At 37.1% G+C, this 72,089-nt stretch overlaps 1 long non-coding RNA gene and 1 other non-coding gene across 2 annotated transcripts; one reads left to right on the forward strand and one right to left on the reverse strand.

Annotated features, from left to right (window-relative positions):
• Positions 1 to 24,139: 24,139 nt before the first annotated feature.
• Positions 24,140 to 26,210, reverse strand: LOC131170436 (uncharacterized). The gene is made up of 2 exons (XR_009141185.1): positions 26,042 to 26,210; positions 24,140 to 24,396 (listed from the first exon to the last, which is right to left on the reverse strand). It is a non-coding gene; the product is annotated as an uncharacterized LOC131170436 (long non-coding RNA).
• A 7,706-nt stretch (positions 26,211 to 33,916) lies between these two features.
• LOC131170965 (small nucleolar RNA R71) lies at positions 33,917 to 34,023 on the forward strand. Its single transcript, XR_009141725.1, has one exon. It is a non-coding gene; the product is annotated as a small nucleolar RNA R71 (small nucleolar RNA).
• The last annotated feature ends 38,066 nt before the right edge of the window (positions 34,024 to 72,089 follow it).

Here is a 72,089-nt window from a genome sequence, read left to right on the forward strand (position 1 = left end):
CTTATCTAGGTATACTATCGGGTAGTACGTAGCTCTACACATGTTAGTAGTATGCCCTAGAGCATATCATTTAGTATGTATCTTGTACATATTTTTATTAATAAAAGGCATTTCCACTTTTCCGTTTACATAATATATTTATGTGTAATAGAAAAGGTCCATTGATATTTTGTTAGAAATATTATTCTTAAGTTGTTAAGAATATGAGTGACAATATTTCTAGCACGAAGTATCATAAATAGGTTCACAATCGAGGATACTTCATGATAAGGACATGACTTATCCAGAAAGATTGTATTCATGTTTGTTCCCAAGTTATTTATATGAGATATAAATAAGATGGAATGGTGAGTCTCATGCTATATAACAAACATGATAGGCACTTATAAATGATAAGTAGGCCGAACCAGTGACACTTATGACAAGTACATGGAGTTTACTCTTGTCAATGTTTTTGTCATAAATCATATCAGTGCATATAATCTTTAGACCTGAGATAGCACAGTTATCTTGTATATAGGTAGTTTGAGTTTGATACTGCTTTCATACTTGTACTGTGTATGGGTATATGGGCATGTGTTGGCTCCTACTAGTTATATATGGAGGTAGGTATTGATCAAGATGGAATCTGTTCCTCTAAGTAAATAGAGATAAAATCCTATGTTCATTTAATTGTTCTTGATGTTTCAAGTTCCTGGCCAGGACAGATAGATTTATTCAGAAAAGAGTTTCTGATGAGAAAATCTTTTTAATCAAGAACTGGAATTAAAAGAGAACATAATATTCATAGCAAATGGAGTTTGACATAAACCATAACTCCAGCTTGAGTTGGGATTTTGTAACAGAGAGATTCTAGTGCATGGTAACATATGATTATAGGTTCATTTAAGGTAAACCTTATTACTAATTGGGTGGCCATGGCATGCTATGCTAGGTGTTAACCATGGTCTATGAGGTTCATAAAATGATTTAGAGAAATCATTTATGGTAAGAAAGAGTTCTGATGATATTAAGAGTTGATATCATGTCTCATTGCCAATTAGTGATAAGTCTATTAAGTCACACACATACACAAGTTATCACCTAATTAAATATGATTTAATTAATTAATTAAAGAGTTTAATTGATTAATTAAATAGGTTTGGTTTGCAATTAGTTTGCAAAGTCTCTAGCATGACTTGAAACCAAATCTAGATTATTAGATGTATAATATAAGTTAAATTTATATTTAAAGTGTTTAAATATGAATTTAATTAATGAGAAATTAATTAATAGAGATTAATTAATTAATTTATATTTGATATAAATTAATTAGAAGAAAAATAATTATTTTGGGTTGAAAACTCAAAATTAAGACACAGGGGCATTTTGGTCATTTTGCAGTGTGACACGTGGCACCATGAGATGGTGACACATGGCATAACACGTAAGCTTGCCAAATGTTTTTAATCATGTAAGATGATTAAAATCAAGGTTAAATATAGGTTTGACACTTGGCACAATGTGATTGGGTCACTTAAACCTAGAGCTAATCAAAGGGTGACATGTGGCAAGGGTTTAATGTGTTAACCTAGCTATTTAAGTGTTGTTATGAGAAAATAAAAGACAACCAGCAGCCACACTCCTTGGTCACGCCATTTTGCAGCCCTCCCTCTATTCTTCTTCATCTCTCATCAATTCAAAGAGATTAGCCATCAATCTCTTGAATTAAGAACACTAGAAATTGTTTCTAGTGTCCTGTTTACATCTCTAATCTCTTAAAAGGCAGAACTTGAATTTCTAATTAATAGAAAAGGCTTTAGAAGCTGTTCAAGGGCTGCCATAGGTGTTCTTGGTGTGGACAAGCTAGAGGGACAACATCCGTGTCCTCAAGACGAATCTTAAAGGCGCAGACACGCCGCAAAGGCATCAAGAGGTTAGTGTAATCGTTCTTGATTTAATCTAGGGTTCTAAAATTAATCTGATTAATTTTAAAATCTTAAATGGCAAATACAGATCCAAAAACATATTAAAAGAGTTTTAATATGTTGTTTATCATTGAAATCAAATAGATATAAATAAATCTTGCATGATGCATGTGACCCTAGGTGAAAATTTTTGAATTCAATGGTATAAACTTGTGTTTTTCACGCTTTCGTTCCTCCTACACAATAATTTCAAGTCAGTACTGTAATCTGCAGCTTACAGTATAAACATCAAGAACATTGCATAGTTACTACGATACATCCCAATAGATCAAACTTTCCTATCTTTTATCCTTTTCGAATTCACCGATACCTGAAACTTATTCTGATTACAATATCCATTAACAATTAACAACTGGAACATCTCTACCTTCATCTAGAGCAATTTTATTACCGCATCTTACTTTTACGTCCTCTTGCCTTACATTAAGTAGGCTTGCCATTTAGCTTTATAATTTATGGTGTGTTAGAAAATACTTTTCGCTGATAAACTCTTCCAAAACTAATTTCACTTATTATCACAATCCTTATCTTAAGGACTAATCACTAATGCATCAAAATTTATTCCCCTGTAAAGGAATAACAACAGAACATATAGTTCTAACTCTAACATAAAAGAATGCAGACCCTAGGTCAAACAATACATAAACGAAGAGTGCCATCCTTCTTTTTAACAAACAATACTGGCGCTCCCCATGGTGACACACTAGGGTGGATGAAGCCCTTTTCAAGTAGTTCTTGCAACTGTACCTTCAACTCCTTCAACTCTGCTGGTGCCATTCTGTATGGTTTTATGGAGATTGGATCCACACCAGGCATAATATTAATTTTAAACTACACCTCTCTTTCCGGAGGTAATCCTGGCAATTCATCAAGAAACACGTCTGGAAAGTCATATACCGTAGGGATGTCCCTCAATGCTGGACTCCCCACTTGGGTGTCTACCACATGTGCCAAGTATGCTTCACACCCCTTGCTGATCATTTTCTGGCTAGTGCAGCCAAAATAATGTTTGATGGCAATAGCTGCCTCTTCCCATGTATTACCACATCACTGTACTGAGGGAGACCGAAAGTGACTGTCTTCAGCCTACAGTCAATCATGGCATGATGCCTAGCTAACCAATCCATGCCCAAGATGATATCATAATCTCTAAAGGGCATTTCAATGAAATCAGATAGAAAAGTGTGTTCTTGGATCACCAAAGGACAATCTTTATACATTTTATTAACCCTGACCTCCTGTCCTAGCGGACTTGTTACTAGCACCTCAAAGTCCATTTTTGTACATGGAACAGCAATGCAATCAATGATGCTAGCACTCACATAAGAATGGGTAGAACCCAGATCAAATAACACAAACACATCTTAGTTAAAAGTTGAGAAGGTACCAGCCACAACATCAGATGTCTCGACTTCTTCCCTCTGTCTCATTGCGTAGACTCTAACCGGAGCACTATCTTGCTCTGATTGTTTCACTGTGCCTTGGTTGCCTGCTGGGCTACCTCTACCCCTGCCTCTACCTCTACTAGGTGGTTGTGAACTTCTAGTGACAGGGCTCTGAACTGATCCTTCTGTAGTAGTAAGAGGTGCTCCAACTCTGCGACTACTGGTGCAGTCCTTGGTAAAGTGTCCTGTGCCTCCACAGTTATAACAGGCTCCAATAGCCTTATAGCATATCCCACCATGATATCTTCCACAAGCTTCACATTGACGAGAAGGGTAGGAACTTCTAGTTGCTCGACGACTGGACCTTAGTGGTCTCTGCCTTGATGATCCACCTCTGTTATATCCCTGAGCTCGGGGCTCCTCAATTTCTTATCTCTTTCTCAAATTACTGCTTGAGCTTTGACCCATAGGTTTCTCCCTCTTCTCTATTTCATGTTGCCCTTGTGGGGGTTGGGTCTGTACTTGGGCTTGGGCTGACATATTATCAACCATTTATTGAAAGAAAGTGGCCATTTGCTGGGCCATTTGTGCAGTAATTTGTACCGGCAAAACTGGTACAGTCAGGACTTCGACATTTTGTGGAGCTGGGGCCTCAACTTGTTCTTCTTCCATCACAGACTGTTCTATTGTCTCATTCTTCTCTTCCATATCTTTTCACAAGATTTTCTATTCCTGTACAACCAACATAAGGAGATTCCTCTCCATTAGTTCATATTTATGATGTAAATGTACTATATGTATTAAACATTTGAGCAGTTGTAGTTACCGATAAAAAGATTTCAAATTTACAGTTCGAAATTTACTTTAAAACCATTGCTCTGATACCACAAAACATGTCACACCCTACTCCCCTATATGATGTAACATGATCCCGTAGTATACCTAATGAATTACCGTACTTCTCCTACCGATAATCCATTAAATATACTACAAGGGATTTTAAAACAATTTTCGAGAAATTTAAGTCACAGATTAAAATCTGGTGTTATAATTTTTTTTTTTTTTTCAAAATTTTGGCAAAGTGCCGGCTGTATTTTGAGAAAATAGTTCTTCAATCCTGCAAAAGAAAATGCTCCCAATATGTTTTCTCAAATACAACTCCAATAAACTTTATTTCAATTCACAATTCAATTCTCAATACACAATCAATTCATTTTCAAACTAATCTCCTCATGAATAAATATTTCATTGATTATAAGACTCAAAATTTATATTACAAAACTATTCAAGTAAATGAAATCTCAAATTTACATTTATAATAATTTACATTTAATTACATACCAAAATATTTTACAAGAGTTTTTATACAACTGCTCAAATAATTTACATACATATTATTACATGCATACATCAAAACCTATGTACATGGGTATACCTATAATATACAAATTTGAACTGAAAGTGTCTTCAAAGAAACTTACTCACTGCTCTATGCTCTTCTTACCTGCGACAGCATACAAAGCTATCGCTGAGTGGTGAACTCAGTGGTGCACAATTATAATTTAAAACATAGTACAATATACATTGATAAAATTTACAGTAAATAATTTAGAAATTTGAATACTCATCAAATTCTAAAACTCAAAATATTCATTGCCAATAATGTAAATCATTTGTATAAAATGACTTCGATCATGAAATTCAATTTATCAAATCATAACTAACCATTTAGGTAATTCCAACAAAATCAATTATACATAAATCATAATTGAAATCACAATTCTTTACCATTCAAAAGCCATTCTGTATCTCAAAAATCATTCTGTATCTCAAAAATCATTCTGTATCTCAAAAATCATTCTGTATCTCAAAAATCATTCTTTATCTCACTAACTATGCAAGACTAATCCGAAAGGGCCATATTTGATGTGATTCTAACTCCCTATGGTCGGGGAGGTCGAATCAGATTCTAACTCCCTATGGTTGGGGAGGTCGAATCATCGTGCACAGTACCATCACAATAATGAATCTTCCGCAAGGGCCATAACGATAAAATAAACTTAGATCTAACCTCAAATCAGAGGAAAATCTAAGCCTGTGCACGTACCATGGTAATCAAAACACAACTAACTCCATTGTCTTCTCAACAAATGAGAGAGACGGGTAATAACCTAGTCAAGCATCTATAGTGAGACATAAAACAATATCACAATCCTTTTAGTGAGCATAAATCACAATATAATTCGATTCAAAGTCAATTCCAATATCCAATAATTTTTATGCTCATCACAATTCAAATCATAAATTTGCATTTTTCCATGAAAATTACCATCACAATTCAAAACATGATCTATCACAATTTTCCAAAACATAATTTATTCAATCCATAACAATGCTTAATACTTGTGGAAATACCATTTCACAAAGCTAAATTCATACATACTATAACAATTTCAATAATCATTGAATTAAATCCAATGCTTATTAAACATAATACATAAGAAAAGTATGTCATTTAATCATATGAAATATTCAAACAAAATCAGTTAAAAACTAGTTGTGCACAAACCTCTGATAACTGTCTCTCGGTCTTGACTCAGTGTTTCCTTCCCTCTCTCTGAGTCTTTGCTAACTGAAAAACACAATTTGAAGTGTTGAAGTACTTAATTAAACTGTCTCTAATGATAATGTTTGATAAATAATTCACTGAATGCTATTATTTACTTAATCAACTTAATATATCGACCCTCAATGCGTTTTAGGTAATTTAGGTTTTAACGTTACTAATATGTCACATTCGATAGTCTTTTAGGGTTGGTACATGTTACCAAGTTCATTTCTGTGTATACTGTATTTTCTTGCAATTTGCTGGATTTCGGGATACTAGTTTGACCTAGCTGGACGACCTAGTTCCCTCGATTTTCGTGTGACACCCCTTACCCGTGTACAGTATACCCGAGTAAGTAATGCCACACGGTGTACCAGCACACTCCAATGTACCTTAATTAATTTATATCATATTTTTGAATATAATTTGTGAAAGATAATTTATTTAAGCCATTTATCAAAAGTATTATTTATTTGAGGTTCCGAAAATTTTAAAGAAAATCCGGCAGAGTACCGGCTAAAAATGGAGAAAACAGTTCTTCGGAACCTGTTAAAAACACTTCCAATATTTGTATTCAATCATCTCACTCCAATATCCAAAATCTCAACAATTTTCAATTTCGGTTCTCAATAACCTTTTCATTTCTCAAACATCCATTTCTCATAATGCTCATATATAACAATAAATAAATGCTCAAATTTTGCATTCATAACCATAACTTTCATTATTTACATGAACCTCAAAATACATTACATAAATCCAAATACATATGAGAAAATAAAAATTTAGTTACAAAATGACACCTAGTGCCCTACCAATACACTGCAGGTAGTGAGGTGACATGGACACTGTGCAGAGCTGCAGGATGAACTCACCCAGTCTGCGGTCTACTGGGCTCACGATCTGTATCTCCAGTACCTACGCGTGGCAAAAGCAACGCGCTAAGCAATAATGCTTAGTGGTGCAATAATATAATAAAAGAAAATAGCAGAAAGTAAGTATGTATAGAATGTGTATGATTTCTTTATTTGGTATTGGTATATCTATTATTTCATTAACTTTGCCCACTTTTATTCATTTGGTTGCCCAAGTAACCTACACTAGATGACTGGACTGGATAAACGGGTAACCGCCTTTGGGTATCGAGTACCTCGGGCGTCACACCATCGGTCACATATGCATCTCCGGTGTGCAATGAGCGACTAACAAGTCAGAATAATATCAGGCACAAGGCCAAGTCTCAATGCAAGGTCAGAATGGCTAAAAGCCATAAAATCACAGAATGGCATATTGCCATTTGCAATACTGCTAACTGAACCCTATTGGCATGCCAAACTATCCAAACCAATCTTGTTAGGTATACTAGGGCATTTGAAACTTTTAAATTCTTCAATTTGTGAATTTCATGTTTTGGTGTTACTATTCACCTCATTGGTCAACAAAAATGTTGACTTTTGGATAGAAAATATGTACATTGACTTTGGCACTCCCAACATACCACATTTTGTATTTAAAACTTGTTGGCATTGAGCGTTAATACCATTTCTAAGCATTAAACCAAAGGAGCAGATTTTTCAGATTTTGTACCATAACTTTACTATTCCATTAGGAACTGTTACAGTGGAAATTTGAGGAAATGACAAACATGAAAGTTGTTCCTTATTTTGTTTAGTTGAATTTCCTTTTTTGAATCACTCCATTTGGAGTTTTGGAGCTCCAGATATGGCTCAAAAACCACAGCTGGCCGGATTGCCAATCTGCAGAATTGACCATATCTACAGTAACATGAACAGTGACTGTGATTGCATTTTTGAATTGGTTCTGGCCATACTTTGGGGTAAGTTTCTTCATGAAAGTTGTTTTTCTATGTCTTAACTTGTTGCTGTAAAAATTTTAGGTCAATTGACCAAATCTACAGTGAGTTATGGCCAAATGAACAGTTACTGTTCATTTGGTCATTCTGCAGAATCAGTTGCAGGGTGTCCGGATTGGGGCCAACTTTTGGTCCTCTTGCTTTGGTCTTTTGGGCATGGTTTCTTCAGAAAAAATGTGCCATTATAAGCCTAGTTTCATGTCCAATTGGCCAAACACCAATTGGACCAACACAGCCCAAGTTATGGCAGTCCAAGTGGACTGAAATTTCAATCACCCTGCTGCTGTCCTAAGGCAGCCTACACATTCAATTTGCCATACTATTTTTCAGTCCAAATTGTGGTCAACTTACCTAAAATGGTCACTCATTGACCATTAAAATGTTCTCTAATAATTTCCTAAGCCAAGTCAAATTTTCACTTCTCAAAACCCTAGTTTTCCCTTATAATTCACACATACACCTAATTAAGCACTTCCATTCATTATATATGTGTATATACACCTTAAACATAATCTCTAATTCATTCTAAGTCCATTAAAACCATCAAAAACACTCCACCTTTGTTCCTTCCTTAGGGCAGCCGAAATTCATGGGGCCCATATACATGGATTCCATTCATTTAATTCACAAAACCTTACTCACTTTAAGTCTTTAACATGAATTAAAAGAGATTTAAGTGTAAATAGGCACTAACCTTGAATAGGGCAGAATTTCCCAACTCAAAACTTCACTTTCTTTCCTTTTCTTGACTGCCAATCACTCTCCCAAGATGAGTGGACAAGTTTTAATGAAAGGGGTTTAGGGTTTAGTGGGGTAACAAAGGGAGAAAGGGAGCTTGGCTGCAAAATCAATGGAGGGAGATAGGGAGAGGGTTACGTTTTCATGAAGGAGAAGAAGGGCTGCTGTTTGCTTTTTAATTCTTTGGTCTCTTTTGACTCTTTTTATTAGTTAATTTGATGGTTACTTAATTGTGATTGGTGGACAATTTTAAATGACCTCATAATATGCCATAATTGGCATTTTATTGTATTTTCTTTTCTTTTCTCTTCTACTAACTTCAAATTAATTTTTCATCAACATTAATTCATATTTTATGTCATAATAATTATTTACTCAACTGGACAAGTCAGCCAAAAATCGTCTCTGAAGGCGAAATGACCAAAATGCCCTCCGTTTGGCTTAACGGGTCAAAATTGTCTGTACCGATTGAAAAATTTTTCTAGGTATTTTCTTGGCATTCTAATGCCATAGGAACCTCAATGACCCTTCTCTGAAGTCCCAAAAATTATTTTATGAATTTTTCCCCGGGTCTAGGGCTCCTCGTTGCGAGAACTGCAACTTCCCTCCGGTTACCCATCGCTTGGACACCGGCTCATTTGACTTGGTTGTATTTCATTTCTGAAATTTTTACTAAATTTTTCTTATTAATATTTGAGTTAATTTTGGTTCCTCGCTTTAATTTAAATATTTTTCCGAACGTTCTAGCTATCCGGACCGACACCGGTCACCGGAACAGTAGAATGTACGGAGTTGTTACCGGGAGGGTGTTATAACTCTTCCCCTCTAATTTAAATTTCATCCTCGAAATTTACCTGATGCAAACAGTTGAGGGAACTGTTGCTTCATCGTCTCTTCACTTTCCCAAGTTGCCTCCTTGGTGTTGTGGTGCCTCCAAAGCACTTTCACCAGTGGAATCTGTTTGTTCCTCAACTCTTTCACTTCCTGAGCCAAGATCCGTAGAGGTTCTTCTTCATATGTCAAATCCGGTTGTATTTCAATTTCTTCTCTGGAGATGACATGTGAAGGATCTGAGCGGTATCTTCTGAGCATGGATACGTGGAACACATTGTGGATCTTGTCCAGCTCTGGTGGTAAAGCTAGCCTATAAGCCACTGGACCCACACGTTCAATGACTTCATATGGGCCAATGAACCTAGGGTTTAACTTACCTTTTCTTCCAAACCTCAATACCTACTTCCACGGTGACACCTTCAGGAACACTTTGTCGCCAACTGTGTATTCTATTTCTTTTCTCTTTAAGTCGGCATAGGATTTCTGTCTGTCTGAGGCAACCTTCAGATTAGCTTTGATTAGTTTCACTTTCTCCTCAGTCCGTTTCACCAGGTCTGGGCCTACCAGCTTATCTTCGCCCAATTCAGTCCAGCACACTGGAGTTCTACATTTCCTCCCATACAGTGCTTCATATGGGGCCATTTGGATGCTAGCTTGGTAGCTATTGTTGTATGCAAATTACGCGATGGGAGGTATCTATCCCAACTTCCCTCAAACTCAATGACACAACTCCTCAGCATATCCTCAAGGACCTGACATATATTTCACGTTATTGTTATCATTTTAATTCAATATTTGTATCAATTTCATTGGTTTCAATTGTTTACCTGGATTACTCTTTCTGATTGCCCATCCGTTTGAGGATGGAAAGCTGTGCTGAAATGGAGTTGTGTACCCAAGGACTCATGCAACTTCTTCCAGAATCTCGATGTAAACCTTGGGTCTCGATCAGATATGATGGAAAGTGGAATTCCATGCAATCTAACTATCTCACTGATATACAATTCTGCTAACTTCTCTAGTGAGTAGTCAGTCCTAACTGGCAGAAAGTGTGCTGACTTCGTCAATCTATCAACTATCACCCATGCTGCATCATGTTTCTTCCGGGTGAGAGGTAAACCACTTACAAAATCCATGGTGACCCGATCCCATTCCATTCAGGTATGCGTATAGGCTGTAGCAAACCCGATGGAACTTGATGTTCTGCCTTGACTTGCTGACATGTCAAGTATTTAGTCACATATTCAGCTATGTCCTTTTTCATACCAGGCCACCAATACTGAAGCTTCAGATCATGATACATCTTTGTACTTCCTGGGTGCATAGCATATACACTGGTGTGTGCCTCTTTTAGATTACTGGCCTTCAATTCCCCATTATCTGGTACACATAGTCTTCCTTTGTAATACAGACACCCATCTGCTTTCACCTCATAGTCAGCTGCTTTTCCCTCTGGGATTTTGCTCATAATAGCCAGTAACTTTTCATTTACTTTTCGCCCATCTAAAATCTGTTGTAGCAGGTTTGGCCTCACTTGCAACTCAGCCAAAATAGCTCCATCTCGAATCAAAGATAGACGGGCATTCAATGATCTCAAGGCTGTCATGGATTTTCTGCTTAAAGCATCAGCAACTACATTTGCCTTCCCAGGATGATAGTCAATTACACAATCATAGTCCTTCAGGAACTCAATCCATCGCCTCTGTCTAAGGTTGAGCTCCTTCTGGGTTGGCAAATATTTCAGACTTTTGTGGTCTGTGTAAATGTAGCACTTTTCACCATACAAGTAGTGCCTCCATATCTTCAGTGCGAAGATAATTGCTGCAAGCTCTAGATCATGGGTAGGGTAGTTCTGTTCATGTGGCCTTAGCTGTCTGGAAGCATAAGCGACCACCTTCCCCTCTTGCATCAGTACACACCCTAACCCATTATGAGAAGCATCACTATAGACCACAAAGTCCTTTCCTGACACTGGTTGTGTTAACACTAGTGCCTCTGTCAACATAGCCTTCAACTTCTCAAAACTGGTCTGACACTTGTCGTTCCAGTCAAATCTGACATTCTTGTGTAACAACTTGGTCATTGGAGCAGCTATTAAGGAAAATCCCTTTACAAATCTCCTGTAATACCCAGCTAGCCCCAAGAAGCTTCTGACCTCAGTTGTATTCCTGGGAGGCTTCCATTCCATCACTGCTTCTATTTTCTTGGGATCCACCCTAATCCCATCAGCTGACACTATGTGTCCAAGGAATGCAATTTCATTCAGCCAAAAGTCACACTTGGACAACTTAGCATACAGCTTCTTTTCTCTCAGGGTTTGTAGAACAATCCTCAAATGCTCATCATGTTCTTCCCTGGTCTTGGAATACACCAAAATATCATCAATAAAGACCACTACGAACCGATCTAGGTATGGATGGAAGATACGGTTCATAAGGTCCATAAATACTGCTGGTGCATTTGTTAGGCTAAAGGGCATCACTAGAGACTTATAATGCCCGTACCGGGTCCTGAATGCAGTCTTGGGCACATCTACATCCTTCACCCTCAGCTGATGATACCCTGATCTGAGATCAATCTTAGAAAATACTCCTGCTCCCTTCAACTGATCAAACAGATCATCAATTCTAGGCAACGGATATTTGTTCTTCACAGTCACTTTATTCAATCTGCCGTGTCGATGCATAGCCTCAAAGTCCCAATTCTGACTTACATTTGCACTTCACTGGACACAGTGTCCCACCATTCATAGGCATCATCTTGCAACAAGGATACTGCAGCTTCTAGATTTTGCTCTGAGGTGCAGTGAAGTTGTTTTAAGACTCTGCCCGTTCTGTTCAACCAATTCTACCGCAATGAGTCATCTTCTCTCTTAGAAAAAGTCCACCGCTCCAAACTTTCTTAGCCTTTCAGTGTGATTTACTGCTGTGGAGTGGTGGTGGTCTTTGGCATTACTCGGCCATTTGTCTAAAGAAGTCGGCCATTTGTTGGAACATGGTGCATGGAGGTGGCGAGCTTTGCTTGAGCTGGTGGAGTAGGTTCTCCCCTACCCCCAGTCTCAGCTGCTACAGGTGGAGCATGACTCTCCACTTCCTCCTCGACTGTCTCTGTGATGAAGGGTCCATATCCTATTCAAAATAAGAAAGACAAACAGATCTGTATTAGTGTCACCTCGACTCTTACAAATGCAATGCATGGTATGGACTCAATCTTGGCCCAGAAACGCCTAAACCGTGCTCTGATACCACTAAATGTGACACCCCTTACCCGTGTACAGTATACCCGAGTAAGTAATGCCACACGGTGTACTGGCACACTCTAATATACCTTAATTAATTTATATCATGTTTTTGAATATAATTTGTGAAAGATAATTTATTTAAGCCATTTATCAAAAGTATTATTTATTTGAGGTTCCGAAAATTTTAAAGAAAATCCGGCAGAGTACCGGCTAAAAATGGAGAAAACAGTTCTTCGAAACCTGTTAAAAACACTTCCAATATTTGTATTCAATCATCTCACTCCAATATCCAAAATCTCAACAATTTTCAATTTCGGTTCTCAATAACCTTTTCATTTCTCAAACATCCATTTCTCATAATGCTCATATATAACAATAAATAAATGCTCAAATTTTGCATTCACAACCATAACTTTCATTATTTACATGAACCTCAAAATACATTACATAAATCCAAATACATATGAGAAAATAAAAATTTAGTTACAAAATGACAAAATGACACCTAGTGCCCTACCAATGCACTGCAGGTAGTGAGGTGACACGAACACTGTGCAGAGCTGCAGGATGAACTCACCCAGTCTGCGGTCTACTGGGCTCACGATCTATATCTCCAGTACCTACGCGTGGCAAAAGCAATGCGCTAAGCAATAATGCTTAGTGGTGCAATAATATAATAAAAGAAAATAGCAGAAAGTAAGTATGTATAGAATGTGTATGATTTCTTTATTTGGTATTGGTATATCTATTATTTCATTAACTTTGCCCACTTTTATTCATTTGGTTGCCCAAGTAACCTACACTAGACGACTGGACTGGATAAACGGGTAAACTGGCACTGGGTATCGAGTACCTCGGGCCGTCACACCATCGGTCACATATGCATCTCCCGGTGTGCAACAGAACAGCTAACAAGCTGTAAATAATATCAGGCACAAGGCCAAGTCTCAATGCAAGGTCAGAATGGCTAAAAGCCATAAAATCACAGAATGGCATATTGCCATGTGCAATACTGCTAACTGAACCCTATTGGCATGCCAAACTATCCAAACCAATCTTGTTAGGTATACTAGGGCATTTGAAACTTTTAAATTCTTCAATTTGTGAATTTCATGTTTTGGTGTTACTATTCACCTCATTGGTCAACAAAAATGTTGACTTTTGGATAGAAAATATGTACATTGACTTTGGCACTCCCAACATACCACATTTTGTATTTAAAACTTATTGGCATTGAGCGTTAATACCATTTCTAAGCATTAAACCAAAGGAGCAGATTTTTCAGATTTTGTACCATAAATTTACTGTTCCATTAGGAACTGTTACAGTGGAAATTTGAGGAAATGACAAACATGAAAGTTGTTCCTTATTTTGTGTAGTTGAATTTCCTTTTTTGACTCACTCCATTTGGAGTTTTGTAACTCCAGATATGGCTCAAAAACCACAGCTGGCCGGATTGCCAATCTGCAGAATTGACCATATCTACTGATAACATGAGCAAAGGATCGTGATTGCATTTTTGAATTGGTTCTGGCCATACTTTGGGGTAGGTTTCTTCATTAAAGTTGTTTTTATATGTCTTAACTTGTTGCTGTAAAAATTTTAGGTCAATTGACCAAATCTACAGTGAGTTATGGCCAAATGAACAGTTACTGTTCATTTGGTCATTCTGAAATCGATTGTGGTGTTCGGATTGGGGCCAACTTTTGGTCCTCTTGCTTTGGTCTTTTGGGCATGGTTTCTTCAGAAAAAATGTGCCATTATAAGCCTAGTTTCATGTCCAATTGGCCAAACACCAATTGGACCAACACAGCCCAAGTTATGGCAGTCCAAGTGGACTGAAATTTTAGTCACCCTACTGCTGTCCTAGGGCAGCCTACACATTCACTTTGCCATACTATTTTTAAGTCCAAATTGTGGGCAACTTACCTAAAATGGTCACTCATTGACCATTAAAATGTTCTCTAATAATTTCCTAAGCCAAGTCAAATTTTCACTTCTCAAAACCCTAGTTTTCCCTTATAATTCACACATACACCTAATTAAGCACTTCCATTCATTATATATGTGTATATACACCTTAAACATAATCTCTAATTCATTCTAAGTCCATTAAAACCATCAAAAACACTCCACCTTTGTTCCTTCCTTAGGGCAGCCGAAATTCATGGGGCCCATATACATGGATTCCATTCATTTAATTCACAAAACCTTACTCACTTTAAGTCTTTAACATGAATTAAAAGAGATTTAAGTGTAAATAGGCACTAACCTTGAATAGGGCAGAATTTCCCAACTCAAAACTTCACTTTCTTTCCTTTTCTTGGCTGCCAATCACTCTCTCAAGATGAGTGGACAAGTTTTAATGAAAGGGGTTTAGGGTTTAGTGGGGTAACAAAGGGAGAAAGGGAGCTTGGTTGCAAAATCAATGGAGGGAGATAGGGAGAGGGTTACTTTTTCATGAAGGAGAAGAAGGGCTGCTGTTTGCTTTTTAATTCTTTGGTCTCTTTTGACTCTTTTTATTAGTTAATTTGATGGTTACTTAATTGTGATTGGTGGACAATTTTAAATGACCTCATAATATGTCATAATTAGCATTTTATTGTATTTTCTTTTCTTTTCTCTTCTATTAACTTCAAATTAATTTTTAATCAACATTAATTCATATTTTATGTCATAATAATTATTTACTCAACTGGACAAGTCGGCCAAAAATCGTCTCTGAAGGCGAAATGACCAAAATGCCCTCCGTTTGGCTTAACAGGTCAAAATTATGCATCTGGATTGAAAAATTTTTCTAGGTATTTTCTTGGCATTCTAATGCCATAGGAACCTCAATGACCCTTCTCTGAAGTCCCAAAAATTATTTTATGAATTTTTCCCCGGGTCTAGGGCTCCTCGTTGTGAGAACCGCAACTTCCATCCGGTTACCCATCGCTTGGACACCGGCTCATTTGACTTGGTTGTATTTTATTTCTGAAATTTTTACTAAATTTTTCTTATTAATATTTGAGTTAATTTTGGTTCCTCGCTTTAATTTAAATATTTTTTCGAACGTTCTAGCTGTCCGGACAGACACCGGTCACCGGAACAGTAGAATGTACGGAGTTGTTACCGGGAGGGTGTTACATTTCGGGTTTCGGTCTAAACTACAAATGTGACACCCCTTACCCGTGTACAGTATACCCGAGTAAGTAATGCCACCTGGTGTACCGGCACACTCTAATATTTCTCAATTAATTTAGAAAATGCTTTTGCACATAATTTATGAAATACAAATTATTTAAACCATTTATCAAAAGTATCATGCATTTAAGGTTCCGAAAAATTTTAAGAAAATCCGGCGGAGTACCGGCTAAAAATGGAGAAAACCGTTCTTCGGAACCTGTTAAAAACACTTCCAATACTTTTATTTCATCATCTCAAACTCCAATATCCCAAAATCTCAACAATATTTCTCAAACATTCATTATCAACACCAAATTCAATATCATGATTTCCACATTTCAATTTCCATTTTCATTCATCATTCACATGTGATGTTCGCATGTAAATCACAAGTAAACATCTGCTTTTCCATTAACAAATACAATTTTCATAATTTACATATACATCAAAATATATTACATGAGATCAAATACATATGAGAAAATACAAATCTACTACAAAATATCAAAATGACAAACTGACACCTAGTGCCCTACCGACGCATCTGCAGTAGTGAGGTGACACGAGCGAAGCGTCGGATGGACTCACCCAGTTTGTGGTCTACTGGGCTCACGATCGGGATCTCCAGTACCTACGCGTGGCAAAAGCAACGCGCTAAGCAATAATGCTTAGTGGTGCAATAATATAATAGAAGAAAATAGCAAAAAAATAAATGTGTATGTAAAGTGTATGCTTTCTTTGTTTGATTTTGGTATATTCATTAATTCATTAACTTTGTTCACTTTTATTCATTTGGTTGCCCCAAGTAACCTACACTAGACAACTGGACTGGATAACGGGTAAACTGCCACTGGGTACCTAGTACCTCGGGCCGTCACACCATTGGTTGCATATGCATCTCCCGGTGTGCAGCAGCGACTAACAAGTCAGTAAATAATGTCGCACAAGGCCAAGTCTCAATGTAAAGTCAGAATGGCTAAAAGCCATGAAATCACAGAATGGCATTGTTGCCATGTGCAGTACTGCTAACGGAACCCTATTGGCATGCCAAACTATCCAAACCAATCTTGTTAGGTATACTAGGGCATTTGAAACTCTTAAATTTGTCAATTTGTGAATTTCAACTTTTTTTGTGTCACTATTCATCATTGGTCAACAAAAATGTTGACTTTTAGAATAAAAATGTGTACATTGCCTTTGGCACTCCCAACATACCACATTTGGTGTTTAAAACTTGTTGGCATTAAGTGTTAATGCAAATTCAAAGTGTAACCCACACTAGCAGAAAATTTCAGTTTTGATGCCCTAACTTCACTGTTCCATTGGACACTGTTACTGTTGGAATTTGAAGAAATGTAAAACATGAAAGTTGTTCCTTATTTTGTCTAGTTGAATTTCCTTTTTTGAATCACTCCATTTGGAGTTTTGTAGCTCCAGATATGGCTCAAAAACCCAAGCTGGCCGGATTTCAAATTCTGCAGATTTACCATATCTACAGTAACATGAACAGTGACTTGAGTCACTTGGTTGACTGGGTTCTGGCCATAATTTGGGGTAGGTTCCTTCATGAAAGTTGTTTGTCTATGTCTTAACTTGTTGCTGTAAAACTTTCAGGCCAATTGACCAAATCTACAGTGAGTTATGGCCAAATGAACAGTTACTGTTCATTTGGTCAAATTCTGCAGAGGCAGTTTCAGGGTTCCGGATTGGGGCCAAGTTTTGGTCCTCTTGCTTTGGTCTTTTGGGCATGGTTTCTTCAGCAAAAATGTGCCATTATAAGCCTAGTTTCATGTCCAATTGGCCAAAATTCAATTGGACTTACACAGCCCAAGTTATGGCTGTGCAAAGGGACTGAAATTTCAGTCCCTATGCTGCTGTCCATAGGGCAGATTTCACCTCACTTTGCCATAGCATTTTTCAGTCCCATTTATGGTCAACATATCTAAAATGGTCACTAATTGACCATTACAATGTGCCCTAACAATTTCCTAAGCCAATTCACATTTTCACCCTTCCAAACCCTAATATCCAACTAAATTTACTCATGAACTTAATTAACATACTTAGTTTAATGTCCATGTGTTTTAATACTTTAACCATCATTTTTAGCCACTTTAAATTTATCAAAACAATCAACCTCATACTTCCATAGGGCTGCTGAAAATTTAAAGTACCATAACTCATGTAATTTACTTCAATTCTTTAAAATTTCTTAGCTCAAATGATATTCTAACTAAGATTAAAAGAAGGAGAATGAAGTTTGTAGCACTAACCTCACTTAGGGCAGATTTTTCCCACCTCTAAGCTTCACTTTCCTTCACTTTCAAGGCTGCCAAAAGGTTGTTTAAGGTGTGGAGTAAAATTTTAATGAAGAGAGGTTAGGGTTTTGTGGTGAAACAAGGGAGAAATTAAGCTTGAGAAGTGAGGTTTAATGGAGTTTGAGAGAGGGAGAGAGGTTCACGTTTTGGCTGCACTAAGGAGAGAAGGATGGCTGCTGAAATTTTGTTGAATTTGGTCTTCTCTTATCTCTTTTAATGGTTAGTCAAACAATGGCTTAAGTGTGATTGGTCCAACTTTTTAAATGATGTCATTTTGCCTTATTTTTGCATTTTCTTTTCTTTTCTTCCACTACTCATTTCAATTTTCATTTCTAGGAATATTTTTTCATATTTGATGTCATATTAATTATTTACTCAACTGGGCAAGTCGGCCAAAAATCACCTCGGAAGGCGAAATGACCAAAATGCCCTCCGCTTGGCTTAACGGGTCAAAATTATGCATCTGGATTGAAAAATTTTTCTAAGTATTTTCTTGGCATTCTAATGCCATGGGAACCTCAATTACCCTTCTCTGGAGTCCCAAAATTATTTTATAATTTTTCCCGAATCTAGGGCTCCTCGTTGCGAAACGCAACTTCCCTCCGATTACCCATCGCTTGGGCACTACTCGTTTGACTTCGATTGTATTTTATTTCTAAAATTTTTACTAAATTTTTCTTATTAATATTTGAGTTAATTAGGGTTCCTAACTTTAGTTTAAATATTTTTACGGACGTTCTAGCTGTCCGGACCGACACCGGTCACCGGAACAGTAGAATGTACGGAGTGGTTACCGGAAGTGTGTTACAACTCTTCCCCTCTAATTTAAATTTCGTCCTCGAAATTTACTCGATGCAAACAGTTGAGGGAACTGTTGCCTCATCGCTTCTTCACTTTCCCAAGTTGCCTCCTCGGTGTTGTGGTGCCTCCAAAGCACTTTCACCAGTGGAATCTGTTTGTTCCTCAACTCTTTCACTTCCAGAGCCAAGATTCGTAGAGGTTCTACTTCATATGTCAAATCCGGTTGTATTTCAATTTCTTCTCTGGAGATGAGATGTGAAGGGTCTGAGCGGTATCTTACGAGCATGGATACATGGAACACATTGTGGATCTTGTCCACTCACGGTGGTAAAGCTAGCCTATAGGCCACTGGACCCACACGTTCAATGACTTCATATGGGCCAATGAACCTAGGGCTCAACTTACCTTTTCTTCCAAACCTCAATACCTTCTTCCATGGTGACACCTTGAGGAACACTTTGTCGCCAACCCCATATTCTATTTCTTTTCTCTTGGTCGGCATAAGATTTACATGCATGCGAGGCAACCTTCAGATTAGCTTTGATCAATTTTACCTTGTCCTCAGTCTGTTTCACCAGGTCTGGCCCTACCAGTTTGTCTTCGCCCAATTCAGTCCAGCACACTGGAGTTCTACATTTTCTCCCATACAGTGCTTCATATGGGGCCATTTGGATGCTAGCTTGATAGCTATTGTTGTATGCGAATTCTGCCAGTGGGAGGTATCTATCCCAACTTCCCTCAAACTCAATGACACAACTCCTCAGCATATCCTCAAGGACCTGACAAATATTTCATGTTATTGTTATCATTTCAATTCAATATTTGTATCAATTTCGTGGGTTTCAATTGTTTACCTGGATTACTCTTTCTGATTGCCCATCCGTCTGAGGATGGAAAGCTGTGCTGAAATGGATTTGTGTACCCAAGGATTCATGCAATTTCTTCCAAAATCTCGATGTAAACCTTGGGTCTCGATCAGATATAATGGAAAGTGGGATTCCATGCAGTCTAACTATCTCACTGATATACAATTCTGCTAACCTCTCTAGTGAGTAGTCAGTCCTAATCGCGAGAAAGTGTCTTGACTTTGTCAATCTATCCACTATTACCCATCTTTGCATCATGTTTCCTCTGGGTGAGGCAGACCACTTACAAAATCCATGGTGACCCGATCCCATTTCCATTCAGGTATGCGTATAGGCTGTAGCAATCCTGATGGAACTTGATGTTCTGCCTTGACTTGCTGACATGTCAAGCATTTAGTCACATAGTCACCGATATCTCTCTTCATACCAGGCCACCAATACTGAAGCTTCAGGTCGTGATACATCTTTGTACTTCCTGGGTGCATAGCATATACACTAGTGTGTGCCTCTTTTAGAATACTAGCTTTCAATTCCCCATCATCCGTACACAGTCTTCCTTTGTAAATCTGAGACACCCATCTGCTTTCACCCCATAGTCAGTTGCTTTTCCCTCTGAGATCTTGCTCATAATAGCCAGTAACTTTTCATCTGTCTTTTGCCCATCTAGTATCTGCTGTAGCAGGTTTGGCCTCACTTGCAACTCAGCCAAAATAGCTCCATCTCGAATCAAAGATAGATGGGCATTCAATGATCTCAAGGCTGTCATGGATTTTCTACTCAAAGCATCAGCAACTACATTTGCCTTCCCAGGATGGTAGTCAATTACACAGTCATAATCCTTCAGGAACTCAATCCATCGCCTCTGTCTAAGGTTGAGCTCCTTCTGGGTTGGCAAATATTTTAGGCTCTTGTGGTCTGTGTAAACGTAACACTTTTCACCATACAAATAATGCCTCCATATCTTCAGTGCGAAGATAATTGCTGCAAGCTCTAGATCATGGGTAGGGTAGTTCTGTTCATGTGGCCTTAGCTGTCTGGAAGCATAGGCGATCACTTTCCCCTCTTGCATCAACACACACCTAACCCATTATGAGAGGCATCACGTAAACCACAAAATCCTTCCACGACCTTTGTGTTAACACTGGTGCCTCTGTCAACATAGCCTTTAACTTCTCAAAACTGTGCGGCACTTGTCATTCCAACAAATCGACATTCTTGTGTAACAACTTGGTCATTGGAGCGGCTATTAGGAAAATCCCTTCACAAATCTTACGTAATACACAGCTAGCCCCAAGAAGCTTCTGACCTCAGTTGTGTTTCTGGGAGGCTTCCATTCCATCACTGCTTCTATTTTCTTGGGATCCACCCTAATCCCATCAGCTGACACTATGTGTCCAAGGAATGCAATTTCATTCAGCCAAAAGTCACACTTGGACAACTTAGCATACAGCTTCTTTTCTTTCAGGGTTTGCAGAACAATCCTCAAATGCTCATCATGTTCTTCCCTGGTCTTGGAATACACCAAAATATCATCAATAAAGACCACTACGAACCGATCTAAGTGTGGATGGAAGATACGGTTCATAAGGTCCATGAATGCCGCTGGTGCATTTGTTAGGCCAAAGGCCATCACTAGAAACTCATAATGCCCATATCGGGTCCTGAATGCAGTCTTTGGCACATCTGCATCCTTCACCCTCAACTGATGATACCCTGATCTGAGATCAATCTTGGAAAATACTCCTGCTCCCTTCAACTGATCAAACAGATCATCAATTCTAGGCAACGGATATTTGTTCTTCACAGTCACTTTGTTTAATCGCTGCGATGTCGATGCATAGTCTCAAAGTCCCATCCTTCTTTTTCACAAACAGCACTGGAGCTCCCCACGGTGACACACTGGGGCGTATGAACCCCTTATCAAGCAACTCTTGCAACTGAGTTTTCAACTCCCTCAACTCAGTGGGTGCCATCCTATAAGGAGCAATGGAAATGGGTGCTTTGTACAGTTGTCTCAATGGCAAATTCGACTTACCTTTCGGGTGGCAAACCAGGCAACTCTTCAGGAAATACCTCTGGGAAGTCTCTCACTGTGGGTATGTCACTCAGGTTTGGCTTAGCCTGCCTAGTATCCACCACATGTGCTAGGTAGGCTTCACGACCTTTTCTCATTATTCTTCTTGCAATCGTGGTGAGATGACATTGACAGAAATCATCCTTTCCCCTAACCGTGATCTCATTACCCTCTGAAGTTTTTAGAGAAATTCTCTTCAATTTGCAATCAACTATTGCCTGATGACGTGACAACCAGTCCATTCCCAATATCACATCAAACTCATGGAAGGGTAACTCAATTAGGTCTGCCTAGAATTCATACCCCTGAATCCTCAACGGGTAACCCTTGTATACTTTGTTCACTACCACACTGTGGCCCAATGGATTAGTGACCAGAATGTCTTGGTCACTCTCCCCTACCAATATCCCCCTTTCTACGGGTAGGTTGATGCAAATGTAGGAATGAGTGGATCCTGGATCCACCAATGCATGCAGGAGTATTGTAGAGGAGAACGTACCCACGATGACGTCAGGGCATCTTGTTCCTCCCGAGCTCTCAAGGCATAATTTACGGCGGGTGGTGCATTATCGGCCTCTCTGCGGCTCGGATGTAGGCCTCGAGATGGTCCCACGGCCAGTTTACGGACCTTCTACCCCTTGGTGGTGCAGAGCGGTGCATCTACTTGTGTCGGGCGGTGTAGTAGTTCTGCGTGGCGGTTCCTCGATTGATGTTACGTCGACCCACATCTCAAGCAAGCACAGTCACTCTCCAACATTCCCCCTTGTGCCATTTCGGCGGTGTGGACACGCGAGAAGATCTTGGGGCTGGTCCCTGAACCCCATCCTGAGAGCGCCCACCGATGGTGTGGGTGACCTCTCCTAGGGGTGAATCGTGGCCAGGCCCCTGAGGTGACCACGACCACGTGGGCGACCGAACTCGTGCGGGAGGACCCTTAAACTTCTTCCCAAATCCGAGGGTGGAACTAGGCGACCTAGTCCCCTCTTCTCGTCTCTCTCCTTACAGTCCGCTCATTGATTCTCACTTTTTCAACCCTTATTGCGACTTCCACTAGCTTGCTAAATTCTGTGATTCCCAAGGCGGTGAGTCAGTATCTTGATATTGTCATTCAGTCCCTCTTGAATCTCTTGCACCTTCAAGCCTCATTAGGGACTATCTCCCTTCCGTAGCGGCTTAATCGGACGAATTCTTTCTCATACTCAGCCACTGACAATTGTCTCTGCCTCAGATTAATAAATTCCCTTCTTTTCTCTTCCAGGTATACAGTACCCACCTATTTCTTCTTGAACTCAGAGAGGACGAAGTCCCAAGTTCTGACTTGGGCTGCACTTCACTGAACACGATGTCCCACCATCCGTAGGCATCGTCTTGTAACAAGGATATAGCGACTTCTAAGTTACGCTGCTGGGTGCGATGGAGTTGTTTTAAGACTCTGCCCGTTCGGTTCAACCAATTCTCGGCTGCAACAGAGTCATCTTCTCTCTTGCCATAGAAGTCCACAGCTCCAAATTTTCTTAACCTTTCCAGGTGTGATTTCTGCTGTGGAGCTGGTGGTGGTGGTGGTCTTGGCATTACCCCGACCATCTGTCTAAAGAAGTCGGCCATTTGTTGGAACATGGCTGTGGAGGCCGAGCAGGCTCGCTTGAGCTAGCGGGCGATTCTCTCATGCCTCCAGTCTCAGCTGCTGCAGGTGGAGCATGACTCTCCACTTCCTCCTCAACGGCTCTCTGAGAGGAAGGATCCATATCCTATTCAAAATAAGAAAGATAAACAGATCTGCATTAGTGTCACCTCGACTCTTACAAATGCAATGCATGGTATGGACTCAATCTAGGCCCAGAAACGCCTAAACCGTGCTCTGATACCACTAAATGTGACACCCCTTACCCGTGTACAGTATACCCGAGTAAGTAATGCCACCTGGTGTACCGGCACACTCTAATATTTCTCAATTAATTTAGAAAATGCTTTTGCACATAATTTATGAAATACAAATTATTTAAACCATTTATCAAAAGTATCATGCATTTAAGGTTCCGAAAAATTTTAAGAAAATCCGGCGGAGTACCGGCTAAAAATGGAGAAAACCGTTCTTCGGAACCTGTTAAAAACACTTCCAATACTTTTATTTCATCATCTCAAACTCCAATATCCCAAAATCTCAACAATATTTCTCAAACATTCATTATCAACACCAAATTCAATATCATGATTTCCACATTTCAATTTCCATTTTCATTCATCATTCACATGTGATGTTCGCATGTAAATCACAAGTAAACATCTACTTTTCCATTAACAAATACAATTTTCATAATTTACATATACATCAAAATATATTACATGAGATCAAATACATATGAGAAAATACAAATCTACTACAAAATATCAAAATGACAAACTGACACCTAGTGCCCTACCGATGCACTGCAGGTAGTGAGGTGACACAGACACTGAGCAGAACTGTCAGATGGACTCACCCAGTCTGTGGTCTACTGGGCTCACGATCGGGATCTCCAGTACCTACGCGTGGCAAAAGCAACGCGCTAAGCAATAATGCTTAGTGGTGCAATAATATAATAGAAGAAAATAGCAAAAAAATAAATGTGTATGCAAAGTGTATGCTTTCTTTGTTTGATTTTGGTATATTCATTAATTCATTAACTTTGTTCACTTTTATTCATTTGGTTGCCCCAAGTAACCTACACTAGACGACTGGACTGGATAACGGGTAAACTGGCACTGGGTACCTAGTACCTCGGGCCGTCACACCATTGGTTGCATATGCATCTCCCGGTGTGCAACAGAACAGCTAACAAGCTGTAAATAATGTCAGGCACAAGGCCAAGTCTCAATGTAAAGTCAGAATGGCTAAAAGCCATGAAATCACAGAATGGCATTGTTGCCATGTGCAGTACTGCTAACGGAACCCTATTGGCATGCCAAACTATCCAAACCAATCTTGTTAGGTATACTAGGGCATTTGAAACTCTTAAATTTGTCAATTTGTGAATTTCAACTTTTTTTGTGTCACTATTCATCATTGGTCAATAAAAATGTTGACATTTAGAATAAAAATGTGTACATTGCCTTTGGCACTCCCAACATACCACATTTGGTGTTTAAAACTTGTTGGCATTAAGTGTTAATGCAAATTCAAAGTGTAACCCACACTAGCAGAAAATTTCAGTTTTGATGCCCTAACTTCACTGTTCCATTGGACACTGTTACTGTTGGAATTTGAAGAAATGTAAAACATGAAAGTTGTTCCTTATTTTGTCTAGTTGAATTTCCTTTTTTGAATCACTCCATTTGGAGTTTTGTAGCTCCAGATATGGCTCAAAAACCCAAGCTGGCCGGATTTCAAATTCTGCAGATTTACCATATCTACAGTAACATGAACAGTGACTTGAGTCACTTGGTTGACTGGGTTCTGGCCATAATTTGGGGTAGGTTCCTTCATGAAAGTTGTTTGTCTATGTCTTAACTTGTTGCTGTAAAACTTTCAGGCCAATTGACCAAATCTACAGTGAGTTATGGCCAAATGAACAGTTACTGTTCATTTGGTCAAATTCTGCAGAGGCAGTTTCAGGGTTCCGGATTGGGGCCAAGTTTTGGTCCTCTTGCTTTGGTCTTTTGGGCATGGTTTCTTCAGCAAAAATGTGCCATTATAAGCCTAGTTTCATGTCCAATTGGCCAAAATTCAATTGGACTTACACAGCCCAAGTTATGGCTGTGCAAAGGGACTGAAATTTCAGTCCCTATGCTGCTGTCCATAGGGCAGATTTCACCTCACTTTGCCATAGCATTTTTCAGTCCCATTTATGGTCAACATATCTAAAATGGTCACTAATTGACCATTACAATGTGCCCTAACAATTTCCTAAGCCAATTCACATTTTCACCCTTCCAAACCCTAATATCCAACTAAATTTACTCATGAACTTAATTAACATACTTAGTTTAATGTCCATGTATTTTAATACTTTAACCATCATTTTTAGCCACTTTAAATTTATCAAAACAATCAACCTCATACTTCCATAGGGCTGCTGAAAATTTAAAGTACCATAACTCATGTAATTTACTTCAATTCTTTAAAATTTCTTAGCTCAAATGATATTCTAACTAAGATTAAAAGAAGGAGAATGAAGTTTCTAGCACTAACCTCACTTAGGGCAGATTTTTCCCACCTCTAAACTTCACTTTCCTTCACTTTCAAGGCTGCCAAAAGGTTGTTTAAGGTGTGGAGTAAAATTTTAATGAAGAGAGGTTAGGGTTTTGTGGTGAAACAAGGGAGAAATTAAGCTTGAGAAGTGAGGTTTAATGGAGTTTGAGAGAGGAGAGAGGTTCACGTTTTGGCTGCACTAAGGAGAGAAGGATGGCTGCTGAAATTTTGTTGAATTTGGTCTTCTCTTATCTCTTTTAATGGTTAGTCAAACAATGGCTTAAGTGTGATTGGTCCAACTTTTTAAATGATGTCATTTTTGCCTTATTTTTGCATTTTCTTTTCTTTTCTTCCACTACTCATTTCAATTTTCATTTCTAGTAATATTTCTTCATATTTGATGTCATATTAATTATTTACTCAACTGGGCAAGTCGGCCAAAAATCACCTCGGAAGGCGAAATGACCAAAATGCCCTCCGTTTGGCTTAACGGGTCAAAATTGTCTGTACCGATTGAAAAATTTTTCTAAGTATTTTCTTGGCATTCTAATGCCATGGGAACCTCAATTACCCTTCTCTGGAGTCCCAAAAATTATTTTATAATTTTTCCCCCGGGTCTAGGGCTCCTCGTTGCGAGAACCGCAACTTCCCTCCGGTTACCCATCGCTTGGGCACCGGCTCGTTTGACTCAGTTGTATTTTATTTCTAAAATTTTTACTAAATTTTTCTTATTAATATTTGAGTTAATTAGGGTTCCTAACTTTAGTTTAAATATTTTTCCGGACGTTCTAGTCAGGATGACACCAGTCACCGGACGATAGAATGTACGGAGTGGTTACCGGAAGGGTGTTACAACAAACTTGTAGATCTATGTCTTATGGAATGCGAGGGAAAATTTTAGGTCATTCTGAGTTATGTAGACCAAGTTATGGTCATTTTACTATTGCTAGTCAAATTGCCCCAAAATTGGTCACTTTAGGTCATTTTAGGTTCGGCCAGTTTTTGGACCTGAACTTGTGCAAGCTGTTTGACTTGCTTATGGTCATTTCTGGGCTTTGGTGTCTTCATAAGACTTGTAGATTTGGGTCTTAAATATTCATGGTTAAAATTTCAGGTCAATTGGACCTGTTTTGAGTGAGTTATGACCTAAAAACTAACTGCTACCCAAATAGTCAATTTTCAGGCCTCAATTGCACTCAATCCGGATTTGGTCATTATTCAAGCTACCTTGCAAGCAGAATTTTGGTAAGCTTTCTTCATGAAAGTTGGCACATTTTGTGCCTAGTTTCACCTCCAATTGGTCTCATAGCAATTGGAGCCACACAATTAAAGTTCTAGGCCTAAAACTCAAACTGCCTTATTGAAATTCTTGCATACACATCATGCATCACTTTTAACACTCACCAAACTTAACATTTAAACCAATTCTGGTTGTACCACAACCTAAACATAATTTACAACATATTATAGGTCATTTTTGTAGCTTACAATTACATTCAATGTGCACTAATAAGTGCATAATTTGTCCAACTCAATTTACAACAATTCAATCACCAATTCATGCTCATTTACATGTCCAACTTCACACCATCATTCATGCACTCAAACTGCCATAACAACCAACACATTTTAACATCATTATTCCATAAACTAAGCATGAATTCCAGCATTCCTCAAGAGCTAACAAACTACCACAATGGTACATTTACATTCCATTAATTTCCAAGCTTTAAATTTCATTTCACATTTACATATTCTAAATATACATCACCCAAATGATTACCCATACACATAAATAATTAATCAACCTTCTAATCCACCATTTACAAGTAAGAGTAAACTATCTTCAAAGTGTTTCCATGGCTGTCAAAAGTACACATTCCCATTCAACATCAAACCTCAAAATTTTCTTCATAAATCAAACACCCATAACACCCTTACAAACTTTAACAAAGCAACAATCAAAAACACAAACTTACCTATTTTTGAAGCTTCTTAAAAACTCATCAAAACTTACCTTTCTCACTCCCTATATGCTGACCAAGGTGTGGTGGTTACTTTTAGTGAAGAAAGGTGCCAAGAATGAAGCTTAAATCAAGCATGCATGAAGCTTTCAAGTGGACAACAATGGTGGATCTTCTTTTCACCATTTTCGGTTGAAATTGGGAGCTTGGAGATGAACTTCAATCTGCTGTCCAAAGGGTGAGTTATTGGTCCACTTAGGTGTAGATAATTTCCACTAACTCTCCACTAACTTTATTTAATTAATATTATATGTTAAATGTGTTAATTACTCCATTTACACTCCACTTTTGGCTATTTATATTAGGTACCCCAAATTTAATCTTTCATTATATTTTCCAAGTGTAATACCATGTATTTTTAATGGAAATTTAGGTCAAAAGACAATTGAGGATGTCAAATTACCATAATGCCCTTGTTCGGGTTGCATTCCCAATTTTTCGGTAACACCGGGTTTTGTCCGTTTTTCGATTTCCCACTTTTCTTTGTACTAATTATTTAATTTTTATTTAATATTTCTAATAATATTTATACTTCAATAGGGGTCTATTTAAGTCCTAAAAATATTTTTCAGGGTTCCCCGTGGTCCAGGGCTAGTCAACGGTCCACGCCGTGACTTCCCGGTGCGGTCACCCATCGCTAGGGTTCTCGGCTCGCTTAACTTGGTTGCATTTCTTTGCTATTATTTTTCCTTTGTTTTTCTTGTATTTTCTTTTCTTGTATTTCATTATTTTATGTCTCCTCACTCATATCGAAGTGTAGTTCTAGGCATCCTCGCTGTCCGGACAACACTGTTCCCCGGAACAGTAGTACGCACTACCGAACATAGGGGTGTTACACTAAGTGTCCAAACCCTAGTTTACCAATTCTTTACATTTGATTGATTCAAAGCCTATATGCATGTTTCTTCATCTCAAACAAGATCACATATATTCTTGTATATTTGCCTATATTCTTGTATTTTCTTTTCTTGTATTTCATTATTTTATGTCTCCTCACTCATATCGAAGTGTAGTTCTAGGCATCCTAGCTGTCCGGACAACACTGGTCACCGGAACAGTAGTACGCACTACCGAACATAGGGGTGTTACACTAAGTGTCCAAACCCTAGTTTACCAATTCTTTACATTTGATTGATTCAAAGCTTATATGCATGTTTCTTCATCTCAAACAAGATCACATATACTTTCAAATCTATCAAACCATGCAAATATACCCCCATACACATGCTGGCCGAAATTCACTCATGGTCCCTCAATAAATTTTTCTTTTATTTAAAGTTTATTTATAAGTTAGTCAAGCTATAAACACAACTAATAAACTAATTTGCAACTTAAATCACTAACCTCAATCTTTGATGTCCAATTCTTCAATTCTCTTCCTTTTTCTTTTTCTTTGCTCTTTCAATCCTCTTCTTAGGTTGAGGTAACAAGTTTTGATGAAGTGTTTATGAAAAATCTTAAGGTTAAGTGAGGGAATTTGAACTTGAGTACAAGCTTCAATGGAGGTTTAACAATGGAGAGGGAGAGAGAAATGGGATACGGCAACTAGGGAAAAAAGAAGACTTTGGATATATTTTTTTTTCTTTCTTTATGTCTTTTGTCTTATGGAAGACCCAAAAATCAATTTAATTAAATTTATTAATTATAATCTTTATGGCATCATGCATGATGTCATGCATGATGTCATCTCTCTACACCTTTCTCATTTTCTCTTTTTTTTTTTCTATTAGTTCTTTAATTTAATTCTCGACTCCAAAATTTTCTTTTCTCCGATTTTAGTTGACAATTAGGTTAGGAGTCAGCTCTCGGGGTCAATTGACCAAATTGCCCCTCGCCGGTTCAACCCGGTTTGCAAATAATTCAATATTTCTTCCAGGTTCCTGACCTAATTATTTGACTGACTTAGCAATTCTTTTTCATGATTTTCTCTTTTCCACTGTGTTCATAAGGGTTCTAAGGATCGCAGCGTCACATTTTACGGTTCGAAATTTGAGTTTAAAATGGCTTCGCAGTCCTTCCCGATAAGGTCACCCATCACTGTGACTCTCGGCTCATTTAACTTCTTATGTTCTATTTTTCTTATTTATACTTAACTAATTGACAATTACTAATTATTTGTATTTATGGCTTATCTAGTTGTCTTAAGTGTGATTCTAATCCCCTTAATTGTCCAGACCGACAACGGTAACCGGAACAGTAAAATCTACCAGGCTATGCAAATAGGGGTGTTACGCAATCTCATTTCACAAATAAGCACAAGCAACTCAGTACACCGTTTAAATTAAATCAAATATTGAAACATCTCATTAAGGTAACAAAATTAATATTTACATTCATGGGATTATTAAAAATTTAGTAGTGCAAAACTTTATAAATACATAAAATCTCAAGATAACCTTATAATAATTTGTATTTGATTACAATCCAAAAATATATTACAAAAGAGTTGGTACAACTGCTCAAAAGAAATTTCATATATATAATTACAGAATTACATCAAAATCTAAAGTACAAGGGTATACCTATGATATATCCAAAAATAGTCTCACTATGTCTTTCAGTAATCTTGCTCAGCTGCTTATATTTTCTTTCATCTGTGACAGCATACAAAGTTATCACTGAGTGGTGAACTCAGTGGTGCACAAACTAATAATTTAAAACTTAATGCAAGTTATGTTTGAGAATTCATAACAAATAAAATTTAAAATTTCTAAATTCTTCAAAATTCATAACATTCAGAAATTAATATTTTTATTCATACAAATTATTTATTTTAATAACATTTTGATCAAATAGTAATTATTTATCTATATTTCTTTTAAATCTTGAAATAATACAAAAATATTTTGAATCACTGAAAAATTATTAATTTCAACCACAATTTATCAAACTATGCATAATTTAAAGGGCGTTGCCAACAATTCACATAGTTGAACCCATGACCCAAAATTCAAATAGATGCAGTGTTGTACGCCATGACATTTCAAACTCTCCCAATAACTGAGGCAAAAAGGGAGGAACAAAGACTAGCTAGTGTATATGAGTACTCATTTAAACTCTTCCCCAACTGGCAAGCCAGAGAGGAAGGAATTCACCCCATTTAGTGGAGGAGATATCTCACTAGATAAGCTAATGAGAATTCACAACATATATTGTCATGCCAACTGTGGTTTCAAATCATATTCAAAACAATTTCTATTTACCAAGTGTTTAGAATTATCATAAATTCATGCTCAAGGTTGGTAACACATGAAACTTAAAATTTACAATCCTCAAAATCATGCAATAAATCCTTAAATGCATAAGAAAATTTATATTTAAATTATACAATTTCATTCAATAAGTTAAAATTCTCAACACAATAAAATCATAAGTCATAAAATAAGCTTGTTCAAATTAATTTAGAAGTGAAAAATAACAAAATAGTTAGTTGTGCACAAACCTTATACGAGTCGCTTTTTGACCTTGACTCGATGCCTCAGGTTCTTTCCCGGTATTCTTTTCAACTGAAACACACAATTTCACAGTGTTTCAATATCACAACTTATCATAAGTCAAAAAATAAATTCAAATCTACTTATACCTAGCTTTAATATGCTAAACTTGACGTTTTTTAAAATTTGTATTTCGGGGTTACTATTCATGACACTATTCAAGTTAATTTGTTGACTTTCTAATACTTAATAGGTATGGGAATTCTAATTTCACCCACATACCACATTTTGGTTACCTAATTTGTTGGTTTTGGTTCTTTTCTCAAATTTTAAGTCTTTTAGACAAAATTTCAAATTTTCAGTTTTAGTGTCCTGTTTTGCACTGTTCCATTGGCCATGTTGCTATTAGAATTTGGCTAAGTTTTCTCCATAGAAGTTGTTTCTTATTGTCTTAACTTTATTTCCCTTTTTGAATCACTCCACTTGGAGTTTTGTAGCTCAAGTTATAGCCATTTGAACATGGCTGGCCGGATTGGTCTAACCCAGATTTTTTGGTCACCAAACTTGGTTCTGGTAGTTTTAGGTCACTAAATTTGGGTGGCTAAATGACTTGGTTAAGGGCATAATTTGGACTTGTGTTCTTCATAAAAGTTGTAGGGCTATGTCTCAGCTTTCTACTGGCAAAATTTTAGGTCATTTGGACCTGCCTAGCCCAAATTATGGCCAAATGAACAAACACTATTCATTTGGTCATTTTTGTATAGGTCAGTTTGCCTAATCCGGATTTGGCCAATTTTTTCACTAAGTTATGGTCACTTTTTGGGAATGATTCCGAAATGAAAAATGTGCCATTTTGTATCTAGTTTCATTCCCAATTGTCCTCACACCAATTGGGTTGGTAAATTTTCAGTTTTGGTACCTGAAAGGGACCTTGGTCGTGCTGCCTGCAGAATGACCATAAACAATCTGAATTTAAACCTAATTCTAACACTTCCTACACACCACAATTGGTCATACATGACCATTTTTCAACTCAAGCAAGGTCAAACACATCATTTGTCTAATTCTCACATTTTTCCTCCCAAAACCCTAGGTGCCAAAACCCTAATTTTTATACTTAGCCCTATTCATGCAATTTAAAAATACAAATTACCTATACAACATTAATTAACTAGGATTTCATATTTAACTTAACTAAACACCGTCAAACTCTAGGGTACCATGGCTGCTAAAATTTCTATTTGGTTCCCTATAATAGTTTTCTTTCAATTTTTAAGTTAAGATCTATATTATTTACACTAAAAACATAAATATTAAACAACAAATTTTCAATTTAAACTACTAACCTTAACTTTGATGTTCAACTCCTCAATTTCTTCCTTTTCTTCTTTTCTTTCCTTCCTGTAAAGCCTTTTTTAAGTTGATCTAACAAGTTTTTATGGATTATATTGGGGTCAAAGTGGGTTTAAGTGGTTGAAAGAAAGCTTAAACTCAAGCTTTCATGGTGGTGCTACAATGGTGATTTAAGAAAAAGGTGGGGCGGCACACTTGGGTGGAAGAAGAAGAAAATGATTTTTCTTTTCATTTTTTAGGTATTTTATGTCTTTTAAAATTGCTTTTGACTTGGTCAATTTAGGTAGGAAAATTAAAATTAGTTTTGACATCATGATGATGTCATAAAGGTGATGTAATAAACTTTTTCAATTTTCTTTTTCTTTTATATTTATTTTTTCCTTAGTTCTTTAATTTAATTATTGATCCTGAAATTTTCTTTTTTCCAATTTTATTGGATAGTTAGGTTAGGAATCAGCTCTAGGAGTGAATTGACCAAATCGCCCCTCGCCGGTTTAATCCAGTTTACAAGTTATTCGATATTTCTTTCGGATCTCTGACCTAATTATTTGACCTACTTAAAAATTCTTTTATGTGATTTTCTCTTTTCCACTATGTTCGCAATAGTCCTAAGGACCGCGGCGTCACATTTTATGGTTCAAAATTTGAGTTTAGACTGACCTCGCAGTCACTTCCCGGGAAGGTCACCCATCGCTATGACTCCCGGCTCATTTAACATTTTATGTTCTATTTTTCTTATTTTTACTTTTCCATCTGGTAATCACTATTTATTTTCGATCAGGGCTTTTCTAGTTGTCTTAAACATAGTTTTAATCCTTTTAATTGTCTGGACTGATACCCGTCACCAGAACAGTAACATATACCGGGCTATGCAATGCAAATAGGGGTGTTACATCCCCCTTTCATTTGACCACTCGTAGTTGTGATATGCGACCCTCTCTAGAAGTTCAAGTGCCTGATCTAGTGTTTTCTTCATTAGGTCACCTTCTGCTGCTGAATCTATTGTGCTCCTTGTAGAGGGCAGTAGCCCATTATAAAAGTTCTGAATCAGGAGCCAATCTTCTATGCCATGGTGCGGGCATTCTCTCTGAAGGTCCTTATATGTCTCCCATGCATCATTGAGTGATTCACCATCCCTTTGCCCAAAGGTATTGAGTTTAACTCTCAACTTTGCAGTCTTTGCAGGTGGGAAGTACCTTGCTAGAAAAGCTTGTGAGAGGTCCTCCCAAGTGGTGAATGTTCGAGCTAGTTGAGAAAGTAACCACTTCCATGCTCTATCTCGAAGGGAAAGTGGAAATGCTCTGAGTCTTATGGCTTGATCGGAGACTCCATTCATCTTAAATGTGTCACAAAGGGTAAGAAAGCACTGGAGGTGGTAGTGCGGATCTTCTGTTGGTGAACCCTTAAACTGGGTCTGTTGGATCATCTGGAGCCATGCTGGTTTTAGTTCAAAATTGTTGGCATCCACTATGGGTCATGTAACACTAGGTTGGAATCCTTGTACGGAGGGAGCTCCGTAGTCCTTCAAGAGTCTCGGCCTGTTGTTATTGTTGGCCATATTTGGAATTTTTGGATTTTCTTGATCTTGTCCTTCACGTTTCCTCTCCCTCTTGATAGTTCTTAGGGTTCTGTCTATCTCTAGATCCAAATCAAAGACTTCTTCCTCTGGTCATGTTCTGGTCATGTACCAAACCAATCACCTGAGAAAGAATAAGAGAATAAAACAATTTAAACAAAATTAAACAATAAATGAAACTGCTTAAATCAGTTAAATTGTAACACCCCTCACCCGACTACAGTGTAGCTGAGCAAGGCGTGCTACAATCGGTGCCGGAGCACCCTAACTTATCTTACTTTATTTTTTTAATAATTTTGAATTCGTTTAATTTAACATCAATTATTTTTCGATGGAGAAACCAGCGGAGTTTCTCCTATTTTATTATCGTTTGGCATATTTCAATATTCACCTATTTGAAATTCAATAATATTTTCAAAATAAAATCTTATCCATGCTAATCATAATTATCTCATCAATCATTCTCATAATTTTCTCATATTTTAAATCTCATCCATGCATTTCCATTCATACTCAATTCATATGTAAACATTCTCAAATTACAGAAGCAAAATTTTTAAATTTCCTTAATTTACATAATTTACAAAATAATTACAAAATTTCATAATTTACATGATATATAAATTAATTACATATGAAAAAAACTAATTAATTAATTTACATCGCATTCCTATTAATTACCTGTTCATAATATACATTACAATACAATATCTAAGCAATTTATACAAAATATAAAATATATTCTATATGGGCCCTATCTACATGCATTGCTGAGGAGGTGATAACCTTGAATACTTCAGGCACTTTTGCAGATCAGAACTCCAAAATCTCTGTTTAATATTTTTATCTGGGCTTTACCTTCATTACCTGCGCGAAGAAACAATTCCATCGCGCTAAGCATTGCTGCTTAGTGGTGCAATAATATAACAAGGAAATAATATACAAATAAAGATAGAAAAAAAACATAATTCAAATAACTAAGATTTATTTATACTTCACATGCGGTTTCTAAAATTTAATATGTTTTATTCTAATTTAGTCTTCTTCGGAAGTGTTTATTTCGCCAATATACAGTAATAATGTACATAGAAAAATGATCTAAAAATAATAAATTTATGCTTATATTATTATGTAAGTCACATTTGCAATATTTATGTATGCTATAATTTTCTTTGCTAATCTTTTAGCATTTTCTCAATACTTTATAGGTTGTTTCAGTTTATTTCATAATAAGTAAATTTTAATATCGGTCCAGTTTATTTCGATTCTTTCTAATAAATAACTATTCTAATTTATTTTAGGTCATCTTACTTATTTATTTAATTTCTAATATTTTTAATTACTAATATTCTTAACTTATTTCAATAAATTTTACTGCCCAAGTAACCTATGACAGGCTGACTAAACTGGATAACGGGTCGTTGGCACTGGACACCGCGGTGCCTCGGGCCGTCATACCATGGGACGCAGAACGTCAACCACGTATGCAGTCAGTATGGCTAAAAAGCCATGATATCACATAATCGGGCATAAAAGCCATGAATACGGGCATAAAGCCATGAATGTAGGCATAAAGCTTTTTGCAGTACTGCTAAAACAATACCCTATTGGCATGCCAATCTATCCAATCTGACACACGTGTCTAGGCAATACAAGGGCACATAATATCATTAAATATTAATATATTGTGTTTTATGACTTCATTATTTCATGATAAATTTCAATTATAATTCTTACATTCATTTGATCATTTATATGATCACAATTCTAAACAATGGTTCAGATGTACCATTGTATTCAAAACATTTTTCCTTTCTCATTTATACATTCAAAAATCTACTTATGTAATTACAAATTTTATATTTCAAGTTGAGTTACTAATATTTTATGAATTCTATTTGTGATGGGTATATAAGCCCTAGCTATCTATTCACATCAATTAGGTGACTTATTTTTCATGTTTCAAGTAATCCATAAACATTTTATGGATTTCAAATTTATGGCCTTAATTTCTTTTTAACAAATTTTGACTAGGATGCATAGTCCACATTTGTCATACAATTCTAAGCATTTAAGCTTAGAATCGGTTCTAGGTCTTCATCTTAGTTTGCTAATCATTTTGATTACTATTCACCTTACTAGTCAACCAAAATGTTGAATTTTTCATACTTAATGGATATGTTAATTCTAATTACACCAAGATCCCATATTTTGAGTTTTACATTTGCTAGTATTAATTGCCAATTGCAATTAAAAGTCCCTTACATGCACTTCTAAATTTTCCATTTTTATTACCTAAGTTTACTGTTTCATTGGACAATTTTAGAGTGGAAACTGGGCTAACTTTTTTGCATCAAAGTTGTTCCTTATTGTGTCTTCTTTAATTCCCTTTTTGAATCACTCCATTTGGAGTTTTGTAGCTCAAGTTATGGTCATTTTACCATAACTGGCCGGATTGACTTGTACCCAAAATTTCTGGGCAATTTGGTTCTGCCAGATTTGGTGACCTAAGTTTGGTTGGCAATTTGACTAGGTTATGGTCATAATTTGGATTTATGTTCTTCATGAAAGTTTTAGGTCTATGTCTCGTCTTTCTGTTGGTAAAATTTCAGGTCAATTGGACCTTTCTACACTGAGTTATGACCAAATAACTAAACACTATTTATTTGGTCATTTTGCCCAGGCAGACTGCAGGTCACTCAGATTAGGGCAATTTTTAGGTCAACTTGGTTTGGTTTTCTGAGTAGGCTTTCTTCACCAAAGTTGTGCCATTATGTGTCTAGTTTCATTTCCAATTGGCATTGTACCAATTAAACCTCTACAATTCAAGTTATTGCTGCCCAAACCTGCTGGACTCATGCCTAGTCCTACAGGTCACCAAGGGCAGCCACACCACACTCAAATCTCACTGCACAATTCACTTCATTTTTTATTTAAACAGAACCAAATGGTCACAAATTGACCATTAAAACTTACTTTCACCATTGCATGATCAAAGTCTCAATTTCATGCTCAAACCCTAACTCCAATTTCCAATTCATGGCATACACACACCAAACTCATACCAAATCACTTTATCCATCATCTATACTCATCAATAACATAATTAAGCCACTTAATTTCATCAAAAACCAACAATCCTTAAACTTTCTCATGGCTTCCAAATTTAGAGATTTCATTTACTCAAGTTTTTCTTTTAATTTCACACAATTTCTACTTGATTTAGCATGCTTACAAGATTAAAGAAAGAAAAGAAATTGTTTAGTGCACTAACCCTTTTTGAGCAGAATTTTCCCAAGCAATTCCTTCACTTTCTTGGCTTTTCTTGGCTGCCAAACACTTTCCCAAGAGGTAAAATCAAGTTTTTGTGAAAAAGACTAGAGGTTTTATGGTAGAATTGAGTAGGAGAATGGAGCTTGAATGAAGAACTAATGGAGGAAGAGAGAAAAAAAAAATGGGTTCGGCCAGTTGAAGCAATGAGGAAGACAACAGATTTGTTTTGTCAATTTTATCTCTTTTTAATGGTTTTATGTAAGCTTATTGAATGGTGATTGGTGGATAGGTTCTTAATGACATCATATGATGTCATAATTAGGTATTTTCTTTCATTTTTTTTCTTCTTTTCTCTACTCATTTTCAATTCAATTTTTAGCAATATTTATTCATATTTTAGATCATAATAATTATTTACTTAACTGGACAAGTTAGCCAAAAATCATCTCTGAAGATGAAATGACCAAAATGCCCTCCGTTTGACTTAACAGACTAAAATTATCTATACCGATTGATAAATTTTTCTAAACCTTTTCTTGGCATTCTAATGTTATAGAAACCTCAATGACTCTTCTCTGGAGTCTCAAAAATTATTTTATGAATTTTCTCCCGGGTTTAGGGCTCCTAGTTGCGAGAACCGCAACTTCCTACTAGGTTACCCATCGCTAGGGCACCGGCTCATTTAACTTAGTTGTATTTTATTTCTAAAATTTTTCCTAAATTTTTCTTATTAATATTTGAGTTAATTATGGTTCCTCACTTTAGTTTAAATATTTTTCCAAATGTTCTAGCTATCCGGGTCGACACCGGTCACCGAAACAGTAGAATGTATGGAATTGCTACAGTGAGGGTACTACATAAATTACTTATCACCTAATATTACTAAAATTAAAATTCCCTAGCAACGGTGCCAGAAACTTGTTTGCTGGTTTTATAACCCTCGCAAGTGCACGGATCACTAATAAGGAATAAAGTGATGAGTAGAGTATCATTCCCATGAGGAATTTAATTAGCAAGTACCAGGCTACACAACAATTTTGACTATTTAGGCTACCGAATATAGATGGAGAATGAGTTAAATGTATTTTGGATGCTGAAAGTAAATTTTGAATTAAACTATTTATAAAAGCAATTCTAGAATTAAGATTTCACATTGCAACCTTATTATGGATTTTAATCTTGTCTATTCATCGGATTGAAAATAGTTGCCTTGATGGAAATTAATCCTAAGTTATCCAGAGTCCTCTCTCAAGGCACTCAAGTGTATTTTAATTAACCTAAACCCTACTTTCGTGGTGATTAAATTAATTAAAACCCTTTAAGATCTATGATTAATTTTGAAACTCCACAAAGGTCATCAGCCTATCTCTAGGTCAAATTTCCTAGGTTCAAGATCTCGATTTTCTAATATTAATCTTTACCTTTCAGTCCTTCAATTAATATCTGCAATCAATGCTAAGTGGGTACCAACACATAGCATGCATTAAGATCACAATAAATTGAATCAAAGAACTAAACTCAAATCCAATAAATAAAACTCAATATGTATCCATAATAACAATTGCAAGTGCTACTCTCCTAACTCAAGAATAAAGGAATTACTCACTCATGGTGAGTTTAACAAACATAGAGAAAATAAAATAAAAGAACATAAAGAGTAAGCTTAGAGAAATAGAATGAAAGAACCAAAGATGAATGACTGCAATCTTGATCTTTGTGGAACTTTGACTGAGTATTTCCCTTCTGTACTGATGTACTACTCTTCAAGACGGTTGCGGAGAATACAAGTATGAAAAAGTGAAAACCCTTTTGAAACTCTCCAAAAAGCTCTGCAAAAAAGGTTAAACTAAGAAGAGCCCACTCTGATGTCATTTTCTGCTTCTATTTATAATAGCTGGTCTAAGGTTAGGTCTTTAGAATCCCAAAAGCATTAAGAGTCTATTTGGAGTGTGTAAATAAAAGCTGGAATTCAGATTAGGAAACTGGCTGCCACATGATACACAGCCTGTGTGTCACTATACGGCCCAAGGCCGTGTGACTTACTGGAGCTGAATGGTTGAGTCTTGCTTTGGCACAGGAGTTTACATGGGTCCGTGCTGGTTACACGGGTCTAGTTACACAACCTGTGTTCTTCTATTCTTAGAAAATTCTTTAAGCCTGCACCTGGCAGAGACTTACACGAGTCTCCATAGCTTACACGGGTCTGATTACAACACCCGTGTACTTTGTTTCTTCCTTGGCTCTCTGGCTTTCTTCTGGCAGTAGGTTACACGAGTCTGTGGCTTTGCTTACATGACCCGTGTAATGTGTATCAGCAGCTTTTCTCAATTCTTTGGCCTTTTCAAGTTTCCTTCCACACTCCTATGCCCTGGGACTTCACCTAAGCACCTGAAAATGATGTAGAAAACATGGAATTTAGAGCTTGGCAATGGAATTTATAGAAGTTAATGAGATTAATGGTTATGCATGAGATTACTATTCTAAATGCTATGAAATATTATAAAAATGTACTTAAAAACATCTATATAATATAAGTGTATCACTTCTGCATTTAATTTGGCTTTTATTGGTGCCTTTTATCCTATTTTTGGTGCCTACCCCCGAACTCATTCTTTTTACTAGTTTGGAAGTAAACCTTTTTTCTTCTTTTTTTTTTTTAAAAAAAATTTTTTGTAGTATATTCGTGCTCTTCTACTTTTACTCCTTCCTCCTTTTTTATACATACCTAGTGTGCCTTTCACTTTGCATTTTAACTATTCTTATAGGGTTAGGATAAGTGTTTAGGCTAAGGGCTAGGTTAATATTGTGGGTTAATAAAGAGCACAAATATAAGGGTAAAAACATAGGCTCAAATTGGCTATAAGGGATAATTTAGATTAAGGGTGGCTTAGGCTTATAATGAGGTTAATAATAAGGAAAGCCTAAATAATCTCTTTCTCAAGTGCATACTAGGATTTCACCTTAATAGGTCAAAGAAATCTATTATAGGGTTGGTGAGACATACCTAAGCTTGTTGTGTGCTTCCTAGAGGCTGTCCTCTAATTCTCTAAACCATTGGGTGAAGGTGTGCTCCATCCTATGTAAGTATGCTAGGACAAGTTTGGTAGGAGGTGGTGTGAAGGGTGGAACTCGAGCTGGTATGGTTTGGAGTACTAAGTTTGCTCCTTCATGCTACTGCTGGGCACCAGATGGTTTACTTTGCTCCTATGGTGGTGCTCTATATATGACATTACTGTGTTCATCTACTAGGAGGCACCAATCTCCTACTCTCTTGCATATCCCCATATAGATGCATATGGTTATGTTTATCCTCGTCGTCCCTGTGATAGGATGCAATTATACATGCATAGGTATAAATCTAAAATGCATGGCTATGGCTGTGATGAGGCTCTCATTCAATATATGTCATGTGGTCTAGTGTGAGATCCTCCTGAAGTGTTGGCAGAGGAAGTACCTTATGTTGCATCTATGGCCATTGACCATGCACTAGAGGAAGAATAGTTTATTGTCATTGACCATAGCCAAACTATCTCCTCTACCCATGATGGTGTGTACTGCTAGGTGGTGGAGATATCGTAATGCCGGGTTTGTGAGCCTTGAAGACTTAGAGCAGCTTGGATGGTACTCCAGTGCATTGGGCGCTATTGTTTGCCAAAATGTAATGCTGTTGTATACTGTCCTATTGATAGGAATCTCTTACATCCCATCACTATTAAAGCCAAATATGGAATTAAACTCATCCATGTTCAATGCCCTGTTGACTCCCAAAAGTCTAAACTTGATGCATCCTCTGTCAACCCTATCTATGGCCCAAAGATTGGCTTAGAAACTTCTTAAGAATTCCAATGTGAGGTCTTGGTATGTGGGGAAACAAAGAGTAGCAAAGCATTCCCATCCTATGTAGTGTAGGTATGCATCCACTTGTGCCTTCAAACCTAATTGTTCCAAAAGATCACTATTTTATTTAGTTAGGGTAATCTTTTGTGTTGAAAGTTGGAAGGAGAGGGCTTTGCGGTTAGCATCCTTAAATGGTCAGGCCAATGCGAAATCTGGGCACAGTGATTGTGGTTGGCTAGCTGTGGGTTGCTTTGTCTTCTCCCTATGTGTTTGGCGAGCTCTTGGGCACAATGGAGGGGAGGAAGAGTCATCTCTAGCATGTGAGGATGAGAGGCAATGAGATGCTCTTTTTGCTAGAGCCATTAGATGAGAGATTTATTTCTTGAAGTTAAGATTTTGGAAGGGGATTTGGTGAGGGAAAGGGATTTAAGAGATTTTAGAGAGAGAGAGAAGTGAGTTTGTGAGTTTTGGGAAGGATTTTGTTGTTTAAATAGGTAGGTGGGTGTGCATTTTCATGCGAAATGATACAATTTAAAAACACTAATTTGACATTTTACACAGGGCTGTGTAACATTACATGAGTCATCCCGTGTAACTTTCTATCTCTTTTAAAAAATTTTGCTTTTAGCTCGACTGGTTGCACAACCTATGTAAGGTTACATAGGTCACCCATGTAACTTTTTGGACCATTGTTTTCAAATTGCTTTTGTTCCTTGGTTACATGGGGCATGCATGCATGCACGAGTACCCTATGTAACTTTTTGGAATGCCCTTTAGCTTTGTACTTTTGAGCTTTTTAAGTTACACTGGGCATGCGTTGATGCACAAGGTGCTTCGTGTAACCTTCTAGACTAAAGTTTTTCAAGTTTTCATGGTCCTTCTTATGTTTTAGGTAATGTTTTACTACCTGGCTACTGGAAACTCTATAAAATGATACATCAAATGCATAATGATAATCTATTCAACTTCTATTCCTATGATAATTTGGTTTTAAGTATGTCAATACAACATAAAATTAGCAAGTAATGAAACTTCCCTGGTTAAAATTCACTTTTCTTATGTGGTTTTGTGTCTTTGTTCTAGTCTATCCTCCTTTTAGCTTCTTGCTTTTCCTCTCTTTACCTAAAATAATTCAAGGTTAAAGTTTGGTTAGGGGTATGCAATAAAGAAATGCAAAATAAGAAAAGAAATTAAAACTTTAAAACTTGGGTTTCCTCTCAAGGAGCGCTTATTTATAGTCCTTAGCTTAACTGTGTTGTTGGCTCATTGAGGGGCAGGTGGACCATCAAAATAGTGTGTAGCTCTTTTTTTAATAGGTTCTCCAGAGAAGTATGGCTTTAGGCATTGGTCATTGACTTTGAATGCTCCTGATGTCTCACTCCATACTTCTACTGCTCCATGAGGGAAGACTTGTATTACTTTGAAAGTTCTGGACCATCTGGATCTCAACTTTCTAGAGAATAGCTTTAATCTAGAGTTGAATAGCAAGATAAGGTCTCCTTCTTTAATTTCTCTTCTTATAATGTGCTTGTCATGCTTGTTCTTAGTCCTTTCTTTGTAAATCCTTGCATTGTCGTAGACATCTTGCCTAATTTTTTCTAATTCATTAAGCTGTAGATGCCTCTATTCTCCAGCACTCTTGAAGTCGAAGTTTAGTGTTTTTATTGCCTAATAAGCCTTATGTTCAAGCTCAACAAGAAGATGACATGATTTCCCAAAGACCAAGCAGAAAGGGGTAGTTCTAATAGGTGTTTTGAATGTTGTATGGTGGGCCCACAATGCATCATCAAGTTTTAAGGACCAATCCTTCCTTGAGTGATTCACTGTTTTCTTAAGTATTCTCTTCAATTCCCTATTTTAGATCTCCACTTAATTACTTATTTGTGGGTGATATGGTATTACTACTTTGTGAGTCACTCCATATTTCTTGAGTAGTACTTTAAATTGGCTATTGAAGAAGTGAGTTCCCCCATTACTGATTATAGTTCTTAGTGTCCGACACCTTGTAAAGATGTACTTCTTCAGGAATTTAATGACCACTCTAGCATCATTGGTTGGTGAGGCTATTGCTTCCACCCATTTGGATACATAAGCTACACCAATTAGGATATACTTCCCAAGTGAAGATGGGAATGGACCCACGAAGTCTATCCCCCATACAATAAAAAACTCTACTTTAAGTATTTCATGTAGGGGCATCTCATTCCTTCTTAAGATATTTTCAGTCTTTTAATAAGCAAAATGTTTCACACATCAAGGACAACTAATAAAAACCTGTTTGCACTATCTTAACTATAGTTTTTGTTGTGTTGAAGTGGCCTCCATAACGTGAGGAATAAAGTGTTGGAGTATGCTCTCAACTTCCTCTTTTAGCATGCATCCTCTGATGAGGCCATTATTAAATCTCTTATATAGCAGAGGCTCCTCCTAACTATAGTTCTTTATGTCAAATAAAAACTTTTTGCATTGTTGATAGGGCATATTTGGTGGTAGCACTCTGTATACAAAATAGCTGACTATGTCTGCATACCATGGGGGTTGAGTTATGGACAAAAGGTGCTCATCGAAAAAGGAGTTATCTATTGGCATGTCCTCAGTTGTGTTCTCCCTTTCTTCTTGCTTTAGCCCAAATAGATGATTAGCTACTACATTCTCAATTCCTTTCTTATCTTTAATTTCCAAGCCAAATTCTTATAGGAGAAGTATCCACTGGACTAGCTTGGTTATGCCTCTTTCTTATTCAAGAGATATCGAAGAGCTGCATAGTCTATGTATACAATGTCTTTTGATCTAACTAAGTAGGATTTGAATTTGTCAATTGTAAATACAATAGCTATAAACTCCTTCTCTGTAGTTGCGTAGTTGATTTGTGCGTCTTCAAGCATCTTGCTAGTATACTAGATAGCATAGACTTTCTTATCTTTCCTTTGCCCAAGAACTGCTCCTACTATATAGTTGTTGGCATCACACATGATCTCAAATTGTAGCTCCCAGTCTAAAGGTTGCATTATTAGCAAAGAAATTAGTGCTTCCTTTATTCTGTAAAAAAAAGCAAGGTAACTTTCATCAAAATTAAAGGGTACATCTTGATTTGATTCAACAAGTTTGTTAATGGCTTAGCTATTTTGGAAAAGTCTTTTATGAATCTTCAATAGAATCATGCTTGTTCCAAAAGCTTCACACTCCTTTGATTGATGTTGGTGGTGGCATCTTTTCTATGACTTTGATCTTTGCCTTGTCTGCTTCTACGCCTCTTTCTGAAACTAGATGACTAAAAACTATGCCTTTTTGAATCATGAAGTGGCCTTTTTCCCAATTAAGTACCAGGTTTGATTCCTTACATCTTTGTAACACTTTAGAAAGATTAATCAAACAATCCTCAAAAGTAGTATCATAGACAGAGAAATCATCCACAAATACCTCCATTATGTTTTCAACAAAGTTAGAGAAAATTGCCATCATACATCTTTGAAAAGTAGCATGGGTGTTACATAAACCAAAAGGCATTCTCCTATATGCAAAAAGTGCCATAGGGATAGATAAAAGTGGTATTTTCTTGGTCCTCTGGGTGAATTTAGGATTTGAAATAATCCCAAGTACCCATCTAAGTAATAGAAATTAGAATGCTTGGCTAGTCTCTCAAGCATTTGATCAATAAATGGAAGAGAGAAATGGTCTTTCTGGGTGGTTCTACTTAGTTTCCTATAATTAATGCACATTCACCAATCAGTGACAGTTCTAATGGGGATTAGCCCATTATTTTCATTTTTTTATTATAGTTATCCCATCCTTCTTAGGTACTACATGTATTGAACTAACCCATTTACTATCAGAAATGGGTTAGATTACAACTGCATCTAATAGTTTTAAGATTTTCTTCTTAATTATCTCTTTCATGTTAGGGTTAAGTCTCCTTTGATGCTTTATAGTGGGTTTACTGTTCTCTTCCATAGGTGTCCTATGCATACAAATGGGAGGACTAATTCCCTTTAGATATTCTATTTTATACCCAATAATCTTCTATAGGTTCTCAATTCCTTCAACAAATTTTCCTCTTCTCGCTCAGTTAGACTAGTACTAATTATTACAGGAAAATTAGAATTTAAGCCAAGAAATACATACCTGAGAGTAGAAGGAAGGGGTTTGAGTTCTACTTGTTGTGCTGTCTTTTTATCATTAGATGTTGTCAACTCCTCTACTTGAAGTGCTTAAGCCAATGGTAGTGGTGGGCTCACTTCTAGTGATTGTGCTATTGCTGCAGTTTCCTTATTTTCATCTTTTATAGTATTGCTGTGCACAATACAAGCTTCTAATGGATCCTGTAGATATCTCTTGTTGAACTCCTCTTCAACTAGCTAATCAATTATATCAACCCTTAAACACTTGTCCATGTTTGGCTTTTGTTTCATGGCATGAAATAAGTTGAACGCTAGTTCCTCTTCTCCTACTTTGAGAGTCAATTGCCCATTTTTAACATCTATCATTACTCTGACTATTGCTAAGAAAGGTCTTCCCAAGATTATGAGAATTGGAACATCCTCCTTAATTTCTAGAAAAACAAAGTTTATCAGTATTAAAAGATTTACCAACCTTTATGGGGATGTTCTTTATAATTCTTATCAGCTCTTTAACATATTTGTCTTTCAATTGCAAAGAAATAGTGGTTGGTTTAAACTCTCTAACATTCAGTTTCTAACAGATAGATAGGGGCATCAGACCAACACTTGGTCCTAAGTCACAATGGGCTTTATCAATATTCATACTACCTATGAGACAAGGTATGGAGAAGCTTCCAGGATCTTTTAACTTTAGAGGTAGTTTTTTCTGTAAGATTGCATTACATTCCTTTGTAACAGCCATTGTCTCATAATTATCAAGTTCCTCTTGTTTGAAAATATCTCCTTTGAACTTAGAATGTGATGGCATTTGAGATAGAGCTTATGTGAAGGAAATGTTGATGGAAAATTTCTACCAAACTTCTAAAAATTTTCTAAACTACTTGTCTAGTTTAGCCTTCTGGAATCTCTGAGGAAAAGGCAATGGTGTTTGGTAGGACTTTAGTGGCTCTTTCTTCTCTTCTTTCTTTTCCTCCTTCTTCTCCTTACCTTTATTAGCTTGTGTTTCTTCTCCCATTGCTTGAGTCTTGGTTTCATCAGGGGCTTTATCTATTGTTTTTTGATTTGTTTTTGGCCTTTGGTCTTTTAGTATTTTGCCACTTCTCAAGGTAACTGCCTTACACTGCTCTTTTGGGTTCATTTCTAGTTGACTAGGCAGTTTACCAATGGTTTTACTTGAAGAACCAGCTTCCTGAACAATTTAGTTCTCAAGGATTTTATTATGTGTGGCCAATTAGTCCATTCTGAAAGTTAGCTATTTGATCATTTCATTTTGTTGTTATTGAGCTGCTAGAAAATCCTTCATCATGGATTCCATAGTTAACTTTGGTTCAGGCTATTAAGGTTGAGGAGATAGTGGTGGTTGAGTTATGCTCTAACTTATGTTTTGAGAACCTGGTGGTGTGGTCCTGTATCTCTACTATTTGTTGATTGACTAGTTCTATTGGTTCTGCAAGTTTGACCATGAGAAATATGGGTGGTTCCTCTATCCAGGGTTGTGATACACTTGAGTTGTATAGATGTTTTTAAGCACATTTACATTCTATTTCATAGCATTTAGGCAAGTATTTTCATGCATAATAGTTGATTTCATTAGTTTTCATAATTTCTATTGTAAAGCCCTTAATTCCATATTTTATGCATCATTTCAGGTGTTTGGGTGAAGATACAGAAGTATAGGAGTACAAGAAAAGCTTGGAGGAGTAAAGAGACAGAGAATTGCTACTGATACAAAGTACACGGGTCGTGTATACCAAGCCCCAGACTCGTGTAAATCTCTGCCAGAAGAAAGCCAAGAGAATCGATGAGAAACACAAGTACACGGGTCATGTAATCAGACGCGTGTAATCTCTAGGGACCCATGTAAGTCTCTGTCGAGCGCAAGTTTGAAGAAACTTATGGGAACAAAAGTACATGGCCCGTGTAATCAGGCTCGTGTAGTTGGCACAGACCCGTGTAACTTTCTGTGCCAAAACAAGACCACGCGATTCTCCTTCAGCAAGTTATGGGCCTACTTTGCAGGACCCGTGTAGTGACACACGGGCCATGTACTATGCTGCAGCCAGTTTTATAACTCGAATTTTCCTCCTATTTTCGGATAAAAATGAGACTCCTAAGGCCCTTTGGACTCAAAGCAACCTAACCTTAGAGCAACCAATATAAATAAAAAAGAAAACATCAAAAGAGTGGTTGGGAAAAAGACGACTGTCGTGGGGAGATTACTGAAGGCTGCTGCTGTCAGGTTCTGCGTCAGTACCAAAAGAAGTTCTCCAGCTGAAGTTCCACAAGATCAAAGCTGCAAACTATCTTCAGTTTCTTCGTTTCATCCCCCTAGACAGATTCCTATTGCTTTATTTCTTTACATGGTTTTCTTTTTACTGGCTTTACTTTTTATCATGATGTTTGCTGAACTTAACATGAGTGAATAGTTTCCTTATTCTGGATTTAGGAGAGTAATGCTTGTAATTATTATTATGGATGAACATTAAGTTTTATTTACTGGATTTGAGATTTGTTTCTTGATTTAATTTCTTGTGATCCTAATGCATGCTATGTGATGGTACCCACTTAAACATGACTGTAGATGTTGATTGAAGGACTGAAAGGTGAAGATTAACATTAGAAAATCAAGATCTTGAACCTAGGAATTCTGACCTAGACATAGGCTGATACCTTTGTGGAAAATAAAAATTGGTCAAAGGTCTTAAAGGATTTTAATTAATTTGATCACTACGAAAGTAGGGTTTGAATTAATTAAAATACACCCTAGATACCTTAAGAGAGGATTTAGGATAACTTAGGGCTAATTTCCATCAAAGAAAATGAACCTCAATTCAGTAAATAAACGAGATAACATCCCTAATAAGATTCAAGTATGAAATCTTAACTCCAGGATTGTTCAAAAAATAAATTACTTAATTTTAAGATTACTATTCTAGTGTTTAAAGTTAATGAACTTCATTCCCTAAATATTCTGTAGCCTAGGCAGTCAAAATTATTGTGTAGATTGGTACTTGCTAAACAAAGGTCCTCGTGGGAATGATACTCTACTTATCACTTTATTACTTGTTAGTGATCCGTGCACTTGCGGGGTTATAAAAACCAAGCAAACAAGTTTTTAGTGCCATTGTCGGGGACTCTTTGGTATTAGTAATATCAAGCAATAGGCAATTTAGCTGATTTAGGCAATCATATTTATTATATAATTTTATTTTACTGATTATATTTCTCTTCTTTTCTCTCAGGTGCTCAATCTGGTATATGACCAGAACAAGGCCAGAAGAAGAAATTTTGGACTGCGATCCAGAGATAGATAGAACTTTGAAAGCCATCAGGAGGGAAAGGAAACATCAAGAGCACGGTCAAGGAGATCCTGAAATTCCATCCATGGGCTATAATAATGAAAGACCGAGACTCTTGAGAGATTTTAGAGATCCATCTATCCAAGGATTTCAACCCAGTGTCATTAGACCCACAGTGAAAGCCAACAACTTTAAACTAAACTAGCATGGCTCCAAATGATTCAACAAACCCAGTTTGCAGGTTCACCCACAGAAGACCCATACTATCACCTCCAATGCTTTCTTGCCCTATGTGATACATTCAAGATGAATGGAGTGTCTGATCAAGCAATAAGACTCAGAGCATTCCCATTTTCCCTTCGGGATAGAGCAAGGAAGTGGTTACTTTCTCAACCAGCTGGAACATTCACTATTTGGGAAAATCTCTCTCAAGCTTTTCTAGCAAGATATTTTCCACTTGCAAAGACTTCAAAACTGAGGCTTGAGCTCAACACCTTCAGACAAAAGGAGGGAGAATCACTCTATGACTGTAACACCCTCCCTGTAGCAACTCCGTACATTCTACTGTTTCGGTGACCAGTGTCGGTCCTGACAGCTAGAACGATCGGAAAAATATTTAAACTAAAGTGAGGGACCATAATTAACTCAAATATTAATAAGAAAAATTTAGTAAAAATTTTAGAAATAAAATACAACCAAGTTAAATGAGCCGGTGCCCAAGCGATGGGTAACCCAGAGGGAAGTTGCGGTTCTTGCAACTAGGAGCCCTAGACCAGGGGAAAAATTCATAAAATAATTTTTGGGACTCCATAGAAGGGTCATTGAGGTTCTTATGGCATTAGAATGCCAAGAAAATATTTAGAAAATTTTTTCAATCGGTACAGACAATTTTGACCCGTTAAGCCAAACAGAGGGCATTTTGGTCATTTCGCCTTCAAAGGCGATTTTTGGCCGACTTGTCCAGTTAAGTAAATAATTATTATGATCTAAAATATGAATAAATATTGCTAAAAATTAAATTAAAAATGAATAGAAAAGAAAGAAAAAGAAAATGCCTTAAATCCTTAATTATGATATCACTATGATGTCATTTAAATGCCCTCCACTAATCACCATTCAACAACACAACAAAAATTATTTAAAAAGGGAAAAATGAAAAATTAAGAAACCATTTTCTGGTTTCTTCTTCTTCCAAAGCCGTGACCCTCTCTTCCACTCCCTCCATGAAAATTTTCTTTCACTACTTCCATTTCTCATGAATTTCCACTACCAAACCCTAGACACCTTTCATTAAAGCTTGTCCATACCTCTTGGGAAAGTGTTTAGCAGCCTAGAAAAGGAAAGAAAGTGAAGTTTAAGTTTGGAAAATTCTGCCCTACAAGAGGTTAGTGCTTACTTATGCAAATATTTCTTTATTTCCATGTTAGGGACTTGAATTTGGTATGAAATTGTAAATTAAATGGACTAAAACTCATGTGTATGTATACCATGAATTTCGGCAGCCCTAAGGAAGGAATGAATTTGATTGTTTTAATGGACTTAGAATGAATTAGAGATTATGTTTAAAGTGTATATATATATATATAAGGAATGAAAGAGTTAACTAAGGTGTGTGGTGTGAACCTTGAATTTGAGCTAGGGTTTGGGAGTGAAATTTAGATTTGGCTTATGAAGTGGTAAGTGAACATTATAATGGTCAATTAGTGACCATTTGAGGTAAGTTGACCATAATTTGAAGAGATTTAGAGTAATACAAACTGAATTGATGGGCTGCCTAGTGAGTGCAGCAGGGAGGCTAGGAGTCCAGCCTGTTTGGACTGTCATATCTTTGGCTGTGTAGGTTCAATTGGTGTTTCGCCAATTGGACATGAAACTAGACTTATAATGGCAAAAATTTGCTGAAGAAACCATGTCCAAAAGACCAAAGCAAGTGGACCAAAAATTGGCCCCAATCAGGATACCCTGCAAGCAGATTCTGCAGAATGATCAAATGAATAGTAACTGTTCATTTGGCCATAACTCACTGTAAAATGGTCCATTTGACCTGAAACCTTTACAGCAACAAGATACGATATAGACAAACAACTTTCATGAAGAAACCTACCCCAAATTATGACCAGAACCTGTCCAAAAAGGCACTCACATTCACTGTTCATTGTACTATAGATTTGGTAAATTCTGCAGTTTTACAATCCGGCCAGCTATGGTTTTTGGACCATATCTGGAGCTACAAAACTCCAAATGGAGTGATTCAAAAAAATAAATTCAACTAGACAAAATAAGGAACAACTTTCATGTTTACCATTTCCTCAAATTTCCACTGTAACAGTCCCTAATAGAACAGTAAATTTATGGCACAAAAACTGAAAATTCTGCCCCTTAGTGCTAAGTTTGGAAATGGATTTGGTGATTAATTCCAACAAGTTTAAATGCAAAATGTGGTACATTGGAAGTGTTAAAACCAATACACCTATTTTCTATCCAAAACTCAACATTTTTGTTGACTAATGAAGTGAATAGTGACACCAAAACTTGAAATTTACAAATTGAAGAATTTTAAAGTATCAAATGCCCTAGTATACCTAACAAGATTGGTTTGGATAGTTTGGCATGCCAATAGGGTTCAGTTAGCAGTACTGCACATGGCATTATGCCATTCTATGATTTTATGGCTTTTAGCCATTTTGATATTGTGTTGAGACTTAGCCTTGTGCCTAATATTATTTACAGCTTGTTAGCTGTTCTGTTGCACACCGGGAGATACATATGTGACCAATGGTGTGACGGCCTGAGGTACTTGATACCCAGTGCCAGTTTACCCGTTTATCCATCGATCGTCAAAGATAGGTTACTTGGGCAACCAAATGAATGAAAATGGACAAAGTTAAAGAAATAAATGAATATAACAAATACAAAACAAATAAGACATATACATTCAATACATATTTATTTTCTACTATTTTCTTTTATTTTATTATTGCACCACTAAGCATCATTGCTTAGCGCGTTGCTTTCGCCACGCGTAGGTTCTGGAGATACAGATCGAGAGCCTAGTAGACCGTATACTGGGTGAGTCCATCCTACAGCCCTGCATAGTGTCCGTGTCACCTCACCATCTACAGTGCATTGGTAGGACACTAGGCTTCATTTTGGTATTTTGTAATTGATTTTTATTTTCCTTTGTGTAAATGAAACTTATGTAATGTATTTTGATTTTCATGTAAATAATGAAAATTGTGTTGGTGAATGGAAAATGTGAATATCTATCTGTGAATTGTACTTGATTATCACATTAGATGAAAGATTGAGAAATAAAATAGAAAAATGTTGAGATTTTGATATTGGAGTTTGAGAGTGATGAGATATGAATATTGGAAGTGTTTTTCACAGGTTCCGAAGAACTATTTTCTCCATTTTTAGCCGATACTCTGCCGGATTTTCTTTAAAATTTTCGGAACCTCAAATAAATAATAATTTCGATAAATGGCTTAAATAAATTATATTTCATAAACTATATTCAAAACTATGACAAAAATTGATTAAGGTAAAATGGAGTGTGCCGATACACCGTGTGACATTGCTTACTCGGATATTCTGTACACGGGTAAGGGTGTCACATTTAGTGGTATCAGAGCACGGTTTAGGCGTTTCTGGGCCTAGATTGAGTCCATACCATGCATTGCATTTGTAAGAGCCGAGGTGACACCAATGCAGATCTGTTTGTCTTTCTTATTTTGAATAGGATATGGACCCTACATCACAGAGAGCAGTTGAGGAGGAAGTGGAGAGTCATGCTCCACCTGCAGCAACTGAGACTGGGGGTATGGGAGAACCTGCTCCGCCAGCTCAAGCAGAGCCTGCTCAGCCTCCACAGGCCATGTTTCAATAAATGGCCGAATTTGTAACACCCTCCCAGTAACTACTCCGTACATCCTACTGTTCCGGTGACCAGTGTCGGTCCGGACAGCTAGAATGTCCGGAAAAATATTTAAATTAAAGTCAGGAACCATAATTAACTCAAATATTAATAAGAAAAATTTAGTAAAAATTTTAGGAATAAAATACAACCGAGTTAAACGAGCTGGTGCCTAAGCGATGGGTAACCAGAGGGAAGTTGCGGTTCTCGCAACGAGGAGCTCTAGACCCGGGAGAAAAATTATAAAATAATTTTTGGGACTCCAGAGAAGGGTCATTGAGGTTCCTATGGCATTAGAATGCCAAGAAAATACCTAGAAAAATTTTTCAATCAGATGCCAATTTTGACCCGTTAAGCCAAACGGAGGGCATTTTGGTCATTTCGCCTTCGGAGGTGATTTTTGGCCGACTTGTCCAGTTGAGTAAATAATTAATATGACATAAAATATGAAGAAACATTACTAGAAATTAAATTGAAAATGAGTAGTGGAGGAAAGGAAAGAAAATGAGGAAAAAGCTTATTTAACATCATGGTGATGTCATTAAGAAAATTTTGACCAATCACAATTAAGCCATTATTTGACTAACTATTAAAAGAGATAAAAGAAGACCAAAATAAGAAAAATTCCAGCAGCCACCACTCCCACAAAAACACACCCGTAGCTCTCCATTTTCCATAACCATTCCACCATGAAAGCTCCACCAAAACTCCCTTTCTCTCTTTGTTTCACTACTAAACCTTAAACACTCTTCACTAAAACTTGTCCCCACACCTTAAACAACCTTTTGGCAGCCTAGAAAGTGAAGGAAAGTGATGTTTTGAGTGAGGAAAAATCTGCCCTAATCAAGGTTAGTGCATTAGATACTTAAAACTCCTTATTTTCATGATTTGCAACTTGAATTGAGTAAGAATTGTAATTAAAATGAACAAGAATTATGTGTACACATAATATGAATTTTTGGCAGCCCTTGTGAAGGAATTATTTTGATTGTTTTGATGGACTTAAAGTGGGCTATAGATCAAGTTTAAACCATGTGTGTATGTGATTATTGAAGGAGCTAGTAATTAAGGTGTTGTGAAAACCTATAATGGAACTAGGGTTTTGAAGAGTGAAAAATTGGCTTGGCTTGGGAAATTGTTAGAGAACATTTTAATGGTCAATTAGTGACCATTTTAGGTAAGTTGACCATAATTAGAACTGAAAAATAGTATGGTAAAGTGAAGGTGTAATCTGCCCTAGGGATAGCAGCAATGGACTGAGATTTCAGTGCAATTACACAGCCATAACTTTGGCTGTGTTAGTCCAATTGGTGTTTGGCCAATTGGACATGAAACTAGGCTTATAAGGGCACATTTTTTCTGAAGAAACCATACCCAAAAGACCAAAGCAAGAGGACCAAAACTTGGCCCCAATCCGGACACCCTGCAACTGATTCTGCAGAATTGACCAAATGAACAGTAACTGTTCATTTGGCCATAACTCACTGTAGATATGGTCAATTGACCTGAAATTTTTACAGCAACAAGTTACGACATAGACAAACAACTTTCATGAAGGAACCTACCCCAAATTATGGCCAGAACCCATCCAACCAAGTGACTCTAATTACTGTTCCTGTTACTGTAGATATGGTCAATTCTGCAGATTGGCAATCCGGCCAGCTGTGGTTTTTGGACCATATCTGGAGCTACAAAACTCCAAATGGAGTGATTCAAAAAAGGAAATTCAACTAGACAAAATAAGGAATAACTTTCATGTTTGTCATTTCTTCAAATTCCCACAGAAACAGTGTCCAATGGAACAGTGAAGTTTACTCACAAAAACTGAAAATTCTGCTTGTGTTGGTTTAAACTTTGTAATGGCATAAATGCTTAATGCCAACAAGTTTGGAATGCCAAATGTGGTATGTTGGGAGTGCCAAAGTCAATGTACATATTTTTATTCTAAAAGTCAACATTTTTGTTGACCAATAAGATGAATAGTGACACTAAAAATTTGAAATTCACAAATTGAAGAATTTAAAAGTTTCAAATGCCCTAGTATACCTAACAAGATTGGTTTGGATAGTTTGGCATGCCAATAGGGTTCAGTTAGCAGTACTGCACATGGCAATATGCCATTCCGTGATTTCATGGCTTTTAGCCATTCTGATTTTGTATTGAGATTTGGCCTTGTGCCTGATATTATTCTGACTTGTTAGTCATTACATTACTGCCGGGAGATGCATATGTGACCGATGGTGTGACGGCGAGGTGCTAGGTACCCGGTGCGGTTACCCGTTATCCATCCGATCATCTAGTGTAGGTTACTTGGGGCAACCAAATGAATAAAAGTGAACAACGTTAACGAAATAATGGATATACCAATACCAAACAAAGAAAGCATACACATTCTATACACATTCATTTTCTTGCTATTTTCTTCTATTATATTATTGCACCACTAAGCATTATTACTTAGCGCGTTGCTTTTGCCACGCCAGAGGTACTGAGACCGATCGTGAGCCCAGTAGACCACAGACTGGGTGAGTCCATCCGGCAGTTCTGCTCAGTGTCCGTGTCACCTCAACTTCTGCTGTGCATTGGTAGGACACTAGGTGTCATTTTGACATTTTGTAACTAAATTTTGATTTTTCTTCATATGTAATTAAACTTGTGTAATGTATATTGATGTATATGTAAATTATGAAAATTGTATTTGTTAATGGAAAAGTAAATGTTTACTTGTGATTTATATGTGAACATCACATGTGAATGATGAATGAGATTAGAAATTAAAATGTTGAAATCTTGATATTGAGTTTTGTGTTGATATTGGAGTTGAGAATGAATGAATTTGTTTATTGGAAGTGTTTTTAACAGGTTCCGAAGAACTGTTTTCTCCATTTTTAGCCGGTACTCCGCCGGATTTTCTATAAAATTTCCGGAACCTCAAATAAATAAAAATTTTGCTAAATGGCTTAAATAAAGTATGTTTCATAAATTATATCCAAAAAGCATGATATAAATTAATTAAGGTATATTAGAGTGTGCCGGTACACCGTGTGGCATTACTTACTCGGGTATACTGTACACGGGTAAGGGGTGTCACAGAATTCTTCAAACAAATGGCTAGGGTAATGCCACCACCACCACCACCTCCACAACCAAAATCACATCTAGAAAAATTGAGAAAGTTTGGAGCAGTGGACTTCTTTGGCAAGAGAGAAGATGATTACTGCGGTACCAGAATTGGTTGAACAGAACAGGCAGAGTTTTAAAACAACTCCACTGTACCCCAGAGCAAAATTTAGAGGCTGCTGTATCTCTGTTGCAAGATGATGCATATGAATGCTGGGACACGGTATCCAGTGAAGTACAGCCAGAAATAGTAACTTGGGACTTCTTCCTCTCCGAATTTAAGAAGAAATATGTGGGTAGTGTATACCTGGAAGAGAGAAGAAGAGAGTTCATTAATCTGAGGCAGAGACAGCTGTCAGTGGCTGAGTATGAAAAGGAATTTGTCCGATTAAGCCGCTATGGAAGGGAGATAGTCCCTAATGAAGCTGAAAGGTGTAAGAGATTTGAAGAGGGACTAAATGACAACATAAAGATCATGATCACTGCCTTGGGAATCACAGACTTTACCAAGTTAGTGGAAGCTGCAATAAAGGTTGAAAAGGTTAGAATCAGTGAGCAGACTAGAAGGGAAAGACAGCAGAAGAGGGGCCCAGGTCAGTCTAGTTCATCTCCTGCATTTGGGAAGAAGTTCAAGGGTCCACCTGCACAGAGTTCAGGTCACCTACAAGGTCAGGGTCAGTGTCAGGGGCCCAGGCCACAGTTTACCCCTAGGAGAGGTCAGTCCACACCATCAGTGGGCAGCTCTCCAGGGATGGGGTTCAGGGGACCAGCCCCAGCATCTTCTGCATGTCCACATTACCTGAAGTGGCACAAGGGGGAGTGTTGAAGAGTGACTGGTGCCTGCTTAAGGTGTGGGTCAACAGAGCATCAGTTGAGGAACTGTCCATGCAGAACTACTACAGCTGCTCCAACACATGCAGACAGATCTGCTCCTGCACCACAAAGGGGTAGGAAATCTGGCAAATCTGACGCAGTGGGACCATCACAGAGGCCTGCATCTGAGCCAGCAGAGAGGCTAGATAACAGACCACCTGCCAGAGCCTATGCCATTAGAGCACAGGAGGAGCAAGATGCCCCAGACGTCATCAGGGGTATGTTCTCCCTCTACAATACATCTGTGCATGCATTAGTGGATCTAGGATCCACTCATTCATACATCTGCATCAACCTACCCGTAGAAAGGGGGATATTAGTAGGGGAGAGTGACCAAGACATTCTGGTCACTAATCCATTGGGCCACAGTGTAGTGGTGAACAAAGTATACAAGGGTTGCCCGTTAAGGATTCAGGGGTATGAATTCTTGGCAGACCTGATTGAGTTGCCCTTCCACGAGTTTGACGTGATTTTGGGAATGGACTGGTTGTCACGTCATCAGGCAATAGTTGATTGCAAATTGAAGAGAATTTCTCTGAAAACTTTAGAGGGTAATGAGATCACAGTTGTGGGGGAAAGGACAGATTTCTTGTCCAATGTCATCTTAGCCACAGTTGCAAGAAGAATGATGAGAAAAGGCTGTGAAGCCTACCTAGCACATATGGTGGATACTAGGCAGGCTAAGCCAGATCTGTGTGACATACCCACAGTAAGAGACTTCCCAGATGTATTTCCTGAAGAATTGCCTGGTTTGCCACCAGAAAGGGAAGTCGAATTTGCTATTAAGACACTGCCGGGTACAACACCCATTTCCATTTCTCCTTATAGGATGGCACCCACTGAATTGAGGGAGTTGAAAATTCAGTTACAAGAGTTGCTTAATAAGGGGTTCATATGCCCCAGTGTGTCACCATGGGGAGCTCCAGTGCTGTTTGTAAAGAAAAATGATGGGACTTTGAGGCTATGCATTGATTACCGGCAGTTGAATAAAGTGACTGTGAAGAAAAAATATCCGTTGCCTAGAATTGATGATCTGTTTAATCAGTTGAAGGGAGCAGGAATATTTTCTAAGATTGATCTCAGATCAGGGTATCATCAGTTGAGGGTGAAGGATGCAGATGTGCCAAAGACTGCATTCAGGACTCGATATGGGCATTATGAGTTTCTAGTGATGCCCTTTGGCCTAACAAATGCACCAGCGGCATTCATGGACCTTATGAACCGTATCTTCCATCCATACCTAGATCGGTTCGTAGTGGTCTTTATTGATGATATTTTGGTGTATTCCAAGACCAGGGAAGAACATGATGAGCATTTGAGGATTGTTCTGCAAACCCTGAGAGAAAAGAAGCTATATGCTAAGTTGTCCAAGTGTGACTTCTGGTTAAATGAGATTGCATTCCTTGGACACATAGTGTCAGCTGATGGGATTAGAGTGGATCCCAAGAAAATAGAAGCAGTATTGGAATGGAAGCCTCCCAGGAATACAACTGAGGTCAGAAGTTTCCTGGGGCTAGCTGGGTATTACAGGAGATTTGTGAAGGGATTTTCCTTAATAGCTGCTCCAATGACCAAGTTATTACACAAGAATGTCAGATTTGACTGGAATGACCAGTTTTGAGAAGTTGAAGGCTGTGTTGACAGAGGCACCAGTGTTAACACAGCCAGTGTCAGGAAAGGACTTTGTGGTCTACAGTGATGCCTCTCATAATGGGTTAGGGTGTGTATTGATGCAAGAGGGAAAGGTGGTCGCTTATGCTTCCAGACAGCTAAGGCCACATGAACAGAATTACCCTACCCATGATCTAGAGCTTGCAGCAATTATCTTTGCACTGAAGATATGGAGGCATTACTTGTATGGTGAAAAGTGCTACATTTACACAGACCACAAAAGTTTGAAATATTTGCCAACTCAGAAGGAGCTCAACCTTAGACAGAGGCAATGGATTGAGTTCCTGAAGGACTATGATTGTGTGATTGACTATCATCCTGGGAAGGCAAATGTTGTTGCTGATGCTTTGAGCAGAAAATCCATGACAGCCTTGAGATCATTGAATGCCCGTCTATATTTGGTTTGAGATGGAGCTATTTTGGCTGAGTTGCAAATGAGGCCAAACCTATTACAGCAGATTTTAGATGGGCAGAAGGTAGATGAGAAGCTAATGGCTATTATGAGCAAAATCTCAAAGGGAAAAACAACTGACTATGAGGTGAAAGCAGATGGGTGTCTGTACTACAAAGGAAGAGTATGTGTACCAGATGATGGGGAATTGAAGGCCAGTATTCTGAAAGAGGCACACACCAGTGTATATGCTATGCACCCAGGAAGTACAAAGATGTATCATGATCTGAAGCTCCAGTATTGATGGCCTGGTATGAAGAAGGACATAGCTGACTATGTGACTAAATGTTTGACATGTCAGCAAGTCAAGGCAGAACATCAAGTTCCATCGGGTTTGCTACAGCCTATACGCATACCTGAATGGAAATGGGATCAGGTCACCATGGATTTTGTAAGTGGTCTACCTCTGACCCAGAAGAAACATGATGCAGTGTGGGTGATAGTGGATAGATTGACAAAGTCAGCACACTTTCTCGCCGATTAGACCGACTACTCACCGGAGAAGTTAGCGATTGTATATCGGTGAGATAGTTAGACTGCATGGAATTCCACTTTCCATCATATCTGATCGAGACCCAAGGTTTACATCGAGATTTTGGAAGAAGTTGCATGACTCCTTGGGTACACAACTCCTCTTCAGCACAGCATTCCATCCTCAGACGGATGGGCAATCTGAAAGAGTAATCCAGGTAAACAAATGAACCAATTGAATTAATACAACTATTGAATTAAAATGATAATAATAACATGAAATATATGTCAGGTCCTTGAGGATATGCTGAGGGGTTGTGTCATTGAGTTTGAGGGAAGTTGGGATAGATACCTCCCATCGCGAATTTGCATACAACAATAGCTACCAAGCTAGTATCCAAATGGCCCCGTATGAAGCAATCGTATGGGAGGAAATGTAGAACTCCAGCAGCTGGACTGAATTGGCGAAGACAAACCGGTGGGGCTGCACTGTGAAACAGACTGAGGAGAAAATGAAACTAATCAAAGCTAATCTGAAGGTTGCCTCAGACAGACAGAAATCTTATGCCGACTTGAAAAGAAAAGAAATAGAATATGCGGTTGGTGACAAAGTGTTCCTCAAGGTGTCACCGTGGAAGAAGGTATTGAGGTTTGGAAGAAAAGGTAAGTTAAGCCCTAGGTTCATTGGCCCATATGAAATCATTGAACGTGTGGGTCCAGTGGCTTATAGGCTAGCTTTACCACCAGAGCTGGACAAGATCCATAATATGTTCCACGTGTCTATGTTAAGAAGATACCGCTCAGATCCTTCACATGTCATCTCCAGGGAAGAAATTGAAGTACAACCGGATTTGACATATGAAGAAGAACCCATACGGATCCTGGCTCGAGAAGTGAAAGAGTTGAGAAATAAGCAGATTCCATTGGTGAAAGTGCTTTGGAGGCACCACAACACCGAGGAGGCAACTTGGGAAAGTGAAGAGACGATGAGGCAACAGTTTCCTCAACTGTTTGCATTAGGTAAAATTTCGAGGACAAAATTTAAATTAGAGGGGAAGAGTTGTAACACCCGCCCTGTAGCAACTCCATACATTCTACTGTTCCGGTGACCTATGTCAGTCCGGACAGCTAGAACGATCGGAAAAATATTTAAACTAAAGTGAGAGACCATAATTAACTCAAATATTAACAAGAAAAATTTAGTAAAAATTTTAGAAATAAAATACAACCAAGTTAAATGAGCTGGTGCCCAAGCGATGGGTAACCCAGAGGGAAGTTGCGGTTCTTGCAACTAGGAGCCCTAGACCCGGGGAAAAATTCATAAAATAATTTTTGGGACTCTAGAGAAGGGTCATTGAGGTTCTTATGGCATTAGAATGCCAAGAAAACATTTAGAAAAATTTTTCAATCGGTACAGACAATTTTGACCCGTTAAGCCAAACGGAGGGCATTTTGGTCATTTCACCTTCAGAGGCGATTTTTGGCCGACTTGTCCAGTTAAGTAAATAATTATTATGATCTAAAATATGAATAAATATTGCTAAAAATTAAATTAAAAATGAATAGAAAAGAAAGAAAAAGAAAATGCCTTAAATCCTTAATTATGACATCACTATGATGTCATTTAAATGCCCTCCACTAATCACCATTCAACAACACAACAAAAATTATTTAAAAAGGGAAAAATGACAAATTAAGAAACCATTTTCTGGTTTCTTCTTCTTCCAAAGCCGTGACCCTCTCTTCCACTCCCTCCATGAAAATTTTCTTTCACTACTTCCATTTCTCATGAATTTCCACTACTAAACCCTAGACACCTTTCATTAAAGCTTGTCCATACCTCTTGGGAAAGTATTTGGCAGCCTAGAAAAGGAAAGAAAGTGAAGTTTAAGTTTGGAAAATTCTGCCCTACAAGAGGTTAGTGCTTACTTATGCAAATATTTCTTTATTTCCATGTTAGGGACTTGAATTTGGTATGAAATTGTAAATTAAATGGACTAAAACTCATGTGTATGTATACCATGAATTTCGGTAGCCCTAAGGAAGGAATGAATTTGATTGTTTTAATGGACTTAGAATGAATTAGAGATTATGTTTAAAGTGTATATATATATATATATATATAAGGAATGAAAGAGTTAACTAAGGTGTGTGGTGTGAACCTTGAATTTGAGCTAGGGTTTGAGAGTGAAATTTAGATTTGAAGTGGTAAGTGAACATTATAATGGTCAATTAGTGACCATTTGAGGTAAGTTGACCATAATTTGAAGATATTTAGAGTAATACAAACTGAATTGGTGGGCTGCCTAGTGAGTGCAGCAGGGAGGCTGGGAGTCCAGCCTGTTTCGACTGTCATATCTTTGGCTGTGTAGGTTCAATTGGTGTTTGGCCAATTGGACATGAAACTAGACTTATAATGGCAAAATTTTGCTGAAGAAACCATGTCCAAAAGACCAAAGCAAGTGGACCAAAAATTGGCCCCAATCCAGATACCCTGCAAGCAGATTCGGTAGAATGACTAAATGAATAGTAACTGTTCATTTGGGCATAACTCACTGTAAAATGGTCCATTTGACCTGAAACTTTTACAGCAACAAGATAAGATATAGAAAAACAACTTTCATGAAGAAACCTACCCCAAATTATGACCAGAACCTGTCCAACAAGGCACTCACAGTCACTGTTCATTGTACTGTAGATTTGGTAAATTCTGCAGTTTTCCAATCCGGCCAGCTGTGGTGTTTGGACCATATCTGGAGCTACAAAACTCCAAATGGAGTGATTCAAAAAACGAAATTCAACTAGACAAAATAAGGAACAACTTTCATGTTTACCATTTCCTCAAATTTCCACTGTAACAATCCCTAATGGAACAGTAAATTTATGGTACAAAAACTGAAAATTCTGCCCCTTAGTGCTAAGTTTGGAAATGGATTTGGTGATTAATTCCAACAAGTTTTAAATGCAAAATGTGGTACATTGGAAGTTTTAAAACCAATACACCTATTTTCTATCCAAAATTCAACATTTTTGTTGACTAATGAAGTGAATAGTGACACTAAAACTTGAAATTCACAAATTGAAGAATTTTAAAGTATCAAATGCCCTAGTATACCTAACAAGTTTGGTTTGGATAGTTTGGCATGCCAATAGGGTTCAGTTAGCAGTACTGCATATGGCATTATGCCATTCTGTGATTTTATGGCTTTTAGCCATTTTGATATTGTGTTGAGACTTGGCCTCGTGCCTAATATTATTTACAGCTTGTTAGCCGCTCAAGGTACACAGGAGATACATATGTGACCGATGGTGTGACGGCCGAGGTACTTGATACCCAAAGGCGGTTACCCGTTTATCCAAATTCGTCCAAAGATAGGTTACTTGGGCAACCAAATGAATGAAAATGGACAAAGTTAAAGAAATAAATGAATATAACAAATACAAAACAAATAAGACATATACATTCAATACATATTTATTTTCTGCTATTTTCTTTTATTTTATTATTGCACCACTAAGCATCATTGCTTAGCGTGTTGCTTTCGCCACGCGTAGGTTCTGGAGATACAGATCGAGAGCCTAGTAGACCGCAGACTGGGTGAGTCCATCTTGCAGCCCTGCATAGTGTCCGTGTCACCTCACCATCTATAGTACATTGGTAGGACACTAGGCTTCATTTTGGTATTTTGTAATTGATTTTTATTTTCCTTTATGTAAATGAAACTTATGTAATGTATTTTGATTTTCATGTAAATAATGAAAATTGTGTTGGTGAATGGAAAATGTGAATATCTATCTGTGAATTGTACTTGATTATCACATTAGATGAATGATTGAGAAATGAAATAGAAAAATGTTGAGATTTTGATATTGGAGTTTGAGAGTGATGAGATATGAATATTGGAAGTGTTTTTCACAGGTTCCGAAGAACTGTTTTCTCCATTTTTAGCCGGTACTCTGCCGGATTTTCTTTAAAATTTTCGGAACCTCAAATAAATAATAATTTCGATAAATGGCTTAAATAAATTATATTTCATAAACTATATTCAAAACTATGACAAAAATTGATTAAGGTAATATGGAGTGTGCCGATACACCGTGTGACATTGCTTACTCGGATATTCTGTACACGGGTAAGGGGTGTCACAATGACACATGGGAAAGATATAAAGACCTACAAAGAAAATGTCCACACCTTGGTATAGAAGATTGGCTATTAGTGCAAAACTTTTATAATGGGTTACTACCCTCTATAAGGAGTACAGTTGATTCAGCTGCAGAAGGTGATCTAATGGAGAAAACAGTGCCACAAGCACTTGAACTTCTAGAAAGGGTGGCATACCATAACTATGAGTGGTCAAATGAAAGAGGACATGCAAGGAAAACTGCAGGGGTACTAGAAGTAGACACCTTAAGCATGATAAATGCTCAATTTGATAAGCTCACATGGAAACTCGAGAACATGCAAGCTAACACAGTAGGTACAAATAGTCAACCTAAAGACAGCTATGGAGGAGGATACATGAATTCAGAATACAACAATTTCAATGAACCCTCTTCAGAACAGATGAACTATGTGAATAATGGAGGAAACTTCAACCAGAGGCAGTTAAACAATCCATATTCAAATACTTACAACCCTGGATGGAGGAACCACCCAAATTTCTCATGGTCTAATAAGCAGAACTAGCCAATAAACAAGCAACAAGGTTACAAACCACCAGCACCTCCTGGATTTCAGAACAGAGGTCAAAACTTTGCACAGCCACCACTACCTCTCCAGCACCAATAACTTGAACCAAAGATGACTATGGAAACCATGATGGAAGGGTTCCTAGCAGCTCAACAACAACAAACTAAATTGATTAAACAGCTGACTTCCCGAGTGGACCAACTTGCTACTCATAACAAGATGCTAGAAAATCAGATTGCTCAGCAAGCAAGCTCTTCAAGTAAGGCTACTGGAAAACTGCCTAGCCAAGCAGAAATGAACCCAAGGGAGCATTGTAAGGCAGTTACATTGAGGATTGGGAGAACTCTGGTACAACCAGAGGTAGAACCAACAGAGGAAACCATAGGAAAATCTAAAGACCAAGCAGAGAAAAAGGAGGAAGAAGCTAAGAAAGATCAGGAAGAGGAAGAAAGGAAGACAAAGAAATTACCAGAACCATACCAACCTCCCCTACCTTTTCCTCAGAGATTTCAGAAAGCCAAATTGACAAGCAGTTTGGGAAGTTTTTGGAAGTCTTACAAAAGCTTTACATCAACATCCCCTTTACTGAAACACTTTCTCAGATGCCATTGTAATGATCGGACTTCAACCACTAGAGGAATTGTCCGCTTTGGCCATAAGCCTTACGGTTTTGTCCCATAGGTGGAATGGAGAACTTCCTAGGAGGTCACCCATCCTAGGATTTCTCTCAAGCGAGCACGTTTAAACCTGGAGTTCTTCCAACTCTCCAGGCCATCCACCAAAAGGTGCCTCTAGTGATTAGTTCCCCCATTTTATATATCATTACTTTTTGAACCCAAGACCATCTCCGTGTTTTTCCGATGTGGGATTTACCTAAGGGACCTTTCTCCCCCCTTCTCGGGACTTAGCGTCCTCACTGAGGTTTGCCACACCATCGCCCAAGAGGACACGCGAGCGGCTCTGATACCAATTGTAATGATCGGACTCTAACCACTAGAGGAATTGTCCACTTTGGCCATAAGCCTGACGTTTTGTCCCATAGGTGGAATGGAGAACTTTTCAGGAGGTCACCCATCCTAGGATTTCTCTCAAGTGAGCACGCTTAACCCTGGAGTTCTTCCAACTCTCTAGGCCATTCCACCAAAAGGCGTCTCTAGTGATTAGTTTCCCCATTTTATATATCATTACTTTTTGAACTCAAGACCATCTCCGTGCTTTGCCGTTGTGGGATTTGCCTAAGGAACCTTTAAGGGGTGTCACATTTAGTGGTATCAGAGCACCCTATTTTATTCCGATCATTTTTATTATTCCTTATTTATTTTTTTCATAGTTATGAGGTACAATTTGTAAAATATCATTCATTTAAGTCATTTATTGAAATCATAAATTTATTTGAGGTTCTGTAAATTTTATAGAAAATCCGATAGAGTACCGGCTAAAAATGGAGAAAACAGTTCTTTGGAACCTGTGAAAAACACTTCCAATATGTTTTCAATCATTCCCAAACTCCATTTCATCAACAAAATCTCAATATTTTTCATTAATAATTCCATTTATCATTCATTTATTTCTCATGATATTCATATACAAGTCATAAATAAATACTCAATTTTTCCATTCATAAACACAATTTCCACTATTTACATCAATACCAAAATACATTACATAAGTCTTAATTACACATGAGAAAATAAAAGTTAATTACAAAATACCCAAAATGAAACCTAGTGTCCTACCAATGCACTGATGACGGTGAGGTGACACGAACACTATGTAGAGCAGCAGAAGGTCTCACCCAATCTGTGGCCTACTGGGCTCTCTATCGGTCTCTCTAGAACCTATGCGTGGCAAAAAGCAACGCGCTAAGCAATAATGCTTAGTGGTGCCAATAATAGAATGAAAAGAAATAACAGAAAATAAATATGCAATGAATATATTGATGTCTTATGCAGACAAATTTTCGATAATTATTTGTAGTCTTATTGATTTTGTACTTGTTATGTTCATTATTTCATTAAATTTACCCACTTTCATTTCTGGTTGCCCAAGTAACCTATACTGGATGATTGGACTGGATAAATGGGTAAACTGGTACTGGGTATCAAGTACCTCGGGCCGTCACACCATCGGTCACATATGTATCTCTCGGTGTGCAACAGAACAGCTAATGAGCTATAATAAATATTAGGCACAAGGCCAAGTATCATCACAATGTCAGAGTGGCTAAAAACCATAAAATCACATAATGGCATAATGCCACGTGCAGTACTGCTAACTAAACCCTATTGGCATGCCAACCTATCCAAACCATTCTTGCTAGGTGTACTAGGGCATGTTGCACTTTTAAATTGTACAATTTTTGAAATTTAAGTTTATGTGTTACTATTCATTTTATTAGTCAACTAAAATGTTGACTTTTGCATAGGTAATAGGTACATTAGTTCTAATACTCCCAACATACCACATTTTACATTCTAAAGTTGTTGGTATTAGTTGCCAAAACCATTTCTAAGCTTAGTGCTAGTTGTTCAAAATTTTCAGATTTTAAGCTTTGTGTTTACTATTCCATTTGTCATTTTTACAGTAGGAATTTGGCAAAGTTGTCAACATGAAAGTTGTTCCCTATTGTGTCTAGTTACAATTTGTTTTTTGAATCATTCTATTTGGAGTTTTGTAGCTCAAGTTATGGCCTAAAAACCATAACTGGCCGGATTGTAAACTTTCCATATTTTCTGGACTGACCAAATCTATAGTGTTTTGTGCAGTGACTGCAGGTCACTTTTTGAATATGTTATGGTTGAAATTTGGGTTAGGTTTCTTCATGAAAGTTGTAGGACTATATCTCAGCTTTCTGTTGATAAAATTTTAGCTCAATTTGACTTTCTACACTGAGTTATGAGCAAATGAATTATTTGGTTATTTTGCCCAAGCAGAATGCAAGTCACCCGGATTAGGGCAATTTTTAGGTCAACTTGGTTTGGTTTTCTGGGCAGGGTTTTTATACCAAAGTTGTGCCATTATGTGTCTAGTTTCATTTCCAATTGGCCATGCACCAATGAACCTCTACAACTCCATTTATAATTGCCCAAATCTGTTGGACTCATGCTCAGTCCTACAGGTCAGCCAAGGCAGCTCACCCACACTCAAATGCCAAGCCTCAACTCACTTCATTTCCTCATCATACACATTCAAATGGTCATTAATGGACCATTACAAGGTTAATGAACCATCACATGAGCAAATCCTAATGTTGTTCAAGTGTCCACATTTTCAAGGTTCATTCATGCATGACACTTGCATTTCACTTACTCTTACATGTTCAATCACTCATCTCATGCTATGGGTAGCTCATAAACACTTTACTTCAAGTAAATTCATCAAACCCTAGCCATCCCTAGGCTGCCCAAATTGTAGGGATGAATATACATAAGTTTTATTTTGTTTTTCTTACACTTTTCCACTTATCTCATGCCAATAAACATGAATTAAGTAAAAGAGATAGGAGATTGGACACTAACCTCTTTGAGCAGAATTTGTAGGTAACAAAACTTCAGTCCTTTCTCTTCTTTTTGCTACAACTAGCTTCTCCAAGATGTGGAAATGATTTTTAGTAAAGCGAGTTTAGGGTTTTATGGGGAGGAAGCTTAGGAAAAACAAGCTTTAAAAGAGAAAATGGAGAGAGAGCTTCTTGGCTATGGTGGACGGGAAATGTAACACTCCTATGTTTGGTAGTGCGTTCTATTATTCCGATAACCAGTGTTGGTTCGGACAGCTAGAATGCCTAGAACTACATTTAATTGTTAGTGAGAAGACATAAAATAATAAAATACAAGAAAAGAAAATACAAGAAAAATGAAGGAAAAATAATAGCAATGAAATGAAACTAAGTTAAACGAGCCAGCACCGCAGCGATGGGTGACCGCACGGGAAAGTTACGGCGCAGGCAATAGCCGACCCCATGACTGTAGAGAACCCTCAGAATTTAGTTTCGAGACATAATTAAAGACTTATTGAAGTATAAATTTCATTAGAAATATTAAAGAAAAATTAATTAATTAGTACAATGAAAAATGGGAAATCGAGAAAACGACAAAACTCGGTATTACCAAAAAATCATGAATATAAACCAAATAGGGGCATTTTGGTCATTTGACACCCGAGTTGCCTTTTGACCTAAATGTCCATTAAAAATAAGTAGTATTAAATTTTAAAAATGCCATGGAAATGGGAAACTTGACACATAATGTAAATAGTGAGAAATTTGGGTGTTAATTGCAAATTAGGAAACTTAGGGTTATTTAAATGTTAATTAAGGTAAGTGGAGCACTAAGTGGATTATTTAAATGTTAGTGGACATGGAGGGCAGCACTAACCATCATCTTCAACCTTCATCTTCAACATAGCCGAATGGTTCTCTCAAGCTCTCCATCCATGGCCGTTTCATGCAACCTCCCTAAACTCCACCATTTTTAACTTAAAACCCAAAGCTTGCTTCACTAACTTTGCTCCCCACATCACAAGGAAGAGTTAGATAGAAATTTTAAGAAGTTTAGTGAAGTTTTGGTCAAGCTTTAAAAGTGGTAAGTGTGTATTTTTAATTCTTATTTCATTAAACTTTGAGTGGATGTTGTGGTGAGTTGTTTTATGGAAGATGTTTTGAAGTTTGATGATTTAATGGTGATACACCATTTCGGCAGCCATGGAAACTCACTATTTGTAACTTCTTTTTACTTGTTAATGGTAGTTTAAGATGTTGGTATAAGTATTTATGTATATAGAAATAATTTAGATAATGTATACTAAGTGTATGTGTGATAGTGCACTTGGTTTTGGAAGCTTGGAAGCTATTTGAAGGAGATGTGTAATTTGGCAACTTTTAAAGTGTAGTTGAAATGTGTTCTTTCATGGTTTGGTTTATTGAATTATGTTGTTTATGGTGGCAGCATGTATATGTGTATAATAGATTGAAATTGGATATGTAAATGGAATATGTTAATGTGGTTAAATTGTGTAAATGGACTTTGAAAAATTCTGAGTTATAATGTGTATGTTGAGAATGGTTACAAGCTTTCCAAAATGACCAAAATGTGTTGTTAAGTATGTTAATGGTATGGTACAAACCAGAATTGGCATGAAAGGGTTAGCTTAGTAAGTATAGAATGTGTAATTGGTATGTGATGAAGAATGTGTAGCAGGGTAGTGTATGTTTTAGCTTAGAATCTTAAGTGTGTGACTCCAATTGGTATGAGACCAATTGGAGGTGAAACTAGGCACAAAATGTGCCAACTTTCATGAAGGAAGATTACCTAAATTCTGCCTAAAAGGTGACTTGAAAAATGACCAAATCTGGATTAGTGACTTGAAAGCCTGAAAATTGACCATTTGGGCAGTAGCTAGTTTTTTGACCATAACTTACTCAAAATAGGTCCAAATGACCTGAAATTTTTACCATGACTAGTTTAGAAATATATCTACAATTCTTATGAAGACACTAAAGCCTAAAAATGGCCAGAACCAAGCCCAATAGCTTTCACAAGTTCTGGTACCAAAACTGGCTAAACCAAAAGTGACCTAAAAATGACCTAAGCCTACCATTTTAGTGCATTCTGTCTAGCATTGGTAAATTGACCATATCTTAGTCTACACAACTCAGAATGACCTGAAATTTTGCTCCGCGTGCAATAAAACATAGACCTACAAGTTTTTAGTTTGAACCAGAACCCGATAACTGAGGGAACTAGGTCGTTCAGCTAGGTCAAAATAGTACACTGAAATCCGATAAATTGCAATAAAATGCAATACACTTGGAAATGAAATTGGTAACATATACCAACACTAAAGGGCTATAAAATGTGACATATTGGTAAAATTAGAATTGACTCACTTAGAGTGCATCAAGGGTCAACATTATAAGTTGACTAATGAAATGAATTGAAGGGAATAGTATCAAGAAAATTTGGATATTGGATTTTATGGATGGAAAAAAAATTCATTGAGTACTGAAACACTTTAAATTGTGTGTTTCAGTTGAAAAAGATATTGGGAAGAGCGACTCAAATCAGATTTGTGCATAACTAGTTTTTTAACTGATTTTGTTCTGAATATTTCATATGATTAAATGACATATTTTTCTTATATATTATGTTTAACAAGCATTAAATTTAATTCAAAGATTATTGAAATTATTATAGCATGTATGAATTTAGCTTTGTGAAATGGTATTTTCACAAGTATTAAGCATTGTTGTGAATTGAATAAATTATGTTTTGAAAAATTGTGATAGAATATGTTTTGAATTGTGATGGGCACTTTGCATGGAAAAATGCAAATTTATTATTTGAATTGTGATGAGCATAAAAATTATTAGATATTGGAATTGACTTTGAATCGAATTGTATTGTGATTTATGCTCACTAAAAGGATTGTGATATTGTTTTATATCTCACTATAGATGCTTGACTAGGTTATTACCCGTCTCTCTCATTTGTTGAGAAGATAATAGAGTTAGTTGTGTTTTGATTACCATGGTATGTGCACAGGCTTAGATTCTCTTTTTATTAGAGGTTAGATCTAAGTTTTTATGTTATGGCTCTTTCGAAAGTTTCATTATGGTGATGTGTACTGTGCACGATGATTCGACCTCCCCGACCATAGAGAGTTAGAATCTGATTCGACCTCCCGGACCATAGGGAGTTAGAATCACCCCGAAGATGGCCCTTTCGGATTAGTCTTGCATAGTTAGTGAGATAAAGAATGGTTTTTGAGATAAAGAATGGTTTTTGATATAAAGAATGGTTTTTGAGATAAAGAATGGCTTTTGAGATAAAGAATGGTTTTTGAATAGTAAAGAACTGTGATTTCACTTATGATTTATGTATAATTGATTTTATTGGAATTACCTTAAATAGTTAGTTATGATTTGGTAAATTGAATTTTGAGATCAAAGTCATTTTATACAAATGATTTATATTATTGGCAATGAATATTTTGAGTTTTGAAATTTGATAAGTATCCAAATTTCTAAATTATTTACTGTAATTTTTGTTAAGGTATATTGTACTATGTTTTAAATTATAGTTGTGCACCACTGAGTTCACCACTCAGCGATAGCTTTGTATGCTGTATCAGGTGAAAAGAGCATAGAACAATTGAGTAAGCTTCTTTGAAGAGACAATCAGATCAGCTCCAGGTATACCCATGTACACAGGTTTTGATGTATACATGTAATAATATATATGTAAATTATTTGAGCAGTTGTGTAAAAACTCTTGTAAAATATCTTGGTATGTAATTAAATGTAAATTATTATGATATAAATGTTGAGTCTTGTAATCAATGAAATGTTCTTTATGATGAGATTGGTTTGAAAATGAATTGATTTGATTATTGAGATTTGAATTAGGAGTTGAAATGAAGTTATTGGAGTTGTATTTAAGAAAACATATTGGGAGTGTTTTCCTTTTCAGGTTTGAAGAACTGTTTTCTCAAAACACAGCCGGCACTTTGCCGAAATTTTGAAAAAAATTTTATAACACTAGATTTTAATCGATTATTTAAATTTCATGAAAATTGTTTTAAAATCCCTTGTAGTATATCTAATGGGTTATCGGTAGGCGAAGTATGGTAATTCATAAGGTGTACTACGGGATCATGTTACATCTCACGGGGGAGTAGGGTGTGACAGGAAATGAGGAAGCAGAGTGCAGTTTTTTCATTTCAATTTTCTGCCCATTTAACTCATTTTAAGTGGTTTATGGACATGTGTCACAATGTGATTGGGTGAGAGTGCTTAGTGACATAAGCATGAGGTAAAAATTGCAATTTTAATTCATTTTCTTTCTTTTCTTTGCTACTCATTTTCAATTCAATTTTTAACAATATTTATTCATATTTTAGATCATAATAATTATTTACTTAACTGGACAAGTCAGCCAAAAAT

The sequence above is a fragment of the Hevea brasiliensis genome, chromosome 11 (genome assembly GCF_030052815.1).
Source record: "Hevea brasiliensis isolate MT/VB/25A 57/8 chromosome 11, ASM3005281v1, whole genome shotgun sequence".
Taxonomy (NCBI): Eukaryota; Viridiplantae; Streptophyta; class Magnoliopsida; order Malpighiales; family Euphorbiaceae; genus Hevea; species Hevea brasiliensis.